This window comes from Vicugna pacos, chromosome 10 (genome assembly GCF_048564905.1).
Source record: "Vicugna pacos chromosome 10, VicPac4, whole genome shotgun sequence".
NCBI classification, from domain to species: domain Eukaryota; kingdom Metazoa; phylum Chordata; class Mammalia; order Artiodactyla; family Camelidae; genus Vicugna; species Vicugna pacos.
Genome location: NC_132996.1, coordinates 63,792,450 through 63,864,538, shown reverse-complemented (window position 1 = coordinate 63,864,538; position 72,089 = coordinate 63,792,450). Strand labels below are relative to the sequence as shown.

At 40.6% G+C, this 72,089-nt stretch overlaps 4 protein-coding genes across 4 annotated transcripts; 2 read left to right on the top strand and 2 right to left on the bottom strand.

The window, feature by feature from the left end:
- Positions 1-20,571: 20,571 nt before the first annotated feature.
- OR10Q1 (olfactory receptor family 10 subfamily Q member 1) lies at positions 20,572-21,581 on the top strand. The gene has a single exon (XM_072970837.1). It carries the CDS (start codon positions 20,591-20,593, stop codon positions 21,548-21,550), a length of 960 nt encoding a protein of 319 aa, XP_072826938.1. The 5' UTR covers positions 20,572-20,590; the 3' UTR covers positions 21,551-21,581.
- Positions 21,582-28,774: 7,193 nt separating this feature from the next.
- Positions 28,775-29,800, top strand: LOC107032944 (olfactory receptor 1S1-like). Its single transcript, XM_015234449.2, has one exon. The coding sequence runs from the start codon at positions 28,775-28,777 to the stop codon at positions 29,798-29,800; it is 1,026 nt and encodes a 341-aa protein (XP_015089935.2).
- An 11,766-nt stretch (positions 29,801-41,566) lies between these two features.
- On the bottom strand, positions 41,567-42,511 carry LOC102534875 (olfactory receptor 9Q2-like). Its single transcript, XM_072970836.1, has one exon. The coding sequence runs from the start codon at positions 42,509-42,511 to the stop codon at positions 41,567-41,569; it is 945 nt and encodes a 314-aa protein (XP_072826937.1).
- Positions 42,512-50,300: 7,789 nt separating this feature from the next.
- On the bottom strand, positions 50,301-51,257 carry LOC102534633 (olfactory receptor 9Q1-like). Its single transcript, XM_006214166.4, has one exon. The coding sequence runs from the start codon at positions 51,255-51,257 to the stop codon at positions 50,301-50,303; it is 957 nt and encodes a 318-aa protein (XP_006214228.2).
- Between the last annotated feature and the right edge of the window lie 20,832 nt (positions 51,258-72,089).

The window sequence follows — 72,089 nt, the reverse complement described above, 5'->3', positions numbered from 1 at the left end:
CTCTACCACTGAGCTTTACCCTCCTCCCCCTGATAATTGTTATTTTAAGCTGCTGAGTTTTATATCATTTGTTCTGCAGCAATAAATAATTAACACAGGCATTGGTACCTCAAAGTGGGGTATTTCCATAACAGAAACACAAAATGCGTGGCATTGGTTTGGGAATGATCTGAGGCTTGAAAATTAGCAAGGAGATTGCTGGTGAAGGTTGGATATATGGCAAACAGACTGTTAGCAGAGGCTGGAAAGATGGAAACTCATGGAGTAAAACCTATGAAAGATTCATAGAAAAACCACAAAAATGTCAAGATATTTGTAGTAATTTGTATTGTATTATATTGTATTGTGTTGTATCATATTGATAAAAGTACAGTCAACTTGGACTAAAAGGGACATGGGCAGTCCAAAATAAAAATACTCCAGACTCCCAACTCTGTATGAACCGGAAGCCACCCAAGAAAACTACTCAGCTGCAAACATAGGTCATTTTTTAATATAAATGGAAGAACTTTTCAGAGGACAGACCCAGGGAGTGGGCCCAATGTATACAAATTGCAAAGGATTAGGGAACCAGTCCCAGAGAGCATCATAAGGGAACATTCTCTGCTGCCAGTAGAGGACCCTGACACTGTGCCCAAGTGGATTCAGGATTGCTAAGGAATAGTGACTACTATGTGCCTCCTTCCCATCCCACCGTCCCTTTGAATGAAAGTGTCTATTATGGTCCAAATTGGGAACCGATGCTAATTACAAGATCCAGGATTTTGAGTCTGGATTATAATTTTTACCACTGAGGGTTTTTTTTTAAATGGCAATATATGTTTTGTTGTGATGTCTCATGTGTCTTTGAAAAGAATGTGTAACTGGTAAATGCTGAGTAAAGTCAATTAGATTAATTATGTAATAGCATGGTTCTAATCTTCTTTATTCTTACATATTTTTGTCTACTGTGTTATCCTAACAGAAGTGGGTTAAAATTCACAGCTATGATTATGGATTTGTCCATTGCTCCCTTTAGTTCTGCCAATTTTTATTTCTTTTATTTTGAAGCTTTTTTATTCGACGTACACATATTTAGCATTGTTCTATCTTGTTGTTAGATTAACCATTTTATCATTAAGAAATTTTCTTTTTTACTCCTGGTAATATCTCTGGTCCAGAAATCTACTTTGTCTGGTCTTAATTTGCACACATTGTCTCTTTTATGACTGGCATTTGCACGATATATACCGTTCCTCCTTTTGATTTCTGCCTGTATTTCCTCACGTATAAAGTACGCCTCTTATAAAGAGCATATAGTTTATACTTTTTCTTTTTAAACCAATCTAACTGGAACAATTTTATTGAAGTATAGTTGGCTTACAGTGCTGTGTTAGTTTCTGGTGTACAGCCTAGTGATTCAGTTATACATTTATATATTTCTTTTCATGTTCTTTTTCATTATATTCATTTCATTCATATTCATTTTCATTACAAGACATTGAATATAGTTCCCTGTGCTATGCAGTAAGTCCTGATTGTTCAACTACTTTATATATAGTAGTTAGTATCTGCAAATCCCAAACTTCCAATTTATCCATCCACTCCCTCCTTTTCCCCGATAACCATAAGTTTGCCTTCTATGTCTGTGAGTCTGTTTCTGTTTTATAAATAAGTTAATTTGTGTCATTTTTTTAAGTTCCACATATAAGTGACATCATATGGTATTTTTCTTTCTCTTTCTGACTTCACTTAGTATGACAGTCTCCAGATCTATGTTACTGCACATGGCATTATTTCATCCTTTTTACAGCTGAATAATATTCCATTATATATATACATGTATATATATAAACTTTTTTATCCAGTCATTAATTGATGGACATTTAGGTCGCTTCCATGTCTTGGCTATTGTAAATATTGCTGCTATGAACATTGCAGTTTATGTACCTTTTTGGATTAGAGTTTCCTCTGGATATGTGCCCAGAAGTGGGATTGTTGGATCATAGGGTAAGTTTTTTAAGAATCTCCACGCTGTTTTCCATAACAGGTGCACCAAACTACATCCCTATGACTGGCATAGAAGAGTTTTAGTGGAGCGTTTATATATACTGTTTCCCTTGTGCATTTTATTCATCTGTTCTCTTCTTTTTTTCTTAGTTTCTCCTTCTCAGGCTCTTTTTGGATTTATAGAGGTTTTAATCTCTGTTGGTTTCTTTAGCTATATCTTTTGCATAATATTTTGCATTTGCATTCTTGTCACAGCCTACCATGAATTATTATGATGTTGTCAAGGTAAATACGCAGGAAACTTTTCAAAGTATATTTCCACTTACTACCCTCTGTATTTGTGCTTTTATTGTAATAGTCTACTTATAAATTCCATCCTAGGTTATTATTTTTGTTTTAAATAGTCAACAGTTTTTAAAGAAATTCTAAAAGTAGTCTTTAACATTTGTATGTTAATTTTAAGGCTATTTTCACTGGATATAGAATTCTAGAAATGATCTTTTTTCTTTCATCTCTTTAAAGATGCTATTTCATTGTCTTCTGATTTCCACTTTTATGATAAGAAATGACTTGTATTTTTGTGGGTTTTTTCCCCACATGAGTGTAAAGTTTTTTTCTCTTTATCTTTGATTCCCAGTTGTATAACTATGATTAACCTAAAGTGTGTGTGTGTGTGTGTGTGTGGCGTGGGTTGGGGGAAAGGGTACACTTTAAGGAACTCATTGTATTAAAATAAAATAAAATGGAGACCAGACTTGAAAATTCTGTGAGCAGACAAAACCATTTAGGCCATGTAAGCAGAACGTAATCTAGCTTGTTTCTTGAAAGTAAGTGGAACTTAACATAGATATATCCTTGTAAATGTTTCTGATAATCAAAAATGAAACTTAAATCATCTTCCTAAAATGGTATAATACCTTTTAACTAAGTGCCCCGCCATCTGGAAACTCCCATTGTAATAGCCAATCATTGTAAAAGTTAAACTCCGTTCTCACTTTATAATCCATCTTTTAACAAAATGTCTCTGCACTTCTAATCACTCTGAAGTTTCCCTTTTTGCAAATCATGTCTTGCTCAGTAAAACATTCATATCAAGTAAAGCTCTCTAAATTTTCTTTTGATGATTGTATTTATTAACACATCCCAAACGTGAAGTACATTCACCCTACTCCAACATGCCCAAAAGCCTCACCTCATGATAGCATTAACTCAAGTCCAAAATCTCATCTAAGTATCATTAGTTCAAAAGTCCCAAATATCATCATCTAACCCATCTAAACCAAGGTCTGGGTGAGGCTCGGGGTATAAGCCATGCTGGGGCAAATCTCCTCTCCACCTGTGGACCTGAAAAACCAGGAAACAAGTTATCTGTTCCCAAAATACTTGGTGGGACAGGCATAGGATACAAGTTAAAGACATTTCCATTCAAAAAGAGAGAAAATGGAAAGAAAAAAGGACTTATTGGTCCCAACCAACTTTGAAATCAAACAGGGCAAATTCCATTAGTTTTCAAGGCCTGGCCTGGGAATAATTCTCTGTAGCTCATTGCTCCACTCTCTGGGCTCAAAGCATCAGCCTCTGTGGTCCAAAGTACCACTCTCTAGGCTCACAGCTCTTCCCTTAGAGTCATCTTTCTTTTTTCACAAGGGCAGTAATATTTACTACTGAGTAGTTTTATCATCCTATTTCCTACTTGCAGAATTTGGAGAATATAGTTCCCTTTTCTTCCTTTTTTTTTTTTTTTAGTATATTTAATATGATTTTATTTGACTGGTTACTTTTTTTGGTTTAAGCAAAAGTGTTTATTATTATGTATCCTGTGGTTTCCAAAATGTTGGAATGGCTGGAAAAGTACATGATGTTTCTGGGAACAGTTTCTTGTCCCAGCATTGCCCTGCTTCTGCCAGAATCAGAAAGCCACCAACCCATAAGCTGCTTGCTGTGAAATCTTGCCCCTGAAGCTACGATCCATGCCAAGCAAGCAAAACAATGGCTTGCTTATTGCCTGGCTCCCCTTCTTTTCTTCCCTTTTAATTGTGGTAAAAACACAACATGAGATGTACCCTTTGAACAAATTTTGAAGTGCATGATACAGCTTTGCGGACTATAGGCATAACGTTGTACAGCAGACATCTAGAACCCATTCGTCTTGTACAACTGAAATTTATGCCCATTGAAGAGCAATTTCCCATTTCTCCCTGTCCCCAGTCCCTGACAACCATGATTCCAGTTTCTATGAATTTGATACTATGAATTATTAGATACTTCAGGTAAGTGGAATCATGCAGTATTTGCCCTTCTGCAGCTGGTTTATTTCACTTAGCATAATGTCCTCCAAGTTCATCCATGTTATCACATATAACAAGATTTTATTCTTTTCTTTAAACTGAACAATAATCCATTGTATGTATATAGCACGTTTTCTCTACCCATCCATTCCTCAATGGACACTTACATCTTTTTTTAAAAATATTCTCTATGTCATTCAACATTTTACATAGTAATTAACTTCCTGGTTACAAATGTTCATTTATCAGTGGCATTCTTGAGGTGATAATCCCTTGTTAGCTATAAAATTAACTAAAGAAGTGGTTATCATGGACGTTTATAGATAGGCAATGAGAAAGGTTTGTGGCATGGCACGGGCTCTCGAGCCAGATTGTGTGGATTTGCATCCTGGCTATCCCTCTTTAGATCTGTTTGAGAAGGGGAAAAAAGTCCCTTGAACTCTCTGCCCTTCAGTTTCATTTTTAGTCAAATGAAGATTACAATAAACCTACCTGATATGGTCATTTAAGGATTAAATGAATTAATATATGTCTTATAAAAAGCCCTATAAATGATATGTTATTAGTAGTGTTGCTGTTTTCTCATTCTTGGGGGTACAGAGAGGGAAAATAAAGAACACAGAAATGGAGAGAATGTTTCCACAGGTGAGGTTAAGACAGTTTCCTTCAGGCATTTTCTCAACATGTATAAATCCACTCCCTTGGAACGTTCTGATGAGTTGACCAAATAGTTGATTTCTACATCATATTCAGTCTTCAGGTTTTTAGGGGTAACAATGAAAAGGTAAGCTTACCTGAAAAAATTCCTTCTCTTTGAGATTTGCCAAAAATATAAGCCATTTAAGATATTTTGAGATGGAAGAATAGTATTTTAGTTTGCAAAAATTTTTAGTAGGAACAAGTGGGATAATATTAGAGGAAGCAATTTCCATTCTGCCCTAAACACATTGAAATGATTGACAAAATATGTATGTTTCAGTCAGTTTGGGCTGCTATAACAAAATGCCATAGACTGGATGGATTAAATGACAGACATTTGTTCTCACAGTTCTGGAGGCTGAGAAGTCCAAGATTGGGGCACCAGGGGAACCAGTATCTGGGGAGGACACTTCCTTGGTTTGCAGACAAACATCTTCTCACTGTATCCTCATATGGCAAAGAGAGAGAGAATTCTACTCTCTTTCTCTTTTTATAAAGGGCACTAATCCCATTCATGAGCACTCCACCCTCCTCATCACCTACCTCCCAAAGGCCCAGCATCCAAATACTTATCACTTCGGGGATGAGGCTTCAACATACAAATTGGCAGGGATGGGGGGTGTTGAGAGGCAACATACAGATTGGGAGAGATTACTGGTGTCCATGTTTATAAATGATCAGCCATATGCATTAGTCGTGAAATACTAGAACCAGTCTACATACACAGGCATAAGATCTGAATGGTCCTTCCGGAATATAAAGAGTGGCTTTATCCAGAAACCACATTTTCCCTCAAAAGACAAGACATTCATGTAAACAGTAACTAAGCCAAACCACCTAGTGATTTAGAGCCTGTAAACCAAAATATTTCCGAGGGCAAAAACTATGATCCTTTAATATATAAGACATGTTCTGAGTCATGAACCTTAGGAAAATGGGTTAAGACAACAACAAACAACTCAATGAAAATGATAGTTCAAAGCAAAAAGAGAACAAGAAAATTTAAACCTCTGGCATTAGATGAGCAGCTGGAGAAAAATTACAAAACAATTTTAGATATCCATTGTCAAAAAAGATTCTTAATGTTTTACAATAAACAAAAGCAAGGAAAAGGTTAATAATGAAAAAAAGTAAAAAGAATTTTAAACAAGTGAAAAAGATTATAATTTATAATAAATTTGTAATAAGGAAGAAAGAGCATGTATGTAGCCAGAACAGGAGTCTACGAAACAAAAACTGTAATTATGATTAGAAATAGATCAATGTGGAAAAAGCAAGTTAAAAAAAAAAGAAACAAACAAAAAATAGTCAATTTTATTTTTAAAATTTTTTTATAGATAACATAAATATCTGACAAGACAAGCTGAAATGAGAATGAGTAAACTGATGCCAACATTGAGGAATTAAACAGAATACAGCCAGAGACATAACGATATTGGAATATGAGAGAGTTTGAGAGACAGGAGGATTCATAAATTATTCAGATAAATATTTAATCCAATGCAAGCATTGTTCTAGACTCTGAGAATACAGGCACAAGATAAACAAAATCCCAAATACAGAAAAAAAAATTGGTAATGATTAGTAATGAGATAATGTCAATTTCTATTATGTGATATGGAGAAAAATGGGGCAAGATGAGAGAGATGAAGGGGAACAGGGATGTTATTTCATGCAGAGTCACATGAAAAGCCTGCCCGTGTGAGGCAATTTTGAGCAGAGACTTGGTAGTGCAAATACAAGGCATATGTAAGTCTGTCAGAAGAGCATCTCGGGCAGAGCAAAGAACAAGTGCAGAGTTGTTAGGATGGGGGTTTGGTTGGCATGCTCAGTGCTGCGACTATGAAGAGGAGGCAGAGGAGAGCGGTGATTATGGTGGTGTGGTGACCGATGATGATGGGTGATGATGATAGGCGTGATGATGACACTGATGGCGATGGTAATGACGATGGTGACGATGACTGGCTACACCTACTGATCACTTACACTGTTTGATTCATTATCCTTACCAAAACCTTACGAGTGGACTATCATTGTTGTCCCCAATTTACAGATAAGGAAACTGATGCACAGAGAGGTTAAACAACTATCAAAGTTTAAAAAAAAAAATAAAAGAAAGAAAAGAAAAGAAAAAAAAAACTGTAAAAGGAATCGCCAGGGATTTAACCCAAGCAACATGACATCTTAGTCCATGCACTTGATTGATTGCTCCTCACAGAACAAACAGCAAGGAGGTTAAGCGACTTGAGATGCCGAGGGAAGTATGGACCAGCAGAGAGTGGTATGGTAGGAGAAGAGATAGGAAGTTACCTAAAATCAAAACCATGGAGATTAATAGGCCATAGTTAGAAGTTTAATATTGCCTTAAGATGCGAAGCCACTGAAGGGATCTGAGCAGAGAAGTAGCATTTTCAGACTTTACGTTTTAAGTGAAGTGCAGTAAAATAGTAAAACATATATCTTAGAAAGAAACAGGAAACAGTGTCTTGACAGGCATCTATTGTGACAATCTAGGCAAGTAATCACATTTTGAATGTATTTTGAAGGTAAAGCCAACAGAATTTTATATGGACTGGATGCCGGATGAGTCAAGGATAATTCCAAAATTTGTTTGACCTACGAAAGTGGAATAATGAGATGCCATTTACCAACACTGGGAATCCTGAAAGAAGATGAAATTTAAAATTTAATGGTGAAAATCAGTAATTATGCTTTGGATATGTTGCATTAGAAATATATTTTCGATAACTAGATCAGAAGAAAGGTTGTGGCTACAGACATAAACTAACAAATGATCAGCATATTGATGGCATTTAAACCTCCCGGTCCTCATTTTCTGCCTTTTTCCTCTCTTTGGCTTGATTCTTCTTACGGTCCTGACACCCAAATGTTGATGTGCCCCAGCGTTCCATCCCTGGCTCTTTTCTACTCTGTATCTTCACTCACATCTTAAAGTAATTTCATTTGGTATCACTGTTTTTAATATATTTTAAATAATTACAATTGCCTGGCATAGATTAATCACTCAAAAAATACTAGCAATGTTATTAGCTATTTCCACTGCATTGAAATCACTGATCACAGCAGGTTTCTTACTATTACGCTCAAACAGATCGGTTTTTGCATTGATTACACAGTTTTGAACTTGTCATGGTTAATCCTACTGGACTTGAGAAACTGGGACTTTATCAAGGAGTCCCCATAAAAGGAAAATAAGTCTGCAAAGGTCATTTATATTGTGTTTACTATAATTGAGTTAATTAGATACCATAGTTGGTAAATGTACAATCTAAACTTTTCAAAAATGATTTCAGTGAAGCTTTTCTGTATGTTTTAAAAAACTCTTGTTGCACTTTTTAAAATTTTATTGTGATAAGAACACTTAACTTGAGATCCATCCTCAACAAAATTTAAATATACATTATAACAATCTAAAGTTTTTAGAGTTGACAAAGTTACAAAAATATCCAAGTAAACTAAACAAAGTGTACATTTTTTAAAGCAGAGTGTTGGATGACTAAATGAATCAAATGGTCTAACCTAGCTGTTACTCATTGAAAGTCTTAAGAAAATAAAAATAAAAGACATCCTAAAAGTTCAGTATTATTGAATAATTTAATAAATTGTGGAACATCAATACTATTCATAATAAGTAGTCACAAAAAATATACCTGTGAACACTCCATTTAAACACATTTAATACTTACTGTTTAATGGGAACACTTTATGCTGTCATTGCAAGAGTTTAAAGCATGTTTGTAGAAATGAGGTCATCTGAACAAATAAATATATCTGGGTGAGAAAAAAAAAATTAATCTGAATGTAACCTCCACATGGACTTAACCACCCTCCAATTTTAAGAGCCAGCATAGACCCATTTAATTGACTGTTGCCATGAATATAAAAGGCAAGTTGTTTCCACTCACATGGATTTTAGATATTTTGGACTTTATGGACAAATTTGATATGCTTATTTTGGCTTCAGAAAAGACTATTTCATGTGCTGCTGCCTCTACCCTAAAACACTTTGCCTTCCCTTCTCCTGGCAGGCTTGCCATCTCATAGGTCACCATCTAACTGTTGCCTCAGAGAGCCCTTCCCAGAACTCACAGTAGCTTTCTGCACCTGCCATATCCATCAAATCCGTGCCACATTCACTCCCCAACGCCGTTCCTCCACCCAGCTTTTTGTCTACAGCACTTATCCCTTCTAACACACTATTGTACGTTCTTATCTTTATGTATTGCTTACTGCCTTTCTCCCCTCTTCCAAGATACAATCTCTATGAGGGCAAAATTCTTGTTTGTTTTGTACACTTATGTATCCCAAGCATTGGAAATAGGGCCTGGCCTGTAACAGAAATTCAACAAATATTAGTTACGTTTTAAATAAAGATATATTATTAATAATGGACATGAAACAAGGATGCTGAAAATGGCTAAAAATTAATGGCAGCAATAAGGAAAAAGCATATGATTTTAAGTACATGAGTTACGGAAGGAGGCGGAAAGGGAGGAAAAATTTTAAAACATGAGTAGATAAGAGGTAGGAATATAGCCATAATTACCCCCCAAAATATAGATATAGATATGTAGATATCTTTAAGGACTAGAAAAATATCAGCAGAGAGAAAACTTGATCAAGAAACAGAAATGAGTAGGATAAGAAAAAATGAAACCAAAAATCAGAAGGAATGATTATAGAGAAATTCTTTATAATTCTGCTTATCGAGGTAAAACATAGTTCATAGAATCTTAGGGCCAGAAAGACCCATGGAGTTCATTTAATCTGACACCTTGTATCACAAATAAGGAAGCCCACATAAGAGCCCCAAGGATCGCCTGAGGTCAACAGTTACAACACGGCAGGGTCATAATTAGATTCCTTTCCTCCAGATGCCAAGCAGTTACTGAGTCAGTGATTACACAGGTGCCATGAACTCAAGCTGAAATGAATGTGTGCTTTCGGCAATGCTCACTGGGAGATTGTCTGGAACACAGTATCAGTGAGCTCCCTGTTGGGTACAGAAAAGGAATGGAGATGCCCACCTGGAATTCCCAGGTAATATTGTCTGTGGTGACCAGCCTAGAGAGCTGCCTGTTAATCTTGCTTAGTTGATCAACTCGGGAAATTTTTCTCAAATATTTTCTCTAGTTGGCTTCGGTTTAAGGGGAATCCCTGGGGAAATCCCTCCTCTGTGGGGACCCATTAATTTTAAAGCGATTTCATAAAGGACAGTAAATAGTACGAATAAATCAGGCAAGACTGGACTCTGAGTGGACGTACTGGAGTCTATTTTCTATCATTAAGGAGGAAACAGGTCTTCTCACTCAGAACTTGACTCGGGATTATCCCACAGCATCATCCTTCCAAAGGGTGTTCCTCTCATCCTGCTCCATGCCGATCACAAGTTCCTAAGAGGTGTCTCTTCTCCAGAATGCAGAGGACACTTTTCTCCATTCTCATCTAGATATTGTGGAAGCATCATATACTGTCTACTTGCTCTCTCTAGGAGGTACTGTACAGCAGAAGGGTCGTGGATCCCCATTCCATGCCATGCTTTAGAAGACAGTAAATAGAGTCAATGAGCTCTCTGGAAGAGCTCTTCTATCCTCTACGGCAAGAACTTTTAACATCCCAGCAAAAACCCAACCCTGATGGAATGAAGCAAATTTCACAGCGGTAAGGGAGCATCTCCAGAGAATTAATTTCTTTGATTGATTCTATTTTATTTCAAAAACAATAAAATGAAATAAATTTCTATAGTGCTTTACAACTGAGGAAGAATATTCATATGTATCAACATTGAGCTTAGGATAACAAATGAGTTAGTAGGTATTATATCCACTTTTACAGATACAGAAGAGGGACCCCTGATCAATGGTTGAATTGCGCAGCATCATATACATAATAAGTGTAGAGCTAGGATAAAACGTGTGCCTTTTGCCTTTTATTTTAATATTCCATCCACAGGACTATCTTACAGAGTGTGGCATGGAACTCACCTTTTTCGAGTAGAATTAATTATTTAATGGCTCTATGTGGGAAAAAAAAAAGTATTCTATGGTGAAATACAGTTGGAAAATTTTTTAGGTAAAATCAAGCTCTTTGCTTTACAACCAGACCTCACAGACCTCCACTGTGCTAATATGCACTGTGAATCTTGAAAAAAAAAAAGGTGTGAATGTTTTCTCATTTGACCATGACAACTTTCATTTCTGAGGTGCCATGAAGAAGTCTGTTCTAAGGAACACAATTTAGGAATTAGTTCATTAGAAGTTGTTTAAATTCTTTTCTTACAAGTCATGTTCTGTTACGAGGCTGAAGTTGGCAATAATCATGTCATAGTTTTCTTATACCCTCCACATAGCTGAGCCCAAGATTTGAGTTCAAAACAGAAACTCAATACATGTTTGTCTGCTTGATCTATTTATTGCTAAGATACAGTGGATTTACAGTTGAGGTGAGAAGAAGGCTTTTTGGAAGTTCGGAGAAGGAGTAGCTATCACTAGAGTTGGAGAAGGATGAGGATCAAGGAGAACTTCTAAGAGAGAGGACACCCGAACTGAGCTCTGAAGGAGAAGTAAGATGGAGCTAGGGAGTGGAAGGAGAGAAGTGTCCAAGGTGGATGGAATAGATAATGCCAAGTCTCTAGGGCAAGAGAGACCATGAGAAGAAGCTGAAACTAGTTTTCTAGAGCTGTGCAGAAAAATGCAATAAAGAAACTGGAAAAAGAACACCTACTAGAAGTCAGGCAGAGCATTTGATTCACCTTACCATTAATTCTCACAGTACCTCCATAGGGTAACTGTATTATACCCTTTGTAGCTAAAAATCTTGGATTCATCGAGATTAAGTAACTTTGTCCCTGGTTCTAAAACTAGTAAGTGGTGGATCCAGAACCCACATTCTGGTTGAGAGATCAAATGTCTCTTAAAGGGATAATTAACTTAGGAATGGCACAGTAGTCACTACGAAGGGAGATAGTTTGGCCTAGGAAAAATTGTAAGGAGTTTTCAAATTACTCTACAAAAGACATTGCTTCCCTTACTTACGTGCATAGTACCAGACTGAATTTGGGGTGTTTTTCACTAGCACTGCCAGAATAATCTGCATGGACGTTTGGACTCTCTTAACTAAGTTAAAGGTCTTTGTTGTAGATAAAAAGTGAGATACACTAAAGGCGCGTATGTACACTTAAACTCTGGTAATTAATCAAATGGAATGGGGATTTGGGCCTCAGAAATGCCCATTACGAGACATATGCCTCTGAAAGAGGCTTAATCTCAATAGATCTTAGTTTTTGCATCCAGAATATAGATAAGACTAAAGTACCTCTTGAGTTCCCTTGCAGTTCCCAGATATAGATGTTCCGTTTTATGTTTTATAAATGAGCACTCATTTGACCTATGATAGGCTTTGCTGTGACTCCATGACTCAGACATTTTCACAAGTGTTGGGTTTTACATGCAGTGTTGATGGATTAGCAGTAAGCGTACGTTATACATTACACCTCGTAAAATCGCTTAGTCAGTCGGAGGCGTGACCGCTAACTAGGTGAGCTTCCCAACATTATCAAACATATTGGTTCAACAAGCACATCAACAGTTTCATTGCTCACTATCAATTAATCAAGTGAATCCATCCCAGCCAAGCCTTCCTTTATCGCCTGCAGCATGCAAATATAAACAAAGCAACCACTGGACTCACAAAGCCCCAGTCTGTGTGGGTTTAATATAATTGCAGCATAGCTGGGCTGTAGAAGACATCAATGTACGTTGGCTTTGAAGGGGAGTTCAAAGGACATGAGATTTAACTACGAAATAATTAGATCTAGTTCAAATCAAATTAATTGTGATAGAGGAAGAGGACATAGCTCGGTGGTAAAGTGTGTGCTTAGCATGCACGAGGTCCTGGGTTCAATCCCCAGTACTTCCATTCAAAAATAAGTAAATAAATAAACTTAATTACCTCTCCCCCCAAAAACAAACAAGCAAAAAATTGTAGTAGAGATACACTGGTGAACAAGACAGGCAGTCGCACCCTTGTGGAACTTAAATATAATCCTCACTGAAATGCTTATCAGAATGGTATTGCCAGGAGTTGAGTGTTCCCCAAGGAAGGAACGTGGGCGCCCAGAAATCAAGTGACTTCTCTGAGTAGCAATGATAAAAGCATTGGGAGATTCTCTGAGAACAGCTTTTGGAGGAGGACTGGAAGACTGAGGAATAGTAAATGCAGCTTTATGGATTTGCATGAAATGTTAGGTAAGAAGGAAATGAAGTTCTGAATGCCTCATGAAATACGATAGGAGGATAAAGACTCAGAACAGTGAAATGTATTTGTATTTGTGTCTTTTGGACATAAAATAAAGAGCTGGCACAGGGATGGTGTCTATTAAGAACTTTTTAGATGCAGTCAACCTCACACACATTAGCAGATGAAAATGTTGAAATGGCCAGGTTTTTTCAAACCCTAATTTGTAAGTACAAACTCTGATGTGTTTTATTTTTAATAGATTATTGCCTCACCTTGAATATATGTGCTAGTTTTTTCCCTCAGAATTGTGCTATCATAATTTGTCCTGGCAAACAGCAGATTCCAATACTGAATGTCTTGTTTTATCCAGATGAAGTATGTTTTGTTCCAAGTCTTGACGGTTTCCATTTACATACAAAGCTGCTCATTTGATGTTCATGTCTCTTTAAATTTTTTTTTAGTTGAAATACAGTCAATTTGCAATGTTGTGTCAATTTCTGGAGTACAGCATAATTCTCAGTCATACAAATACATACATATATTCCTTTTCATATTCTTTTTCATTGTCGATTACTACAAGATACTGAATATAGTTCCCTCTGCTATACGTGTATAAACTTGTTTATTTTATATACAGTAATTTGTATCTGCAAATCTTAATGTTCATGTCTCAATAAGAAATTCCTTTTTAAGTGTTTTCTTGCATCAAAGTCTATCATATTTGGTTTTGACAATACAGAATCACGTGATTTTACTGAAATCTTTCCTCCCTTTTATTTTATTTTATTTTTTCCTTTTCTCTTTTTTTATTGAGTTATGGTCATTTTACAATGTTGTGTCAATTTCCAGCGTAGAGCACAATTTTTCAGTCATACATGAACATACATATATTCATTGTCGCATTCTTTTCCCTGTGAGCTACCACATGATCTTGTATATATTTCCCTGTGCTATACAGTATAATCTTGTTTATCTTTTCTACATATACCTTGTCAGTATCTACCAATTCCGAACTCCCAATCTGTCCCTTCCCACCCCTCACCCCCTTGGCAACCACAAGTTTATATTCTATGTCTATGAGTCTGTTTCTGTTTCGTATTTTTTTTTTTTAGATTCCACATATGAGAGATCTCATATGGTATTTTTCTTTCTCTTTCTGGCTTACTTCACTTAGAATGACATTCTCCAGAAACATCCATGTTGCTGCAAATGGCATTGTCATTTTTATGGCTGAATAGTATTCCATGGTATAAACATACCACATCTTCTTTATCCAGTCATCTGTCAATGGACATTTAGGCTGTTTCCATGTCTTGGCTATTGTAAATACTGCTGCTATGAACTTTGGGGTGCAGGTGTCTTCTTGAAATAGGGTTCCTTCCGGATATATGCCCAGGAGCAGGATTACTGGATCTTTTCTTTTTCAGTCTTTTTATATGAGCAGAGCAACTGCAAGGCCTGGGAACTATAGCTCTCAAGCAGCCTCACTCTCCAGTCTGAAAAAGACAAGAACTGAAGGTTAAGTAGCCAAGGGAAACTCACCATCATGAGAAAAGGGAAGGGAGGGCAGTTATTTTCACTGGACAACTCTTGGGTCCTGGGCACAACACAGGTTATTATATATTTGAAACATTTAATCTGCATAAATTCCTTATAAGTCTCCATATTCACATCTCCAATCACACATTAACAAACCAAGGCTCATCAAGTAACATAATTAATGTAAAAATTAAAGTAGCAAATAAGGGGGCTAGATTTCACACCCAGATCTAGTTGACCACAAAAATTCACGTGACTGACATTCTACCATTCTTCCTTCTTATCATTATGTTAAAATACCAAAAGATAAAAGAAATTTTTAAATGTATTATATGATTGCGAAGTTGTGTACGTTCATTGTAAAATTTGTAAATATAGAAAAATATAAGTCATAAACAAAAACCCCACCAACCTGGTAATGCTCATTGCTAATATTTTGAGGTATGTTCTTTTATTTTTTATGAATATATAGAATTATTTTTTAATGGAATCATGATATAATGCTTCTTTATAATCTGTTTTTTCTGTTTTTTCATGAGCCTTCCTGGTCTTATTTAATATTTTTTGGCAACATCATTTTTAAATGATTGTAGTGTTCCATCACACAGATAGACCACAAGTAATTTAAGTGTGTTCTTATTATTGATGTTTAGTTTAATACAATTTTTCATCATTACATTGAAAACTGTGATGAACACTCCTGTCAACAATTCTGTGCACAACGCATGGTTAGTTTATAAGAATAAATCCCTTAAAACATTATTGTTGAGTCAAAGTAAATGCATTTCTTCAAATCTTTTATCACATATTCCCAGACTGCACTCCATATTTTTTATATCACTTTATACTTCCAGTAGCAATATTTGGGCTATATTTTTCTTTGAGACTTTGACAACCTCAGGTATTATCTTTTTTCCAATACTGTCAGTTTGTAAAGAGAAAATAATATTTGATTTTGTTCAGTTTTATACTTACTTGAATAATAATGAAATTGAACTTTTATATATTTGTTTACCCTTGATTTTTTCTTTTCTGAATTACCTGCTCTTCTAATGATGAATTTTTTTGCTGGGTTGTAAAATTTCACTTGATATTCAGTTTACTTATTTTATTTTTGATACACAGAACTTTTCATTCTATCAAAATGTCAATATTTTTATGTACTCTGTTCATTTGGTTGTACTCTGAGATCTGAAAAATATTCATCCACACTGTCTTCAAGTTTTCTTCCACTTTTTAAAATATTTGAATCTGAATTCCATCAGAAATAAATTTTGATGTATAATGCATTAGGGAGTTAATTTTTCAAATAATTAACCCATGTCTTAATACCATATTAAAACCTGATCCTTCTTAATTTATTTGAAATAGTGACAATAGTTAATATACATTGACTGTGTGTACTCTGTGCCTGGATTGTTCTAAATACTTTCACGGAATAATTCATTTGAACCTCACAACAACCAGAAGAGTAGGTACATGTATTTTCTAAAATGAGATCACGAAACTGATGCACATAGTAGACAAAGGCAACATAACACAGTGATTAAGACAAGGGTCTCTGGGATCCATCTATGTTTAAATTCCCATTTCAGCACTTGCTAGCTGTGTGATCTTGGGAAAGTTACTTAACCTCTCTGAGCTTCAGTTTTCTCATCTATAAAGCAGATATTAGAGCCATTATGAAATTAATTAATAAATGTAAAGTGCATAGAATAATAGTTGGCACAATAGTGCAATAGACTAATTAGCTGTTACTAATGGTTCTTTCTGTTCTAACATGCTAGATCTCGAGCACGCTATTTTAACTTACGATACAATATATGATATATTTTATAACATAATTATTTTTGATATCTTTCAATGTGTTGTGATGCAGATTTTGCCATGTTTTGCTACTCTTCTTTTTTTTTTTTTTTAACATTTTCTGGTCTTTTTACCTGTCTATTCTTCTATAGATTTCAATAGGAGTTGCATTGAAGTCATACAGTTCTGAATCAATTAACACTAAAATATTAGTTTTCCATCCAGGCACATATGTGCAAAGCTTAGATTTTCCAAATAGTTCCTACTTGTTACTTATTAAGTTTATTTATTGGTGTGTTATTTGTTATACATTTATTCATTCATTTTGTTTGTTGTTTGGAGAAAGGGGCATTTTCTAGTATCAGTGATTTTAAAAAAAGAAAGAAAGAAAGCCCCATAATTCAAAGCATATACTATATATTTATCTTAATGATTTTACTTTAATTTAAAACATGCAAATGAGCATTTATTCATCAACCTTTTGGTACAAATCTAAAGGGCTTTCTTTGAGTTTTTGTTCCCTGAAGTCAAAGCCTTTCTTCTCATGCATCTTAGGTTAATTCCAGTTTTCAGCTTTTGTAACAGCAAGTGAACATTTAGATCCATGTCAAATATTAAAATAAAATTATTCAAAATGTTAGCTTTCTCCCTCCCAATCTTTTACACCTTATTCCACAGAACTTTTTAGCAACTTGTGATTAGCAAGTGTTTCTGAAGCATTCAATTTGTTTCTATCCCCAGGACTTAACTAGAAGTTTGTATCTTTTGATCACGTTCAGTCATTCAAGTATTAATTTTTATTAAATAATAATTTACATTAAATAAATATTCACAATAACATCTTAGATTTTGCAATGGTTAATAAAATTACATAATTACAAAATGAATACAAATAGTATAAGCTGGTTTGATTGAAATTCTTGATTTATAGACATACAGTTCAGTTTGCAGGGGTGGAAATGCTCAAACACATAGAGAATAAGCCATAGGTCTCTTGTGTTCAGTACGCTGGGCATCACCTGGTATGTCGTACAGAAAGGATGAGGAGCATTGGTTAATCTGATACATCAGTAAAAGCAGAGATTAGTTATGAGACCCTCCAATACGTTTCACTTGGAACTAACCACAATAACGAATATCATTCATCTTAATTTTTCTTTTGGTTCCATTGAGTCTGAAATGATCAATTCTTCTGCATCCCTTTTCTGTCTCATTGCGTTGGCTACATCATAAAACAAAATGCTAAATAAAAGTGATGCTAGCCTTTCCATGTCACTATATCTAAACTTGGCTGAAATTTTCTCTAATAAAACAGGAGCCTCACTTAAACTTATTTTCAGAAATGAAATGTTTACTTTTCTCAGGTTATGCTAAGCTGTTTTATCTTATATGCTTGCTCACGTTTTCCTTTGTTTTCAGCCTTTTGCTCTCTGCACTATATTTACTTTTTAAAATCAGATTGTTTGGAATATACTGTGTGTTTATTCTACTGATTATTATTGTTCAGAATTATGTGTTTGAATAGATATTTCTCTAATTAGTCACACTGAAATGAAATAGCTGTGGTATCTTTCCTTCTGTAGTTTGAGGAAATTCACATGCCTTCATTTCTCCCATCCTTCCCTAGCAATTCCACAATTATATAATTTATGGTTTTAAATATGCACAGTTATTTTAATTTTTGCATTTTATACTATGTATGTTTTCAATAATTATTCTTGGAATTTTGTTTTTTGCTTTTAACAATATTTGCATTAACCATTTAGTGTTTGACACACATTTTACTCTTTGATTTTTCAAATCAAAGTTTTACATTGCAACTTCCTCAGTCTTGAGTGATGTACTCTGATTAACACTTAGCAACCCAGAGTTTTTGTTGAGGAATTGTTTTTAGCATCTTTAGAATGACATGCAAGGATACCTCACTGTATCACATTCCACTTTATTGTGCTTTTTTTTTTTTTTAACAAATTGAAAGTTTGTGGCAACCCTGCACTGAGAAAGTCTATTGGCACCATTTTTTCAACACATTTGCTCACTTGGTGTTGCTGTGTCACATTTTGGTAATTCTTGCCATATTTCAAACTTTTTCATCATTGTTATATTTTTTATGGTGATCTGTGATCAGTGATCTTTGATGTTACTATTGCAAAAAGACTACAATTAGCTAAGGCTCTGATGATTGTTAGCATCTTTTAGCAATAAAGCATTTTCAATTAAGGTATGTACATTTTTTAGACATAAAGCTATTGCACACCTAATACTGTAAACATAAGTTCCACACTCACTGGGAAACCAAAAACATTGTGGCTTGCTTTATCACGATATTTGCTGTATTTCTATGGTCTGGAACCAAACCAACAATATCTCAAAGCCATGCTTGTGTTTCCTAAGCCCTTGTAAATCTGAGAAAGTCTGTTGCTTTTGAACAGAAATCACTAAAGCCTGAGTATAGAATTCTTTCACAAAAATTTGTTTTTCTTAAAACTCTGTAGACATTGCTCTACTGTCTCTTAGGGTTTTGTATTGAAAATAAAATTGTAGCCCAACCTGTAGAAAGCACTTACCTAATAGAAGTTTTTCCCTTCCCAGATACTCATAAAACTCTTATTCACCTGATTGTTCTAATGCCTGTTTGAATTCTGCTTTCATATTTTTAGTTTTCCTATTGTCTTTTCTCACCTAAGGCAGATTGACTTTACTTTTTACCTGATTCTCTTACAGGTTCCTTTTATTTCAATCTGTCCAGGTCCTAAAAGTTCAGGATCAAGGTTGCAATTAAAAAAAAAAAATATATATATATATATATATATATTCAAATGAAAAGAAATACATAGAGCGTATATATCAGAAAGGACTGGCATAAAAGGCGTCTGGCTTTATATGAACTCAAAACTGGACAAAAAGAAAACAACCCACGAATAAGTAATAGTATGGCCATAGAGATGGGATGCTATAAAGCAATGGGCAGAACAAAGTCTTGCTACCCAAAGCAGCAAGAACAACTTTGCAGATACAACGCTGAAGCCAGTTACCATAAACTACACACTTTATTATTACATATACAAATTGAAGCCTAGTTAAACTGGTCTGTGGTGATAAAAGTCAGAAGAGATCTTTGTGAAGGATAAAAACTGAAAGAGACGTAAAGAATGCTTGTAGGTTACTGGAATTGCTCTATTTCTTAACCTTGGTAATGTTTATACCTGCATATTTACAGCGTAAAAAAATAAATCAAACTGTATACTTAGAATCTGTGAAGTTCTCTGTATGTATGTTATATTTCAAAAAGAACGTTTACCAAAAAACGTAAACACACCCATTTATCTAATTTTGAAAATATCTGTAGCTACAGTCAACCTGTTCTATCCACATGTTCTGTATCCATGGGTTCAACCAATCAATGATAGAAAATATGTGAAAAAAATTTTTCCAGAAAATGTCAGAAAGCAAAACTTGAAATTTGCCAGGCACCAGCAACTATTTACATAGCATTTACATTGTAGTAGGTATTATAAGTGACCTAGAGATTATTTAAAGTATACAGGAGGATGTAGGTTATATGCAAATACTAGCCTATCTTATGAAAGGGACTTGAGCATTCATGGATTTTGGTATCCATGGAGGTCCCAGAAGCAATCCCCTGCAGATACCAAAGTACTACTGTATACAACTCCTTAGTTAATTAAGCACAAGCAAAGATTTCACCTTTGTCAATTGGATTTTTAAAGCCAGAGTAAAAATTAGAGACATTTGTCCAAGAACATCAATTTTGGTCTCTGTCACCAACAATGTCAACAGATTAGTATCTATCCCATTCGTGAAGATTTCCAAAGAAAAAACACCCCATACCGTCTATTGTGAATTCATCCCCAAGCACTGAGATTGGAAACTGGATTCTAAACAGCTCATTCCAAATCTAAAATCAAATTTTAATACCTGATTCTATCCAGGCAGTTAAGTAACTCCTTAAAAGGAAGGCGCTTTTCTGCTCTTCTTCTGCAGGAGGTATGTTTGCTTGGAGCCCTGACCTCAACCAGTCCGGCCCCACCGAGTTCGTGTTCCGAGTCTTCACCGCTGTCCCTGAACTCCAGGCCCTCCTGCTCCTCCTCTTCCTCCTCCTCTACCTCATGATCCTTTGCGGCAACACCGCCATCATCTGGGCGGTGCGCGCACACAGCTCCCTCCGCACCCCGATGTACTTCTTCCTGTCCAATCTGTCCTTCCTGGAAATCGGCTACACCTCTGTGGTGGCGCCTTTGATGCTGTCCAACATTTTGGGGGCCCAGAAGCCCATACCCCTGGCTGGCTGCGGGGCCCAAATGTTCTTTTTCGTCACCCTTGGCAGCACTGACTGCTTCCTCCTGGCAGTCATGGCGTACGACCGCTACGTGGCCATCTGCCACCCTCTGCACTACGCGCTCATCATGACCCAGAAGCTGTGCGTCCAGATGGTGGTCTGCGCCCTGGGCCTCGCCCTCTTCCTGAGCCTGCAGCTCACATCCTTGATCTTCACCCTGCCCTTCTGCGGGCACCGCCGGGAAATCAACCACTTCCTCTGCGACGTGCCTCCGGTCCTGTGGCTGGCCTGCGCTGACACCCGCGTGCACCAGGCCGTCCTCTACGTGGTGGGCGTCCTCGTGCTGACCGTCCCCTTCCTGCTTGTCTGTGTCTCCTACGTGTTCATCACCTCCGCCATCCTGCGCATCCGCTCTGCGGAGGGCCGCCGCCGGGCCTTCTCCACCTGCTCCTCCCACCTCGCCGTGGTCCTGCTGCAGTACGGCTGTTGCAGCCTGGTCTACCTGCGTCCGCGGTCCAGCACGTCAGAGGATGAGGACCGCCAGATCGCCCTGGTCTACACCTTCGTCACCCCGTTACTCAACCCCCTGATTTACACTCTGCGGAACAAGGATGTCAAAGGCGCTCTGAGGAGTGCCATCATCAGTAAAGCAGCCTCTGACACCAATTGAAGGCTTAGGGGGACCAGGTTGGGTGTCTGTCACTTGCCAGCATAATGACAAATAGAATGTTATAATACTTAGTTTCCCACACTTTGCCATTGACAAGTCTTTTTTTTTTTCCGTATATGCTCTAAGTCCACAAGCCGTACTCATTCTTCTAAAGTACTTTAAATTAATATTTGAAAATTTGGACAAAACTTTCAATGTAGGAGCTCTAGGCTACTAGTCCTACTTTACAGATCAAAACTCACCCACAGCAATTTCCCTATCAGGAACCCCCCAAAACAAAGTGTGAATAAAGGTTGATACCTTAGACCTTTAGACATCTTGCCTCCTGAGGAGACAATGATATCAATTTATCACATGAAACATACCTTAAGTAAGGACTATGCATATAAACATGTATTTTACTAAAAGAACTGCATTTTATTACTATTTTAGATATGAACACATGGCAAACAATAGCTTATTTGATGCGTCAGTTTCCTTCCTTCCATTCATCCTACCTGGTCGCCTTAATTTTCTTTTACTCTGCCATGCCAAGGCGTGGTCCAGAATTAGCATACATTAACTAAGCACTTACTATGTACCACTTACACTAGAGTGTAGAAAACTGCATCTGGATGATGCCACCACTGCTGGCACGTGCTATCTGTCCTGGTGGCTTTCAGGTAGACTTTGCTGTTCCTCTTTCCTCGCCTCTTCCTGTCTTCATAGTGGCTGCTACTCACAGATCCAGCCAGCAGGTGGCACTACTGCTCCTCCCACCTCAGCCATGTCCAGCTGCCCCATGCGCCCCAACTACAGAAAAACACTCAAGTAGAATCAGGTCCCTCTCCAGTATTCATAGCTGACTCCATGCTGCTCAACCTCGTCATTTACACCCTGAGGAACCATGGTGAAGACGGCTCCCAGGACCATCCTTGACTGAAATGATTTCTCCTAGAACAGCCATGAGGCAAGGGACTGGACCCAGCCTCTAAAACTGATTTTGTTTAGCAATTACAGAAAGAAAGTGTTGACTAAAACAAATAGACTGCCAGTTATTTTTCCAGCAAAATGGATTTATTCACAATCAGCAAACAATTGCAATTTGGGGTCTGCAACCATGGTGAATCCCGTCCAAGTCCCCACACCACAAGGAGAGGAAAACTCTTTCAAGAGTGGGAAAGGAATCGGTAGGACTATAGTCAACAAAGAGTCCATTGAAGAAAGCCGGAGTCCAAAGTACAGTGGCTTTTTATTGGCTGACGTGTGACAGTCCCTCGCTGGCTGAACTCTCACCAGGCAAGAAGAGGAAGTCTTTCTTCTTCCTGTTGGGCTCTATCTTTGTAAGGCTCGAGAGCTCCCCCTTCTGGCCTCTTGACTCTTTTAGTTGAGGTTTTTTATTAACAAGAATGAGAGTGCCTGCAATAGACATTAAACCTAATCTAAGAAATTGGTATAATCCTGAATTTTTTATGACTAAGTATACCAGAGGCATAGAAAAATTTCCATTCTTTAATTCAATAACTGTTATTCTAAAATTGCAACCTCAAGTAATTAACAGAGAGTCAAACAGAACTGAAATATAAGGCTGTTTCTTACGTTTATAAAATAAAAAGTTATCAAAATGCAATTTCAAATATTGGATACATAAATACAGTATACTTTATAAGGAGCACTTACTATAAGTGAAAAAACAAGGTACAAACCTTTATTTACAATAGGAACCAAATTTTGTAAAAACACATGTGCATAATAACGAACAGAAGAACCCCAAAAAGTTGACATTTGTTACCTGTGATTTGTAGAATTACTGACAATTTTTTCTTCTTTATTCACTTATGCATTTTTCATGATTTTTAATATAAGGTTGTGTTACTCTTATAATTGGGGAAATGATCCGTTCTAAGTGGATTCTGAGGCTCATGTAGATTTATTTGGCAAGTAAACTTCCCATCCTCACAGCACAATCCCCCTCCACTTTTTTATATTTTTCCTAGATTAACACTTTCTGTTTTGGTTACTTCTTTTTCTCTTCAAAACTGCTTCTGATGCTTAAAACTTTTAAGCTGATTTCACATGGGGATAAGGAAAACTAAAAAGTGTTACTTATTCCAGGAACAGCCATGGATTTGACAATATATTGGAAATGCCTTTGCTTCCCACTAAATGTTGGAGAAGAGAACCAGGACTCTCTGGTTGGCAGGCTGCTTGTGAGCATATCCAGTCCGAGTCACATCAGAACATGACGAATCAATTAAATGTACACACTGTGCTAGGCATTGTCTGGAATGCCAACCAAAGAAATTCATGCCTGAATTCCTCACCTCCTTTCATTTTCATTCAATGTCACAGCGATACAACAAATATATAAAGGGCATAAAGCAAAGCCTAAGGAATGTTTCATTAACAAACCTGGAGCAGATAAAATGCATTTAGAGGCTCAGAAGTTTCTTCCAAGTCCCTCTCTTTAGATAGAGCTAATTTAAGGTTCTGTCCTCCACAAGTTCACAGCACAGTAGGGAAAACAGGTGTCCTATTCTTGAAATCTCAAACCAGGGTGATTCGGAACTCTAGAGGAACAGCTGTAATGAGTGATTACAACCACCACAACCTAACAGGTCAGGGCAACTGGGAATTCCTGCCCCTCAGGGGAAAAGCTCCAAGTTCCACAGAAAACAACCTGAATCAGCCACAGTCTGAGCCATGAATGAGGGGCTCTGATGAACGCTGGAGGAGGGAGATGGAGAATATCCATCAGAGCCTCAGCTCCAGCTCCAGACATGAGGACTGAAGCTTTTTTTTTTTTTTTTTGCTAACATTCTTGCTTTAGTTTTCCAGGTCAAGACGGGCCACCACCCTACAGGGGTCTCAACACGGATGATACTGCCCCCAAGTGGACAAAAATTAGAGCTTCAGGAGTGAAAAAGAATCTCGGACCTCTTAATGGTTTATGCCCTTCCAAAGTTCAACCCTGTCTGATAAAACTTTGTTTCATAGTATTTAATTCAGTGGGAGGTGGAGAGGATTGAGAATAAAAGATCTATGAAGTCTCCTTAAGGAGATGCCTGGGCAGCGATGAATAAAAGACCGGGGGAACTCTGCTCTAGACTGACTGGACCTGTACTTCCCTTCTCAGAGTATTTTCATTCTCCTGCAAAAAGCGTACCACAGAAACTGGAGATGATGAGAGGGCATGAGAAGATAGGAATAGCACAAGAGGTGGGCTGTTCCAGACACAGACCTCATTTTACCTCCTTCTTTCTAATGACCTGGTTCACCTCCCGAACTCGGCTACCTCTTTCCAAGCTCTCTTAGCTGGCTGACATCCACATGAAACCTACATGCCAAGCCTGCCCACGTAATATTTCCTGCCTCTTCTGGACTCAGATAAATAGTCTTATTATGGAATATGGTTCCTGAATTCCTGTGTGGCCACCAAGGGGCCAGATGATGCAACCTGGAAGTTCAAGAGAGTTAAGTCCCCATGGGACGAACCTTGGCTGATGGGAAGCAAGAGATGAAAATAACGGGACATAGAATCGTCCCCTTCTCCTCTCCCTGGACTGATCCTAGCTATGATTTCTCCCTACAGAGGAGCCCAACGTGCCGGGTGAATACATCTGATGAATAATCTTCTCTGGCTCTTCCATCTTGTGCACAATCACCCTTGCAGTCATGCATTTCATTGCATTGTTTTGCATCTAGCCTTGCCTCTGTTCCCTCTCTGGTCCTCCTCCTTACATCCCAGGGATTTTATCTTCCAAATAAAATGTCAAGACGAATTCTTGCTTCAGGCTTTGCTTTTTAGAAGATCCACACTAAGACAGTAGTTATCTTAGTCCCTTCAGGCTGCTGTACAAAATGCTACAAACCATGTGTCTTATAAACAACAGAAATTTAATTCTTAGAGTTCTGGAGGCTAGAAGTCCAAGATCAGGGCACCAGCAGTTTCAGTGTCTGCTTTCTGGTTCATAAATGGTCGTCTTCTCACCGTGTCTTCACACAGCAGAAGGGGCAAGGGAGCTCTTTCCAGCCACATTTATAAGGGTATCAGTCCCATTCATGAGGGCTCTGTCCCCGTGACCTAACCACCTTCCAAGAGCCTACTTCTTCTTGCCATTATCTGAAGGTCAGGTTTCAACATACGAATTTTAGGAGGACATAAACATTCAGACCGTAACAGTAGTAAGCAAAAGAAGAAAATCATGGACAAGTTGTAGAAACAAGGAGTCTGGTTCCACCCACAGTTCTTTCCTAGCTGTGGCCAGATAGATGGATAGATAGATAGATAGATAGATAGATAGATAGATAGATAGATAGATAAAATACCTTGCCTTTTCTTTCTTCTCCATTACCCAGTTATTTTAAATATTGGTCATGAATATCTATTTAATTAGTCCATAGGTTAAGTTGTTTCCTGTTGAGGAGGGGGTGAGTGTTCTTGGTTTGGGTGAGAAATAACTGCACTGTATTATGAGGTACATGCAATCATTAGAAGAAGAAGTCTATTAATTTTGGTTGTATCTCTGGCTATAGCCTCCCATTCTCCTGCCCATTTCAGGGTCTGTTTTTCTAGTCTTCCCTGTGTATCTGTGAACCACTCAATATCATTTCAATATGTTTCTTTTCAATATTAATAATGCAGATTATATTTTTTTAATTTGCAGCTAAGAGTCTTGAGTGCCGAGTTACTGGGTCCCCAGATTCCCTTCCAACTCTGACAGTCACACAAGTGACACAGAAGTGAATAGAAGAGTAGTCTAGCCTCTTCTTCTGTAGATGGCATCTCCTTGGAGTCATAAACCCTAGTGCAGGAATTAAACTCAATCCTCAAGGTATTTACTGAGTGTTTTCCCTCGGCTGGGCACTAGAGAGGAAATAGAGAAGGAATTCTCAAAGTGCTTACCATCTCACTGGGAGCATAAGACACACAGCAAACAATTCACTTGCTACAAAGCGCAATGAGCAACTAAGTTACAAACAGGAAATCACTGGTAAGAAGAGGTCCCTGAAAACAAGCAAACCAACAACAACAAAAAAGCAGGGCATCTATTCCCCATTTACCTCATTGAGAATGAGATGTGGAAACAACTGTCTGTCTTTAGGGAAACACTCCAGGGATATTATCCTCAAAGACCTAGAAGGAGCTTAATGTCCCATGTGAGCCCAGCACCAGGACTCTATTAACGCTGGTGCTTAGGAAAAGAATCTCATTCTGAAAAGTTACATGAGACCTGCTCTCAGTCTCCCCCCCGGCTACGCCATCAGGAACAAGTTAAGCTGCTGGGTCTAGATTCCAGTGACTTCCCGAGATCCTACCGTCTTTCAGAGCTGAGGCTTTTCGGAACTTGGCACTGCTCTTACCTAGCTCGGCAGGCCCTCAGGGACTCAGGACTATTTATGCTGGACTGATGGTGGGCGGGAGAGGTGGGACAGGGAGGCGAGACTGGAGATTGTCACTCAAAACTACACACTTCCTCCTGCTAGTTAAGCACAAACCAGCCCAGCGCCTAATGACCACAGGACCCTGTAAGGCCAGGTGGTACCTTGCCCTGAAGTTAGATTTGGATGCCTGCCGGTTCTTTATCTCATTTTAATTTTGTTTTTCATCTCACTTCTGCGTATAAGTTTCTCTCCCTCCCTAAGCCAAGATTCTCAGGCACAAAGAAACCTCAAAGCCACTGCTCCAGTCTCCACTGCCCTTCAGTTTTCCAGAATCCCAGGGGTGGAGATTGTTTTTTTCCTTCTTCATGGAAACAGAAAGCTGCCTGGGGACTATGCTGTCTCTAATCTTTGATGGACACGTGATTTGGAGATAAGAAGACGAGAGAGAGAAAACGAGAGGGAGACGACAGGAGGAGGGCAGACGGACAAAGACCAACACCTCTTGGCTCTCAAGCCAATTTCCTTTCCAATTAGCCACAAGGACAACCATTCTCAGTCCAGTCTCCCTTCCCTGCCTTTGGGTAACACTTTGCGAGGTCCCTATAGTTTTCTGGTCACCATCAGTTTTAAAAAAAACTTTAATTTTAGTACTCCAGGTTTTCAAAAGCCCAGCCCAATTTAACACTTCAATTTCACATCCTAAAAACGTGCGTCTTCCCTCCTGGGCTCAGCCTGATGTGCAGCTCGGGGCTGTGTAGCAGGAAGCGGTTAAGAAGGAAGAACGGGAGTGAGAAAAGGGCAAAGTCTTCAAGTCCGCTGCCAGGAAATACTAGCAGTTGGGGAGCTGTGTGTGGCAGGCACACTCTGTCATGAGAACATGTGGGATTCTCCAGAGGTCTTTTCAGGGACTGCCCCCTGACAAGGGCAATGAATTTCCTCCCTGATCTCTTTCTGACCCCTCCTCCATAAGAGAGCCACTCCATGACCTCTTACTGCTGTAGCCTCCTACCCCAGCAGGTTCCATCTTGGCAGGAGTCCCATCAAGGTGGCTTGAGCTCAAGGACTTCCTGCAGCATTCACGTGGCCTCTGGGTGACTCACTTGTTCATGTTGTGCCACGTGTGAGGACGAAGGATCGCCGCGCCATGCCTTCCCCTATGCCTCCCGCCGAGCCGTCGTGGGCTGATCCAGGGGCCTCCCAACTTCAGAAGGGGAGGCTGACACAAGGCTCTAGGTTCTTATGTGCCCCCTCAACTTTCTCCATTCCCCTCAAATCTAGCCAGGAATGAAGCAGAATTCTGGGCTTAGGTTTTATACACATTCCCCAAGAGCAGTTCTGTTGGAGCCCCCCCCCCAACCTGAGTGGGAAGGAGCACCCACACGGCAGTGTATTCCTGTGAGCACCCCGACCCTCAGGGGTCTCTACTTCCCCAAACTCTTCACTTTCACGACTCTTCAGATTTCTGTTTTCTTAGACTTAAGGGGTGGAGGTGAATGGTGGGAAAGGTCTTGGGACCAATTAGTTTGTTTTTAAGCAATTCCTTCAGGGATACCTAATGCCTTTGAAAATGGAATATACCTCACTTACTGTCCTCAATTTAGTTCATTTAACTACATTTGGAGCCAACTGTAAAAATCAATTTCAGAATCATGTTAGAGTTTAAAACGTGTTCTTTGAGAAATGCCTATCCTGTCTCTGTCTCTCCTTTCTAAGGTATTCCCTGAGGCTCTGCTCTGCTGACACAGTTCCTTGTTAAGTAGTCATTCTCTGCCCTTCGTTCCTCTTCAGCCTAGAGGGCGTGCCCTCCTCCCTGCGGTGGCCACAGTTGAGTGGGACCATGTTGAGCTTTCTTGTGGGGATATGAAGACCTTGTGTTCCTTTCTCCAGGTCGGCAGAATTATGCATCAAGGAAACCAAACCACCGTCTCTGAATTCCTCCTCCTGGGACTCTCCAACTGGGCTGAGCAGCAGAAGCTCCTCTTCGTGCTTTTCCTGGGTATGTACCTGGTCACCGTGGTTGGAAATGGGCTCATCATTCTGGCCATTGGCTTAGATTCTTACCTTCACACCCCCATGTACCTCTTCCTTGCCAATCTGTCCTTTGCTGATCTTTCCTCCATTTCCACTTCAGTCCCCAACATGCTGATGAATATTCAGACCAAGAGCCAATCCATCTCCTATGAGAGCTGCATCACACAGATGTATTTTTCTATTGTGTTTGTCGTCATTGACAACTTCCTCTTGGGGGTCATGGCCTATGACCGTTTTGTGGCTATCTGCCACCCCCTGAGCTACACAACCATCATGGAACCCAGGCTCTGCATTTTGCACACAGTCATCTCGTGGGTCCTCAGTAATGCTGTTGCCCTAACACACACTCTCCTGCTCCTTCCATTGCTCTTCTGTGACAGCAATGCTCTCCCACACTTCTTCTGTGACTTGGCCCCTCTGCTCAGACTGTCCTGCTCAGACACAGTCGTCAATGAGCTTGTGTTGCTTGTCGTGGGCTTATCAGTCATCACCTTCCCCTTCTCCCTCATCCTCTTCTCCTGCGTCTGCATCGTCAGGGCTGTCCTGAGACTCTCATGCACAGAGGGAAAGTGGAAAGCCTTCTCCACCTGTGGCTCTCACCTGACGGTTGTCTTACTCTTCTATGGGACCATGGTGGGGGGTTACTTCTGCCCCTCGTCCACTCACCTTGATGACAGAGATAATGTTGGTGCAGTGCTGTTCACTGTGGTGACACCCATGATGAACCCCTTCATCTACAGCCTGAGGAACAAGGACATGAAAGGTGCTCTGAGAAAACTCTTCAGTAGGAAAAGGGTTCTCCCTTTGATGCCCTGGGCAACTGAATTCCTTTTATCCCCATTACAACATGGATAATTCTGCCCAGAATTTGTGGCGTACTTGTGATGGTTAAGTTTTTAATGAACTTTCAGATATCTGCCTCTTAATTCAACCTCTGAGGGGTTGGGGCTTTTCCACATAGCTCTGATCTTAGAAGCAAGACACCAAACGCCCATGGTAAATCACAAGAATAATATATATCTTGATTATAATCTATGTTACTATTAACTTTTGTGCAAAATGTTTATACCTTAGATGATAACAAGCGTATGTGACACCTACAGTCTAGCTTCTGCATCTTTGAGGACATTTATTACTAATTCCTTGAATCTAAATTTCTCTAGGTCAGATTTTCTCAAAGTTTGTTTTATCAAAACTGCTATTCAGTGAGGTGTTGAATAGTTATAAAAATGAAGAGTTCCACATTCAAATAATTTGGGGCATTTCTGAGCTAAGGGAAGCAAAATGTCTTAATAGAAAATTTCTGAGACACTAAGAACTCGTCAACAAAACAGACTTGCAGACATAGTAAACAATCTTGTGGTTACCAGGGAAAGGGGGTGGGAAGGGATATATTTGGGAGTTTGAGATTTACAAATGTTAGCCACTATATATAAAAATAGATTTTTTAAAAAAAATTTTCTGCTGTATAGCACAGGGAACTGTGTCCAATACCTTATAATAACCTTTAATGAAAAAGAATATGAAAATGAATATGTGTATGTATACGCATGACTGAGACATTGTGCTGCACACCAGAAATTGACACATTACAGCTGATGGTACCTCAGTTAGAAAATAAATACATAAATAAAAATAAAACTTCTGGGAGCTTTTAGTATAAATCTCCAGGAAGGTAACATGTGTGCAGCATTTCTCAAAACTAAACTTATTCAATCATACAGAACCTGATCCATTACAGAGTGGTGCATGGGACTTGGGTTGTACAAAACATATTTTGGGAAGTGCATTTCGATGGAAAACCAAAGAGCATGTGTATAGAAAACAAGAGTTCTAAGTTCTGACTCTGTCCCCAAGAAGCTATGAGACTTCAGGCATGTCAGAGCACCTTCTCATTTCTCATCTATAAGATGAGGTCATTGGTCCCAGTTGTTTCCAGCTGAAGGGGTACAACAGAATTACTTGGAGGAATTTTTTTCCAAATTCACACCATCAGATCCTGTAATGCCTGCAATGTCTTCACGGCTTGACCAGCTGCAGTGGTCCTGGGTTCAGATTGGAAATTAAATTCACAAGATACACCAAGAATCAAGCTGTAAGAAAGGATACAGGAGAGTCACACATCACACACACTGACAGCATGGTAGGGACTCTCATGGTTCCCGGGCACACCTTCTAAATACCCCAGTTACTCCACACTTGGGATGTGCGTGATCATGAGAGAGAACACTGGGCTGGACCATCATGAGAGAGAAGAGCCAAAGCTCACTTTATTTGCCTTGCTTATCACGTAGTCCCTTAGAGGTGTGTGACTAGTACCCACCTGCTGGTCAGCTGCATCTCAGCAAACATGGGTTACCCATCAGTTACAGAGCCCTCCATCACCAAATTTAACAAACAGACGCAAGTGTTCATGTCACGTCAAAGCCATTTCAGCAGGACTGTCGTGTATCTTGGGTCCAGTATATACCTATACAGTTCTTGAATTCGTTGCAAGGGAGATTGTATGGAATGTCAAACTCAGAATTCTCCGTGACTGAGAAAAGGCTACAAATCAGGTTTGACTGCTTTCCTTCCAAACCCCACCCTGGATCTACTAACCTAGACTCCAGTGATGGAATTGGACATTTGTGTTCTGAAAATGCAAAATCCGTTTGGGGACCCTGATGTGCTAAAGAATCCTTGAACCACATGAGCTCTGCGTTTCCTCCAGTTTCGGAATTTTGTGAATTTAGATGCCTACTAGCTGATGGGGACATACTTCAGACATCCATCTTAAAAATACCCTTGAGCTACCCAGAAGAATGTGGATTTTTACCCTGTCCAAATCCTCTTTCAAATTACTTCGGGCACTGGAGCAAACTATTGCTAGTTATTGAATATATTTCTCCCTAACAATTGCACTGAAGTGCAGAGAAAATATTCATTCTAAATCCTGGCTTTTCTGCAAATTGTGGTCCAACTATGTGGTCTAAGGGAAATTATTTAAGCATTGAAACTCTTCTTCTTCATCTGTAAAATTAGAATAATAATCCCTAAAGCCATTTGTGGTTAAATGGACGTGTACAGTTGACAACTCCCATGGTGCCTAGAATATTTGTTTCCTTTTCTTCAACTGTTCTCTGGACTCCAACTCCAATCTACCTGCCCCACCTAATTTGGTTTATTCGTCCCCAGTCTAAACTGACTTCTGTTCTTCCCTAAACTTACAATAATCCAACCTCTTTAGGAAGAAATAGATAATCAGCCCCTTGCCTTTCTCTATGGTATCTCTTAAACTTTTATGCTTATTTGAGATTTTTCCATTACTCGTGCAAAGTCCACCTGCTTTTATATGGGCTACCAAACTAGCTTCTTAATAGTCCTGCCCTCTTTAAGCCCCGCAAAATCCACCCTGTTCCACTCCCGGCTCCAACATGAAACGTCACAGACCTCTGCTTCCATTATTCCACGTGGAGTAGTAGAGAGTCTTAGATGTGTAATCAAGAGACTTGGACTCCGGTCCAACTCTGCCACTAACACACTGTGTGACAAGCCACGTTACTAACCTCAGCTTCTCTTTCTGAAATATAGCAAGTGCTCTAACATGAACAAAGACAGCTTTATAGCAGCAAGTATCACTAAAGCCCATTTACGCAGAACAGAATATGCAGAGAGAGACGCCTGGGAGGAGAGTCAACAAAACGTCAGCAGTGGTTGTGGGAGATTATATTTTCCACCCCACGTGCTCTCGAAGGACTTAGCCGCTTCTCCATCAGGAGATGGACTGTGTCTCTCCCCTTGAACATGAAGGCTTTGGGGGCTGCTTTGAGTAGCAGAGCATCCCCCAGGCGCTGCTGCACGAGTCCCAAGGCTCTCAGAAAAGCCAGCACCGCTTTCACCTCTGGGGCCCTGGGTTAGAATGTACGAAGGCCCAGCACTTTGAGGCCGCTGTGCTGGAGAGACCACACAGAGCAGAGGGAGATGCTCAAGGAGCCCCAGGGGCTCCAGCCAGCAGGTCTCAGAGCCCCCCCTCCCACCAGTCACCCAGCACGTGCAGGAAAACCCCGCTGACCCCAGCCGAGGCCCTGAGTGCAAGCACGGGAGTGACAGCCACCCAGCCGAACGCAGTCGACTCCCAGGACTGTGAGAGGTGACGACAAAATGACTTATTGTATCAAGTTCCTTACATTTGGGGTTTGTTAATCATCGATATATAACCAAAACGGGGGTTGTGTTTCACGGCATAGAGTGATTTATATTATACCTGATATTCTTTTAATATTTTATAGTGACTGTCATTTTAGGAAGTAAAAACGACTTTTTTAAGGAAAATAAACTGCCTTGCCTATTAAACCATCTTGATTAACATGGTACCAAAATATTCTCAGTTGCATAAACATCTGTAAGGCAGAGCTGTAACTTTCTCTCTTTATTCTGGTTTCATCTAGTTCACGTTTGATAGAATAAGAACCGTGATGGTTAGACCCAGATCATTTGGTTTGCATTGGTCACCATCCCCGTGGCCTTGTCCTGGACCTCAGTTTCCTGCCTTACAGGCTGCACAGGAGGCTGCATCCATTTGAAGGGACGGCTCCATCTGCAGTGAGTAATGGGGAAGCTGAGTTGGCTAGGAATAGATGTCTGTACAAGTTTGGGGTTTGCCTGAGAAAATGAATTAAGATTAAGGTAAGACACAAAAGACAACTGATTAAGAAAACAGAGAATCACAAACTTTTATGAAATTCTTAAAAATTTTTCATACAAGAAAGGCATAAATCTGTACCTATATGCTTATATGTCCCTAAATCATTCTTCTATTTGTCATTTCAACAAACATCTGTTACAAACCAGGCTGAGTCTGGTCCTGGGACAAAAAGGATGAATAATTCACTCACAGTCTATGCCCTTAATACACTCACAAACTAAAGAGAGAAACTGACAAAAAAAAATTAAGTGATTTTTAAGGCTCGATAAGCAAAGACAATATTTAGTCAATAATTCATGTCACTTGGTTTAGAAAGCATAAAGATTTTGTGCAAAGCACAGTCAACCGAATTTTATGCCATAGTTGAGAAAAGTCAACTTGTAGGTTTCTGAATAAATTAACAGAAACCCCTGCTATCTAACTGCAGGTTGCATAAATGAAAAAGAAATGTTTAGGAAAAAAATCCATACACTGAGTGGGAATGATTTGTAAAACCTAATGTGTAAAGTATCAGCAAATATTCATTTATTTATTCACTAAACAAATCTTTTTTGAGTACCTAGGAGTACCTAGTGAGAGTCAAAAATAAATAAGACAGCACGATTGGTTTTGGGGTCTTACTTCATAGTACATGAGACAGGCAGTGAACACATAAATACATAAATGTTGGCTATAATATGAGTAACAAGAAGGTGTATGGTAAAGAGTGAAGTAGGGTGAGGGGATAGCCGATGACACAGGGTGGAGTAGCTGTTTTAGGCAGGGAGGTTCAGGAGCTGGGGAAGGCTTATCTTAGGTATATGAGCTGAGAACTGAATAGAATAAGGGGGTAAGCCATGAGAAGATCTGGGGGACACATTCCAAGAAAAAAGAAAGAACAGGAATAAAGATCCTGTTGCGAGAACATGTCGAGCATTGTCAAGGAATAGTAAATGTACTGGACGGGGGGAAGGAGAGGGTAAGCAGATACAGTCACGGAGGTAGCTAAGTACCGAACCTGAATAAATCTTGCAGGTCACAGCAAAGAATTTGAATTTGATTTAAATACCTTAAGTAAGTACTTAAATCCATGAGACTGGGTGAAATCACCCAAGGAGTGACTACAGGGAAAGACCTGTGACCACGCCCTGGATGACTCTAACATTCAGAAACCAGGACCCAGCCAAGGAGCCTGAGGGGCAGCAGCCAAGGAGGAAGGAAAACCAGAACACAGCAGCATCAGGAAGGCAGGGGAAGGAAGTGAAAATTCTTCCAAGGAAAAGGGGGGATGAACTGTTTCAAATACCACAGACGCCAAACCATCAGTCCTGAAATTGTGCTTTCTGATCCGCCCTCTCCAGCCCATGCAGCTGCCGTCCCTAGCGGGCTCCCGACCAGTCCTGCACCCTCAGGGCTGAATTCAAATCGAAACTGCCTCCTTCAGAACATATTTCTCAGCAGATGAAAACATCTCACATTTTTTCTTTGCCTCTTCTTCCTTCCAGTGCTTATGCCTCTCTCTGCATTCTCTTTTTAATAGAGGAGTTTAGATGACTCAGAACTACAAATCCTTTTAAAACTGGCGTATGACTTTAGGCGATACCATCTGTGATCTTTGTAACTAACCAAGAATACTCAGGAACATCTTCTACTTTCTTTGATGATTAAAAAAAAAGACTACACTGTGACCAAGTGCAGTTTATCCTAGAAATAAAAGAACTGTTTAACATTCGAAAAGTAACCAGTCATTCAACATATTAATAATATTTTTAAAAAGTACAGTCATCCCAGTGGATGCAGAAAAACTTTTTGACAAATCCAAAATCCATCCTTGATTAAAAAAAAAAAAGAAAAAGAAAAAAACCTCTTAACAAACTAGGAATCAAAGGGAACTCCCCTAACATGATAAAGGGGTTCTGTGAGAAATCTACATAATGAATCTACATAATGGGAAATGATTGAAAAGTTTCTCCTAAGATCAAGAACAGGATAGGAAAAAAAAAAGAAAAGAAAAAGAACAGGACAGGAATTTTCACTTTTCATCACTTCTAGTCAACATTGCATTGGAAATGAAATAAGTCAGACAGATACTTACATGATCTCCCTCATATGGGGACTCTTAAAAAAAAAACAAGTTCATAGAAATAAAGATTTGTGGTTGCCAGAGGCAAGGGGTGGAGGGGGTGTCCGGGGTGGGGCAGAGTGAGGTGTGAGGGCATTGGAGGTGGTCAAAAGGCACAAACTTCCAGTTACAAGACAAATAACTTCTGGGAATGTAATGTCAAACATGATGACTATTGTCAACAACACTCTATTGTATATCTGAAAGTTGCTAAGAGAGTAAATCTTAAAAGTTCTCATCACAAGGAAAAAAATATGTAACTAGGTGATGAATGTTAACTGAATTTATTGTGGTGATCATTTCACAACATGTACATGTATCAAATCATTTTGTATACCTTAAACTTATAACATGTTATATGTCAATTATATCTCAATAAAACTGGAAACTAATTAATTAATTAAGACAAATCAAGTAATATGCCACAGGCTCAGAAGCAGTGCCCAAGAAGACACGGTAGCAAATTTAGAATTTTAAAAAAACACACCCACACACATTATTTTGGAGGTTCTAGCCAGTGCAGTAAAGAAACAAAAAGAAGCAAAGTCACTCAAATTAGAAAACAAAAAATAAAACTATTTTTTTAAAAAATAAAAAAAAAACTATTTTTATTTATAGACTCCATGACTGTCTAAGGAGACTATTTGGTGGAATCTACAGAAAAGCTGCGAGAACTAATAAGTGAGTTTAGCAAGGTTGCAAGATTCAAGATCAATATTAAAAAGTAACTGTATTTCTAGACACAAGTAAAAAAAAATTGGAAATGGAAATTTAAAAATCAATAACATTACAGTGGCATCAAAAGTAATGGAGTACTCAAGGATAAATCTGACAAAAGAGTTTAAAAGTCTACACTGAAAAGTACAAAACACAAAAATTAATGAAGATCTAAATAAAAAGAGATATATTGACCTCCTGGCTCAAAATAATCACTACTGGTTATATGCCAGTTGTCCTCCAATTGATCAATAAGATTCAATGCAGCCCCAATCAAAAATGAAAGAGACATTTTTGTGGAAATTAACAAATTGATTTTTAAAGTCATATGGATATTCAGAAGGTATAAAAGAATTTAAATGAATATGAAAATGGGTGAAGTTGAAGGACTAGCACTTAGTATTCAAGATGGTATTGGCATAAAAATAGACAAATAGATCATTGGAACAGAGTAGAGTCCAGAAATAGGCCCACACATACACGAACAACTGATCTGCAACAAAGGTGCGGCACCAACTCAGTGGAGAAAAGATAGCCTTTTCAACAAGTGGTGCTTGGACAACTGGCTATCCATATGCAAAAATATTTACTTTGGCCCATAACTTTTTTCGTATACAAAACTAACTCAAAATGGATTCTACACATAATGTAAAACTTAAAACTATAAACTTTGAGAGTACAGAGGAAAACATCTTTGTGACCATGGAAGTAGAAAAAAATTTCTTATATATGAAACCAAAAGCACAACCCATAAATGGCAAAATTGATAAATAGGACTTCATTAAAATTGAAAGTGTTTACTCTCTGAAGGACGCTGTTGAGAATAACAAAAGTAACAATGTAGAAGCTGGGAGAAAATATCTGCAAATCTTTTATCTGATAAAGGACTTGTATCCAGAAACATAAAAAGCTCTCAAATGTCAATCATAGGAAAACAAAGAGCCCACTTTAAAATGGGCAGAATATTTGAAAAGACATTTCATCAAATACTAATGGCAACTGACCACATTAAAAGGTTGAACCATCAACATCATTACTCATCAGAGAAATGCAAGCTAAAACCACAGTGAGGTACCACTACACAGCCATTAGAAAGCTAACGTTAGAAAGGGTGGTCACACCAAGTGTTGGTGAGGATGTGGAGGATCTGGAACTCCCATGCATTGTGGGTGGAAGTGTTAAATGACACAGTCACTTTGGAAAACCGTTTGTCAGTTTCTGAAATAGTCATATACCTACCGTATGATCCAACCATTCTACCCCTCAGTAGTTACCTACGAGAAGTGAATCATGTACCCATACAAAGACTTTTCATGAAGGTTCATAGCAGCTTTAATTAAAATAGCTAAAAACAGAAAGAACCAAAATGCACATAAATAGGTGAATGAATAAACAAAGTATAGTATATCCATACAATGGAAGAATACTCAGCAACAATAAGGAATGAACTATTGATATCCACAACAGTAAGGAACCTCGAAATAATTATGCTCAGTGAGAGGAATCAGACATAATTCTATTTATATAAAATTAACATAAAATTCTAAGGCATTCTAACTAATGTACATTGAGAAAAGGAGATTAGTGATTTCCTGGGGGTATGAAGGGTGGGTGGTGGGAAAGGGCACAGAGCAAAAAGTGCAGTGGGGTAAAAAGAAACTCTGGGGAGTGATTCATGCGTCCATCATCTTCATTGTGGTGCTGGTTTCATGGGTGTATCCACAGGTCAAAACTCACCAAGTTGTATACATTAGATATGTGTGGTTTACTGCATGTCAGTTACACCTCAGTGAAGCTTTTTTTAAAAAGTCTTCACAGAATAGAATAATGTCATTTGCAGCAACATGGATGGACCTGGAGATTGTCATTCTAAGTGAAGTAAGTCAGAAAGAGAAAGGAAAATACCATATGATAAGGTCTTAGCAAATCAGAAGGGACTTCAGACACAATTGTTGAGTAATATCTTATGAGATGATAGATACATAGATAGGTAGATAGATATTATATAGATAATTGAACAAAATAATAAAATATATTGTTAATGCTATCAAGTGGTAAGAAATAACAATTACCAGCATTTGGAAAGGAATCTTGAATTCTTAGGTGATCACTGGAGGGTGAAGAAGACGATGTGAAGACAAGACTGGTGACTGCTTGGAGACACTGTACTGATGAGCTACTTACTGGAGGAAGTGTTGGCTCAGGAGGTGCTCAGGAAGGGCTTCAAAAGGCAATAGCTCATCTGAGCCAATCCTGCTCTTCCTGAGGGAGCTGCAGATTAACTGACCTACAAGAGGGCAAAGGTGAGTTCCATGAACTTCACATTTAGGCCCTAAGATGCATTCACCCCAGCAGGGATCCACCAAACACTGAGACCAAGAATGCATCTGAAATCCAGACACCTCTGAAGCAAATGTCCACTAAGTTCTGGGGCCTGGGGGAAAGAGAGGGGAAAATACAGAAGAGTGGATACCATTTAAGAGTACATACTTTGACGACTTGAAATCAGATCCTCCCTCGGCGGCCACTTTACAGCTGCATATCTTGGGCAAGTTGTATCATCTCTTTGCCTTACTTTTCCCTGTTGCTAAATGAGGTCAATAATAATTACTTTCCATTAAAGTTGTCAAGAGAACTGAAATAAATGATTCATGTAAAGCACAGTGCCTGGCATTAGATTATGTGTGCATTTAAGTGTATCCTAGTTTGAGAGTTACGTTAAAAAAGTATTAGTGAACTCTTTACTTCTGGAGGTGTTTGGATCCAAGGCTAGTCTTGGCCCGGGAGTGACAATTCCAGACGGCTCTAAAATAAAGTTATCCATTGATCTGCTGTGAGTCTTTCTACCCATTGCTGCTCACCAGGCTGTGGAGCCGGAGACAATTATCATAATAATGTTATTCATGAATTAATGCTTATGCCTATATAGCTTCACCCAGCACCTTCCCATCCTCCACGGGTACCAAGTTGCTGTGGGAACACATGAGATAATATAAAGCCTGGCCCAAAGGAAATGCCCAGGAAGCACTATCTCACAGCCGAGAAGGCGGGCTGACAGGCCGAACTAACCTGAAGCCACCCTAAGCTGAGAACTGACAGACTGGACACGCTGGTGCCAAGTTCTGAGCTCTTTCTACAACACAGATGCCTCTTACCACCTACTACAGAAGTTGAGGTGTCCGGGGAACATTTGCATGGCAGTTAATATTTAAAAAAAAAAAGCCTCCAAGATGCATTCTGTGGAGTTGCTTCACCCCGTTCTGCAGGTTTTAAGTGATTTATGCAAAAACATGAACAAAGACTGATGTGTGAATCCAAATCTCTTGGCCACCCGTGCAATTTTTTTTTCCCAATTTTCTAAACATGCCTACCAAACTCTTTTCTAAAATTTGTTATATGCCATTCAAATGAAAGTTCCTTGAGTTCAGAATCTGTCATCTGTTTAATCAACACACTTCATTTTCTCATACACAACTACATGCCCACACATGGGCGTACACACACGTGCACGCATGCGTGCATGTGCACACTGACACATGCTGCCCCATTACACAGTACTAGCACATCGGGGCTACAAAATACATGTTGTTGACTGCCCCCGCCTCTACAAATTGGACTTCTATCTTTTCTCCACCAAGTAAAAGAAAAGAGCAAATTGCAATAACAATAAATTCCAGATAGAGTGAATATATAGAGCGAGCAGTAGGTCGCAGCAGGAGACTGTGTGTATGGCAACAAATAGCTCAGGCTTGGGTGGGGTGGGAGCCCCGCTCCCCTACATGCTCGCTGACCCTGAGACAGTTACTCACCTCTAAGTCTCAGGGGCCTCATCTACCTGTAAAACAGGAAAAGTAACTGAACATGCCTCACAGGGTTGTGGTGGGAATTAAATCAGATAACCCCTGTAGCAAACATCGAAATTCTCCGAAGGTGATGCCTGCCTAATACATCTTAGTTGCTGTCTATGTATCATCATCACGAATATTAATGTTATGATTCTTCAATATCCACAGAAACAGTAAGAAGAGAAACAAGGAAAACATAAATGATGGGATTCGGAAAATCCCTTTGGATCAAAAACAGTAGTTGGATGTAGAGCACAGGGAACTATATTCACGTTCTTATAATAAGCTATAATGGAAAAGGATCTGAAAATAAATGTGTATATATGAATGCACGTATATGTATAATTGAATCGCTTTGCTGTACACCTGAAACTAACATTGTAAATCAACTACACTTCAATTTTTTACAAAAGCAGTGGCTGGTCAGACTGAGAGTTATAGAAAACAAACTAGTGGTTACCAGTGGGGAGAGGGAGGGAGAGGGAGGGACAGGACAGGGTAGGGGATTAAGAGGTACAAACTGTCGTGTATAAAATAAACAAGCTACTAGGATATATTGTACAATGCAGGGAATGTAGCCAATATTTTATTTTAAAAAAAAACTTTAAATGGAATATATCCTTTAAAAATAGTGAATCACTGTTGTATACTTGTAACATGTAATATTGCCCATCAACTATACTTCAATTTAAAAATTAAAAAAAAAGTTAGTTGCATTTGTAGACAGCTTTTTGATTTTCCAAATATTTTTGCTTCACCCATCAAGTGTTCGTTGTGCCAAGCAATGCACTACATTCAACAGATCCTAGTGAATAAGACCAGCGTGGTCCTTGTCCATTCATGCACTGAATCCCCCAAAACATCAGCCTATAAAATAGGGAAACCCACTTGGCAGATAAGAAACCTGAGGACAGAAGGAGTTGAAACTGAAAGGTCAACACTGGAACCTGCGCTTCATTCATTCATTCAACACATATGTACTGAGGGCCTTCATGGTGCTTTGCGAGGCACTGGGCGTACCGGGGTGAATCTCACAGCTAAAAACGCTTACTCCCGTGGAGTTTACTTCTGGTTGTGAGGATTAGACAATATCAAATATGTAAAACACAGGACATCAGATAATGACAAGTGTTACACGATCTAGTAAATCAGACAGTGGAGGTGGGAAGTTCACGTGCAATTTTAATCAGGTTGTCTGGGAAAGCAGGGGATATCTGAGGAAAGACGGGAAGGATGGAGGAAGTAAGGACTCAGATCCGCCGAGGGTCCCGCTAGGGCCTTCCCAGAGGCTTGGATGGGCTCAGGGCTTTCACAGCAGCCTCCTTTACCTCCTTATTCCTCAGGCTGTAGATGAGGGGGTTCAGCATGGGGGTCACCACCGTGTAGAGCACTGACACCCCTCGGTCCGCCTCCGAGGACTGGCCCGAGTTATCTCGCAGGTACATGAAGATGAGGGTCCCAAAGAAGAGGCCGACGGCAGTGAGGTGGGAGGCACAGGTAGAGAAGGTCTTGGCCCGGCCCCCGGCAGAGCGGATCTGCAGGACGGCCACCACGATGAACAGGTAGGAAACCAAGATCACCAGTATACAGGCAGGCATGACAAAGCTGGCAAACACAATAATCACCACTTCCTGGGGGTAGCTTTCCCCACAAGTGAGTTTTAACAGAGGGGGTAGGTCACAGAAAATAAAATTGATCTCATTGTTTCCACAAAAGGAGAGCGTGAAGGCTGTGACCGTTCGAACAAAGGCACTGGAAAAACCAGCAACATAAGCCCCAACGACCAGACCCAGGCGGGCCTTCTCGGTCACGATGGTGACATAGAGCAGGGGTCGGCACACGGCCACGTAGCGGTCATAGGCCATGATGGCCAGGAGGTAGCAGTCAATGGAAGCGAAGAAGGTGAAGAGGAAGAACTGGGCTGCACAGCGGGCTCTGGAGATGACGACGCCGTGTTCCAGCAGCACGGCCAGCATCTGGGGCACGATGGCGGAGGAGTAGCAGATGTCCATGAGGGAAAGGTGGCCGAGGAAGAAGTACATCGGGGTGTGGAGCCGGCGATCCCTGCGGATCAGGAAGATCATCCCCGCGTTCCCCAGCAGAGTGAGCAGATAGAAACCCAGAAAGACCAAGAAGAGAGGCAGCGCCCACTCGGGATGCTCAGGGAACACGGTGAGGAAGAAATAGGTCACTACGGTGTCATTCATCCCGGCCATCCATTCAGCATTTTCCCTTGAAGGCTAAGACAAAAGCGCCCAGTGACGGGATCCAGGAAGACCAGTACAAGTCAGTTCAAGCGAGAAGCTTCAGACTGAGCTGTCTGATAGGTGGTGCTTGACATTAGCACACTTCTCAGCCTAATGTGAAAATGTACCCACTACAATACAAGATGAAAAGTGATGAATGCATTGATTACACTAAGAATGGAGAGCATGTGATTCACCGATTTACAAGTCAGCTCTTGTATTTGCAGCTCTGTCCCCAATTAGCTGTTTGATCTTACACAAGGCACTTAACCTCTCTGAACCTCAACTTCCTCTTCCATCAAAAGGGGATCATATCTGCCCTGCTTATGAGATAAGGTTAATGCACAGATTAAAACAGATAAACAGATGCAAAAGTGCATTGGAAAGCTAAAAGCACTCTACATACATATATATATATGGTGGCTATTTAAACTTTTAAATGAATGTTTCAAGGAAGGGCAATTTCTACTCCATGAACAAAAGAATGCAAACCAAAAAAAAAATCCATTAGCAATCAGCAGTGGGCTCTGCTTATAGGAATATTTCTATTTTCAGTCTAATAGCATGCATATTTAACAAGTAGCTGTTCTCCTAATTAGAGTTGGCTGGCTTATTACGAGTTTTGGGGTGGGGGGTGCTTTTTTTTTTTTTGATTCTTGTAAGTACTCACATTAACCTTGGAATCAAAAGAGCAGACATCAGCTCCCTTCAGCACCTAAAATGCTCCACGAGCTCGGTGTGGTTGTTCTCACAGTCCCTAATAAAAGCAGCAGTTGGATAATAAACAGCAACCAAATTTGAAAGCAGATCTGCCTGTGCAGCCTGCTGGGGTCACAGCATGTTGGAGGAATCTGGGTTAATGGAGCTGAGGGTTCTTAACAGAGTTCTAGAGTAGGGCTGTAAAGGAGGGCTTTGGTCGCATTTGACACCCTGATGCACCAGCAGCCAGGCCAGTAACTGAGCTGACCCACTAGAAATAAGAATAAAGAAAAGAAATTAGATTTGGAAGCCATGAGCTTGGCATGAAGCATCCTCACCTGAATTCCACATCACCAGCGTATTCTTCCTTCGTTTAGTGTTTCCTCTGCCGGTGACCTGCCAATCCAGAGGAGACCTGGGTTCTAGCTCACTTAGACTGGATGTGTGACCCTGGGCAAGTCACTTTTCCCCTCTGGACTCCAATGACCTTGTCTTTACCCCCTTTAAATAAACGACAATAATAGCAGTCCATAATCATAGCAACCAGGTTGATAGGGAGTTGCTTCCAGAAACTCTATGTCTTATTCTCACCCTTGACAAAACAGCGCATCCTTGGCATTAGCGTTTCCCAGGATTTTTTTTTCAGGCTCAGCCCAGGATAGCAGGGCTCAGGGACCAGCCTCTCCCCTGAACTTCTGATCCTGCAATAGACCATGCTGGTGGTGCTTTTTGTATTCGCTGCCCCAGCTTCATGCCATAATTGGTTCCTGAGGTAAATCTCCAGAGAGAAACAATTTATCTTCCTAACAAGGTGTCTAATATTTTTGAAAATTTCTCTTTAATTTCCAACTCCCAAAGCCCCATTCTGCATCCTGCCAGAGGGGTCTGATGGGGCTGGTTCCTAGTCTTGCCTCATTCCTGCCTTGTACCAAAAGGATTCTATTTCTTTGAAGATTTCCTCTATCTCAGTTGAGAATTTCATCAGCGGTTTATGCACAATAACACTCCAGCCAACTACGACCTGATCCTAAAAGGAGGCTGTTTTGTAAGCACAAGCTTTTGCTCCCCATCACCAAGACATGGGTGATTGGTGACTCTAAAGTTTCACTCTTTGGCAGAAACAGAGACTTGTCCTGAGGGGAGAGTCATGAGATGAAATGTTGGAGAGGCAGGTATGAGCAGGTCATGAACAGACTTCTCACAAGGCAAACTGAGCGAATTCTTAATGGTGACCAACCTGTCCTCCAGCGCACTGATTCTCAAAGTCCCGTGTGTGTAAGAATTACCCAGCGAACTTATTTAAAAGGTGATAATACTGTCCCACTTCCATAAATTCTGATGCAGTGCCTCCACCATAGGGCACAGGCATCTACAATGTTAACAGGCACCCGAGGTGGTTCTGGTAAGTTAATCTTCAAAAATTACACCCAGAGACAGTGCCTTGGGACGCATTCACAGGAGCTCTCGTCCTGCCTGACCCTCTGTGCACTGGACCATGAAGTAAAATAATGAAAGCATGTTCCTGAAGAGCGTGATGTCCGCAAAGTCCCACCGGTGCCCTCCTTCTTCACAGGAGACCTAAGATAGCTGGAGTGGGTTTGATGCTTCCCTGTCTTATTAACTTAACCACCTAGATACAGAGAGGGCTCTGCAGCTACTTGGTGGCAAAACAATGACTTGAGCCGGGTCAGTGCTCTGCTTGGAAGATGACACAGAGGATCTAGGGCAGTGGTTCTCAACTTTGCTGCACAATAGAATCACCCGGGGAGTTTTCAAATCCAGAGGCCCAGAGTGTACCCCGAAACAAGTAAACCAGAATGCTTGAGTGTAGCAGCCAGATATCAGTGTTGTTTTGTTTTGTTTGATTTGGTTTTTTTAATCCCCAGGTGATTACAACATGCAGCAAAATTTGAGAATCCCTGCCAAGGGTTCTCCTACCTGGCAAAGCCTTATGTTTACCCAGGTGTCTTAGTAGACATTCCTGAGGGGGGAATTGTTTGACTCCTCTCCTAACTTTGGAAATCACTGCGCACCACATCCTCCACGTGGAAAATCATATTGCACTGCAGCACGTTAAAGGATGGATAAGGTCCTATATTTAAGAAATCTTGTCGACTTTCTTTAACCCACCATTTCCCACAAAATATTTGACCACAGAACCTCTTTTTCACTGAGAGCAGATTAGCATCCTGCAGTGCTAGAGCTTCTGGGGGAAGATGACCCGCGGGCAGGCCAGCTCTAGCAAAAAGCTTAGCAGCTGACCAAACGCCAAATAGCAAGGCAGTGATCACCCCAAGAAAAGGTGTTTCTTGATGACTCATTTCAGGATCTGGCATCTTTAACTCTCTGTCACACTGGCTGCCCCAAGAGAAATCACTCCTCCTGGGAAAGGAATTGGAGGGGAGCGCCATTTCCCCGGGGGGATGTCTCAGGCACTGTGGAAGAGGAAACCATCATGCCCTTTAAGAAAGGAGTTTCCTTCAGTCGTGAAGTGGGTCCGATGGCTGAGCCCCTGAAGTTCTACCTCATAAATAATAGTGACCCCTCCAAACCCACCCCCAGGCGAAGCCGGCTGCTGAGGCCATCAGAACCCAACTTTCAAGAAGCTACGGTAACATTTGAAAGCACTGTCAGATAAATGTTAAGATGATTTAATCGCCATAAGGCCAGCCCAGAAAAGCAGGCGGAACCTCGGAGAGTATAGATCAGGATTTCACATAGGTGAGTACTGGGGCCTATAAAATTAAAGTAAAAGTTTAGAGATTTGGTCCTAAGACCTACATATCAGACCAACTTTGGTTTCCTGACTCAGAGATTCAGGCCATGGTGGTAGCCGAACCAAAATGTGGGCAGGAAATCCAACAGGATTGTAATAGCAAAGACTACTTAAGCTGCTTACCATATGCCAGTTCACCCTACTAAGCTGACAGATGATTGACTGGCAGATAGATGTGTTAGTTCATTTAATCTGCACAACAGTCCTATGAGTTGGGTACTATTATTATGCCCATTTTAAGGAGATGAGAAAATGTAAGCACAGAAAGTCAATGTAGGTCATCAGTAGTCCCAGAGTAAGGGGCCAGAGCTAGGGTTTGAACCCAAGCATTCTGGCTCCAGAATGTGCACTCTTAATTCCTACATTATTTTGCAAAACCTTTGTAAGGATGTCTCCGAATTCCATGTTTGGGAATAATTGAGGAGTTTCTCCTTCTAGGTCTGTATTTTCTTCCTACCCTTTTAAAAAGAAGGAGACTGGGCTTAGATGTGGGATCTAAGCTGCAGGCTGAGCAGATCGTGGTCGAAAATTCCTGGGGTACTTGTCCAGGCCCCTGCACAGTCTAAGAAGTGTTACTCACAGCCACAGGGAAAAGCTGGAGTCGGCATCCACCTTGGCCCCAGATGGCCTCACCATTCTAAGCAAAGATGATTTGAATGATTTCTCATCAGCTATGTATCTTCGATAAAACGAGACTCAGAATTAAAATAACTCAACAAAAGCAATTACATGTTGCTTTATTTGAATGGCTTCAAGATAAGACACAGCAAGACATAAGGAAATACTAACACCTATTTACAACAAGGTAACCTCCCTATTATCAACTAATCTTTAAAATTATCTAATTTACCCCTGTCTCCCCTCTCATCCATAAGTGGCAAGCATTTTTTTTTTAACTTTCCTTAAGCTCTTTCTATAGAGTTCAAATTATATGAAGTCTCACAGGCAAGGCTGGGGCTTCGTGACCGCAAGTTCCTAGAACCTTTTCAGTTAGCCCTTCCTTCTTAAATAGAAGTCTTCAACTGCCTGCTCAGAATTTAATCAGAAAGAGGCATTAAGTTGTCTCCTTAGACCTGGCAATGCATTCTCTTAATAGTCCCTTGAAATTCACTGAGTGCTCCCTGCCTTCTGGCCGATTCTGGGAGAACAAATAATTCTGCATGTGCTACTCTCATTCACACAGAACCAATGTTGTCTCTTTCAATCAGGAGGGAACTTTGTTTGACCCATCCAAGCTTTCTAACTACTTCCTTAACTTTTCCCACCGCCCGTAACACAATTGACACAGGAACTATTTATCAACCTTCCCCATTTTAGCGGAGCTATGCATTTTCAGCCAAGGTTTTGATAACAAGACAAACCATCATTAAAGGGATCAAATATTTCCTATGAAAATTATATATTTTAAAGCTTCCTGTCTTCTAGAGTGAACATCATGTCTTTGAAGATTTAAATGTTTTATTTTATTATAAGTGAACTTAAATTGAATATTCTTTGGCTGCCTTCACCCTGACTCTTCCATGTTTCACTCATCTGCTTCTTCTGATTTAAAATCCTCTTGCAGGATTTCCGGGTGTCACACATCATTTTTGGCTGGCTGAGTTTGGAATCATCCTCTGTTTGTACTGTCACCCCTTACCCCCTCCCATGATGGTTTATATCATTCATATCCCTGGGATCTTGGGGGTTTTGTTGGTTGGTTGGTTGGTTGGTTAGTAATCCAAGGGACAGGAAGAAAAGGAGTTTGAGTTCCGGGAATAAGAATCAAAGGGAAGACAGAAAATGATGAGCAGCTGGGGCCTGTTCCCCGCCCCCCACCCCCAGTGCCTTAGATTTGGTTGGGGTACCTACAGAGAGATGAAGAGCAAGACCCACAGATTCCAGGAGGCTTTGGATGCAGGCAGAGTTGCTGCAGAGCCCAGGGACCCAGGGAAGATCAGAGTTCCCTCCTGCTCAGCCCTGAATGGGATGCAGCAATGCTCTGCCTCCCCCAGGTCAAAAGCTACAAGAACACAGAGTCGACATCCACCACACGGACTCTGCAGATACCATTATGGGCAGTGGGAATGATCTTAATCACCCAGTGGGTTTTCAGCACATAATGTTGTAAATGGGAGCTGGAGCAGATGGAGTAGAAGAAAGAACAGGGCATCTTTCCAGTGGTGACTGCAACCAACAGACATGTTACTGTGAGCACGTGGCGATTCATGTGAGGCATCCCTGGAAACTACCACAGGAGCCTGAAGAATATTTTCAGCAGGGTCAACTTTATTAACTGCATTATCAAACTTCTACCTTAATGTAATCATAAAATAAACATCATCCGTATTTCTCTAATAGTTAACAATGTTGAGCATCTTTTCATGTACCTGTTGGACATCTGTATGTCTTCTTTGGGAAAATGTCTATTCAGGTCTTCTGCCCATTTTGTGATTGGGTTGTTTGTTGTTTATATATTGAGTTGTATGAGCTGTTTACATGTTTTGGATATTAACTCCTTGTCAGTCACATCATTTGCAAATATTTTCTCCCAGTCTGTAGGGTTCTTTTGTTTGTTTTATTGATGGTTTCCTTTGCTGTGCAAAAGCTTTTAAGTATAATTAGGTGCCATTTTTTTCTTTTTCCTTTTGTTTCTTTTGCCTTACAAGACTGATCCAAGAAAATATTGCTATGCTGTGTGTCAAAGAGTCTCCTGTCTGTGTTCTCTTCTAGGAGTTTTATGATTTCTGTTCTTACATGTAGGCCTTTAAACCATTTTGAGTTTATTTCAACAATGAGATATCTCCTCATACCTGTCAGGATGGCTATCATCAAAACGTCTACAAATAACAAATGTTGAAGAGGATGTGGAGAAAGGGGAACCCTTGTATACTGCTGATGGAAGTGTAAATTGGTGCAGCTACTATGGAGAGAAATATGGAGATTCCTTTAAAAACTAAAACTAGGACTACCATGCCATCCAGCAATTCCACTCCTGGGTCTGTATCCAGAAAAAACAAAAACTCTAATTCAAAAAGACACATGCACTCCAATGTTCATGGCAGCATTATTTATAATAGCCAAGACATGGAAGTTACTCATGTGCCCATCAACAGATGATTGAATTGAGAATATACATATATAATGGAATATTAGTCAGCCACAAAAAAGAAAGACTGTCATTTGCAGCAGTATGGATGGACCTAGAGAATATTATGCTTAGTGAAATAAATCAGACAGAGGAAGACAAATACTGTATGAAACCATTTATATGTGAAATCTAAAAAATAATACAAATGAATGTATATGCAAATCAGAAACAGACTCACATATATTATAAAATAAACTTGTGATTACCAAAGGGGAGAGAGGGAAGGGAGGAGGGACAAATTAGGGGTATGGGATTAACAGATACAAACTACTGTGTATAAAGTAGAAAAGCAACAAGGATACACTTTATATCATAGGGAATTATTATCTTGTAATAACCTATAATGGCATATAAAAAGACTGAATTACTATACTGTACACCTGGAACTAACATAATATTGTGAATCAACTATACTTCAATTTAAAACATTTAATAAACATAATCTAAATATGGAATCCTAATTGATGACATCATTCTGGAACATATAGGATTGAAGAGTACTAATACTGATGTCTGAAACTCACTTTGAAGTGTATCAAGAAATAAAGTGGAAAAAAAAGGTTTCTTTTGTATAGCACGGGAAACTATGGTCAATATCTTGTAATAACCTTTAATGGAAAAAAAATGAAAAGGAATATATGTTTGTATATGCATGACTGGGACATTGTGCTGTACACCAGACATTGACACATTGTAACTGACTATACGTCAATTAAAAAAAAAAAGAAAGAAAGAAACAAGGTGGATTGGTGAATGAACAGAAGGATGGATAAGTAGATCATATATGTGTGATAAAGCAAAAAATATCTAAGCATTGAGTACAGGGAGTTCACTACACATTATTTTCAACATTTCTGTATGATGGGAAATCTTTCATAGAAGATTGCACCAAAAAGATAGTCACAGACCTGTGAGGTGTGCCACGTCTGAATTACACAAGATTCAACTTCAGATTCTTTTGTCTCCTGTCCTGGGAGTTAGAGCTCTCACTCCAGTCTCTTCTCAGGCTCCCTCTTCCTTTCGTTCCTTTCTCTCCCTGGAACTAAAAGCTCTGGTTCTTGCTTACACCTTGTCCCGTGACATACTCACTTCAACCTCGGGCGTGTTACAAATAACGAGTTCCCAGAATGCTGTCACTGCAGAGGAGGTGGTCCTCAGGACTTTCCAAGGTTGGGCAAGGACGACCTGGCTCTGTTGAGTATCTTCCTCACAGCCTCCTTCACCTCCTTGTTCCTCAGGCTGTAGATGAAGGGGTTCAACATGGGGATCACTGCTGTGTAAAACACAGACACCACCCTATCCTCCTTAGAGGACCGGCCCGAGTTCCCTCTCAGATACATGAAGATGAGGGTCCCAAAGTAGAGGGACACGGAGGTGAGGTGGGAGGCGCACGTGGAGAAGGTCTTGGCCCTGCCTCCAGCTGAGGGGATCTTCACAATGGCCACGATGATAAGCAGGTAGGACACCAGAATCATCCCCAGGCAGGCGGGGATGACAAAAACGGCAAACACGATAATTACCACTTCCTGGGTGTAGCTGTCCCCGCAGGTCATCTTTAAGAGAGGCGGGAGGTCACAGAACATGAAGTCGATCTCGTTCGTTCCGCAAAAGGAGAGCGTGAAAGCGGAGACCGTCCGCACGGTGGCGCTGAAGAGCCCAGCGCCGTAAGCCCCACCCACAAAGGCCCAGGGGGTCTTCTGCGTCATGACAGTGACATAGAGCAGGGGTCGGCACACGGCCACGCAGCGGTCGTAGGCCATGAGGGCCAGGAGGTAGCAGTCAGCTGAGCCGAAGAGGGTGAAGAGGAAGAACTGGGCTGCGCAGCGTGTGTAGGCGAGAGCTGCCCTGCGCTCCAGCAGCACGGCCAGCAGCTGAGGCACGGTGACAGACGAGAAACACATGTCCACGAGCGACAGGTGACTCAGGAGGAAGTACATGGGGGTGTGCAGCCGGCGATCCACACGGATCAGGATGATCATGCCCAGGTTCCCCGACAGGGTCACGACATAGATAAACAGAAACAGGAGGAAGAGAGGCCGTGCCCGCTCAGGACAGTCAGTGAATGCGACCAGGAGGAATTCCGTCACCAGGGTGAGGTTCTTCCCTGACATGAAGCCAGAGATGCCTGAGAGGGCCAGGATGAGAAGTCAGTTAGGAAGCGACAAGGAGGATTTACCTGTATTTCTGGTTTGCATGCATTGAACATGTGCTATGTTGAGCTTCAGAGATGGCTGGGCTTGGCCCCTACCTTCACGGGAGTTCTGTGACATGCAGTCTTCCTGGCACGTCAAGAAAACTGAGACAGGAAAACATTTGTGGAATAGGAGTTCTTGTTCTCCCGCCTTTATTGCTAACTAGCTGTGTGAACCCCAGCACATCCCATAACCACTCAACCAGAATTTCTCTATGGCTCCAATAGGGGTTGATACACGGGGTCCTGCCTCCCATGGGAATATCCATCAGCAGACTCTGTCCCTTTTTCTCCATGACCACAGCTCTCCCCTTATTCCAAACCCTCTTCATCTCTTACCCAGATTGTAACTTAGCAGCTCCCCCTGCCCTCAGACTTGCTTCTTTCCAATGCTTGCTTCTCATTGTGGCCAGAGTGATATTTCTAAGACTAATTCAGTCACATCTCACTCTATGTTAAAAATCCAGGCAGAGCGCCCCAACTAGAAGAGGATATTCTTTAACCTCCTCTGCATGTCAGGGAATGCTCCCCTTGAGGTCTCCCCTGCTTACTTCCTCCCATCACATCCTTACTTCTCATTCCTCGAACCCACAGCCACACTCCACCTTGCACACTTCTCTTCAGCCACCTGAAATTTTTGCAGCTTCTCTCATCCTCTGTGTTCTCTCAGAATTCCGTGCTTCCCACGGGCCACCCCTTCCACTGGAACACCTTGTCTTTCTCATCCTCAGGGTCCTGCCCGACTCCTACCCTACCTCCAAACCTCAGCTCAGATCCTCCTTCCCCCAAGAAATCTCTCTTGAGTCTGTCTTCCCTGGTCAGGGGGTGTGCCCCTGGAGCTCAGCACATCATAAGGCTGCAATATGTCTTTGTGGAATAAATTAAGTTCTCCAATGACATATGAAGCATCTTGCAAAGGGTAAGGCATTGTGCAAGTGTTCAAGTGATTTTTATTTTTATGCAAACATTTTTTTAAACTGTCTGAAGTCTAAGAACCCATTGAAATCAATCAATATTCATGGTGGTCATAAGCCATCTTTGGGTTTATCCTACAATTCTCAGCATAACAATGTGCTTACTTAACAGAAAGCTACTGCCTTAATTAGATCCTTAGTTTACCCAAAATGGATTTTTTAAAGAACAAATATGATTCTCGTTAATAACAGAGAACAAATAGACACTCTTCTAAGTGATTTACATATTAAGTCATTTAATCCCCACAACCACTTTATGAGGTAGGAACTTTTATTATCCCCATTTCACAGATGAGGCAACTGAGACAGAAAGAGTTTAAGTATTTCGGTCTTGTGCCTAAGACTGCACAGCTAGTAAATGGTGAGTGAAACTGCCATTGAGAGCAGAACTGCACACAGAATCCCAACTGATCTTATGTCAGGATCTCACATGCATGGCAAGTCTGCTCTAACAGCCCAAGAGGACCCGGGAATCGTCCCTCTTTAAGCAGACAAGCATGAGCACCAGCTCTGCAGTCTATTCTGAAGGCTGATGGGCACTCCTGTGCCGAAGGATGGAAAGTCGTTTGGCAGGGTTGCGGTGCAGTGGGGTAGGGAGGACACTGATCATTTTTAAAGTGTTAGGCTCTGGCAGCGAGGCCAGTGTTGGGCTGACATATTGGAGAAAATGATAAATACAACAGACTGGATCTGGTGATCTGAATTGCACCTAAACCGAAATTTGCCTTTTCCTGGCCAGGCCTCTTCTCTCTTTATCCACTATTTTTCCTTGGCCTCGGAAAAACTGTTTCTCCTTCCACTGCTTGGAGAACCATCCTATCCTGAGGGTCTGGGCAGAGACCACTGTGCTGGGGAGCGGGAGGTCTGGGTGGGTCTTGTCCTCCCAAATCTGCTCAATTATGACACTGAGCAAGTTACTTGATCTCTCCAGGCTTCAGTGTCCTTCCCCCTCCTCCTACACTCCACACACACACACACACACACACAAATTAGTGAATCAACTTGGGGGCAGTAGTGTCACAGCTGCCGGAATGTCAGTCCCGGCATCGGATCGCCCCCAAGCCCCTTACCAATTGTGGTCTGTCAAGCACTTTCTTCTCTCTCTTCCCTTAAAATTTCTGCTTCCGTGATGTGCTAATCCCAGGTAACATGCATTCCTCACTCCGGTTTTTGTTCAGTCCCAGGCTGGGAAAGCAGAGATTAGAGAAAAGCCTTGTCGTATGGGCTCCTGACGCCAGTGCAAATCCCTTTTGGAGAAGACGCTAATAGTCCCGAAAAGTTGGAAGTCCCCAGTCCATGGGTGATGTGGTCTCCAGGGAAAGGCAGTTATGGCTCACGTGGATCCTTAACAAGGCTCCCGGGCCCAGTCCCAGCTCCCAGGGCACCTCAACATGCGCACTAAATGAGGTCCAAAAGACCTGCATCCCCGTGCTGCACGGCGCCTTGAGGAGGGAGGTGGCTCTGTCCTTAATTTCTCTAATCAGAACAGTGTCAGAAATCATAGCCCCATCAGTGTGGCCACAACCTGGAAAGAGTAAGAGTGCTTTGTAAACACGGCTTTGGTCACATGGCTCAGAAGGACACAGCGGGGATGCTACACAGAGACCTCAACAAGTCACAGCGTGTCTTCTGAGTTTGCCCTCTCTGGAAATCACGAGTTTTTGCTGTGTTCCCCCACTTCCCTTTTTTTTTTTTTTTTTTTTTTTTTTTCCTTTAAAAGCAAATGAAGTCACAGGCAAAGCAAAAGCCTGGGATGTTGCCCAGAGGAGAAACCGGCACGTTCTTTTTGTTGACCTGACCTTTGCCAGCTCTCTGTATCTTCAACGCTGCAGTATTCCTGTAGTCCCACGTTCACAGGCATTTTGCTAAGCCATTGTATTTCAAGATGTCTCAATTCGGAGAAGGAAATAAGGAAGATGGGGGAAGAGCAGGATAATTGCAGAATAATTGTTCTCTTTGACAACTATGAGAACCAAGAGAAAATGAGACCATATTGATCATTGATTCATCACTGTGCTAAGCGTTCTAAATGAACAGCAAGAGATACAAAATGAAACAAATCTCTCTAAAAGAAAAAACACAATGCTTGTCTCCAAGGACTATGCTACCTCATAGGTTACGTAATTATCCATCCTACAAGATAACAAGTACTAAACTCTTAAATGAGGTGTAGGTAGGAAGCCATGGGTATTCAGTGTAAGGCAAGATTCCTTATAGGTGGGGGAAATCAGGGATGGCTTCCCAGAGGAGGTGGACTTTGATAGGCAGTTTGGATGGACTTGGGGAGGTGGGGATATGATGGGCAAAACTTTTTAGGGAGGGAGACCAGCGTGAGCAAATTCATAGGCGTAGGAAAGTCCAGGGACTACTCCTGGGACAATGAGTGTGACGTTGGCAGCAGTACAGGACAGCATTTAGGCAAGTCCAGGACCAGGGCGAGGTGAGTGAGGCACTCACCTCAGGTGCAGAAGTTAAGGTGGCACCCAAAACTTTGGTAAACAAGATAAATGATAATTTAATATTATTAAAAAATAAAAATCAGTACAAAAAATCTATGATGAGTAAAATGTTAAAACTTTAAATAAAAGGCACCAGTATTACTGATTTTCCTTTTGCCTCGTCTCTAGTATGGCTCAGCAGAGTGCTTGCATAGCAGATTTGCTTGAAAAGGGAGAGCAAAACCAAAAGGTCTCCGAGGACAAGCCTAACAAGTGCCTTTTTTAAAATTGAAGTGTAGTTGATTTACAATGTCGTGTTAGTTTCTGTATATATATATATATACAGTTTTTCATTATAGGTTATTACGAGATACTAATATAGTTCCCTGTGCTATACAGTAGGACCTTGTTGTTTATTCTATATATAGTAGTTTGTATCTGCTAATCTCAAACTCCTAATTTATCCCTCCCCTCTCTTTTCCCCTTTGGTAACCAGTCTTGTTTTCTACGTCTATGAGTCTGTTTCTGTTTTGTAAATAAGTTTGTTTATGTCATTTTTTAGATTCCTCATATAAATGATATCATATGATATTTGTCTTTCTCTTTCTGACTTAACTTCACTCAATATGATAATCTCTAGGTCCACCAATGCTGCTGCAAATGGCATTACTTCCATTGTCTACACAGACCACAACTTCTTTATCCATTCATCTGCCAGTGGACATTTAGGTTGTTTCCATGTCTTGGCTATTGTAACAAGTGCCTTTAATCATTTAAGAATATTCCGCTTCCTTCCTCTCGACCCTCCACTTAGGAAGAGAAAATGTAAGAAAGTCAACTTAATGAGATCCAATACATGCGGAGTAGCTTGAACCACTTCAAAGCACTGTCCTGTGGGACTGAGATAACGAACTTCTAACTTGTACTGATGAGGAAACATGGCAAAGAGAGGTCCGAGGTCACATGGTTTCCTGGTGAGCGGACTAGAATTTGTGTCTGTCCTGTACACACTGGCTGCTAATGGACTCTGCCTAGGCTACAGTCCCTGCTGCCCAGAAGGACTTCTTTTTTTATGACCACACACACATACACATGAGGCCAGAGCTCATTGCATGAAGAAATAAGTCGTCTGGTCTATGCTGTATTAACAAATTACCTTAAAATCTCAGTGACTTTACAGAATGAGTTTATGTTAGCCCATGAAAAATCCAGTGTGGGTTAGTTAGTTCTATGTCTTGCAGCTACGCCAGGGGAAAAGGTGGCCTCAAGATTGCTAGTGGCGGGGAAGACAGGGCAAGATCCCTGAGGATATCACTGATCATTGAGGATGTCACTAAGGACAAGGTCTGCAGATGGCCACCTCCTAGCGACCAGAATCTAGTCCCATGGCCTCGACATAACTGCAGGGGATCTGGATAATGTACAGAAACACACCGACACAGTGCAAACAAACGTCTGGGCTAAAATCTCTGCCACACCCGTCATCCTTTGTGCAATATAAAGTCGAGAACCCACCCCAGAATTTCCAAGGACACTCAAGGGCTCACCGTGACATTTGCACGGCTCTCCATTCTCCTGCCCCCACTAAAGCATTGTTTACTCCTGTACCCACTTCCCAAGACTCTCACCCTTCCCAGTACCACACCACACCAAGCATGAAGCCTTTTTGCTTTTTCCTTCATTCTCTAAAGCAAAATGAATACAGTGTGTTTGTTTGGGTAGCAGACTTTTAATAAAAAAAAATTGTAGAAAACATAAGAGGTTCATAGTACTACACAGAACAGGGAGGAAATTAGAACTGAGTAACTGATGTCATTGGGTACAAATCCCCCAGCCACTTCCATCACAAGAAATTGGTCACTGGCTTCTCCTCACCTCTGCCTTAAGCCTGCCTGCTGCTGTTTGACCCCGCATCTTTCTCTGCAGAGATGATCTTTTATTTATATCTCTCTTCTCCCAGTTCCCCCTACTTCCAAATCCCTATCCAATCCAGTCCACTGAGAGAAGACTCACAATTCTTTATATATTGTTATGCATGATAATATAAATCTTTAATACCCAAATACCTTCCATTTAGAACATACGTTAGAGGTTCTTAAATCCCATAATCCAGATACTCTTTAAGATGTTTCCCTCAACAAAGGGAAATTTCTCTCTTTAATAGAAAAAAATTAGGTCAAACTCCAGCTAACCTTTTTTTTTTTTTCACTTTTAACATACCGAAAAAAGATTCAGCGCTCCAAGATGTCTTGGAAACTGGGTTAAATGACGTAAACTGTCTTTACTAAATAATTTCTCAGACTTTAGTGGGATAGCACACTTTGTAAATCTCCAAAATGAAGTACGGATCGTGCAGCAATTTTCATGTTTGACAATGGATTGTCTACTAAGCTACCGTGGTGTACAAACACCCACAAATGCAGTGACCCACGAGAATAAGCGTTTATTCTCACACTCGCAAGGCTCTGATGAGTCGGCCAGGATTTGGATTATCTAGGCTGGGTGGGGCTGGCTTGGCCAAGATGCAGCCTGATTCCCGATTTGTTTCATGTCTCTCATCATCTTTGGACCAGCGAGCTACCCAGGACATGTTCTCCTAACAGTGGCAGAAGCACAAGGGGGCAAAGCCCCATCACCAAAGCATGTTCAAGACTTTGTTGCTTGTGGTCTGCATGTCTAGCAGCCAAGGAGAGTCGCGTGGTCAAGGTCAGCATCCTGGAGCAGGGGAGTAGATTCCGCTCACAGTGGGAGAGGAGAGAAGTGGATTTTTTCTGAACATTCTTCCCCATCTTCCTTAAACACTCAAGTCTTACCGCCCCAACCACATGCAAAATACATTCACCACCACCCTCAGATCATCCCGCAACACACAAATTGTAAGTCATTCGTAGGTTATCTGCAGGGGGTGGGCTCCAGGACCTGACCCAGATACCAAACTCTGCCAATGCTCAGGTCCCATAGTTGCCCTCCACATTGGTGGGTCCATATCCACGGATTCAACCAACCATGGCCCAACCATGGTCCACCTAAGCAGACCCCTGCAGTTCAAACCCGTGTTGTTCAAGGCTCAGCTGTACATCATTGGAATTAAGGTCTAGAATCTTATCATCTTTGTCAGTTCAGATGCAACCCCCTCTTTGGTCTAGAGAACTATGAACTAAAAAAACAAGTTATCCGCCTGCCCCCAAATATCCAACACGCATCGGTGAGCCAGGCAGGACAACCATAGTAAACACACCCAGTAGAAACGGGAAACAATGGCAGGCACGTGGCAGTTAGTGGCCCAAAGAGCTTCTGAGATCCTACTGGACAAATATTACCATGTCCCGAGGTAGGAAATGTATCTTGTTAAGTCATGAGTCTGCTCCCTGGTGGGGACAGGACACCCCAGTTGGGTGTCCCTCACGGCTGCTGGAAAACATCATGACCATTAGATCTTTCTCATGTTGCAGAGTACTTTAATCCTAAATGCAGATAGCTCCTATTTCAGCCTTTTCTCTTTCCAATTAGTATTCTCTAACCCCTTAGAGCTCACCCAGGAAGGGGCATTATAGATGTTGGTTAAGGGCATGGGTCCTGATATGAGACTGCCTGGGTTTGAATCCTGGCTCCTGCACTTTCCAGCAGTGTGAGCTTGGGAAATACGCAAAATCTCACTATTCTTCAGCTACCTCATCTGTACAATTGGGAATAATAGTACCAACTTCATAAAGTTATGGAGGAAATCAAACGAAAGAGAAATGAGTGGGGGAAATAAAGCCACTCCCCAGTAAGTTACCCTGGTCTTCACTGTACGAAGAGTGTTTCCCAGACCACTTCCAAAATTCAACCTTTCTTCCTACTTCCTGTCTGAATCTTTACACATTCAATGACACTGTAGTGTTTACACTAAAGAGTTATTTTAAGATAGCAGTAAAACTTTCTATCTGGTTTTTAATGACTGTAGAAACTGCTAATAATAATTGTAGTGCCACAGAGATAACCAACGTCCCTGAGCGACCGCTAAGTGCCAGGCACCATGCCAAGTACTTTGCATGTAACTTTTCACTTGAAAATAAAATTATAGAAAACTCTAACTCAGAAAGATATGCGTACCCCAATGGTCAAAGCAGCACTATTTACAATAGCCAAGACATGGAAACAACCTCAATGTCCATCAACAGATGATTAGATAAAGAAGTTGTGGTGTATATATACAATACAGTAGTACTCAGCCATCAAAAGAGAATGAAATAATGCCATTTGCAGCAACATGGACGGACCTAGAGATGATCATATTAAGTGAAGTAAGTCAGACAGAGGAAGACAAATACCACATGATATCACTTATATGTGGAATCTAAAAAAAGGACACAAATGAATTTATTTACAAAACAGAAACAGACTCACAGACATAGAAAGGAAACTTACAGTTACCAAGGGGGAAAGGGGGAGGGGCCGGGATAAATTAGAAGTTTGGGATTAGCAGACACTAACTACTATATATAAAATAAACAAAAAGGTCCTACTGTATAGCACGGGGAACTATATTCAATATCTTGTAATAACCTAGAATGAAAAAGAATATATATGTGTGTGTGTGTATATATATATACATATAAAACTGAATCACTATGCTGTACACCAGAAACTAACATGACATTGTAAATCAACTATACTTCAATAAAATTATCAATCACTCAGGCAAAGTGTAACAACATCTCTAGTTATATTAAGAAATATCCTCATAGGCAATAAAGCAGTCTTTGGTGGTTGATTCTCATAAATCCATTACCTCATCTTCTCCCTGCCCCATTTTGCTCTTCTCCAGCTCAATACAAGTGTTACTGCTGAAGTCAGCCTTCCCTGTTGTTGCCCTTACATAATTTAATTTCAAATCTTTATCAGTGTTTCTCCCCGTTAAAATTGGGATTTCTCTGTTGATGTTCTGCTTCCATCTTTCATTGCTTTCCCTGGAGGCAGCTTCATGGGAGGCTCCTTCCTGGAAGAGTCTCTCCCTCTGGGGGCCTGGTTCCACACCTTGTGTGCTGTGACCACTGGCAAATGGTAAGGCGAGCCCAGATGGTTGGTACCACAAGGGAGGTTTTCGATGAGCATTTTGCAGAACTGTGAAGATAATCAGTACAACTTGCTTTATTAAGAGCTTTCCTCGGGGTCTCCTTCACTTCCTTGTTCCTCAGGCTATAAAATCAGAAAGTGCAGCCTGGGGCTCACAGTTGTGCAGAACATGGTCACAGGCTCGCCCCCTTCCAGGGACTTGCCTAAATCATTGTGTGCATAGGTTGAAGCTCAAGTCACAAAGATCCACCCCACTGTGGCTATGGAGGAGGCAGAGGTAGAGCTGTCTTTGCCGGGAGACCTGATTTGCAGGTGTTTAGATGGACTTGTTGATGAACAGGTGGATGAACAGGATTATAGTTAGTCTGGTTGGAATGACATAGAGAGCAAGTCATAGACAGTAGCAGAAATCCTATAGAGAGAAATCATACACAGCAGCAAGAAATCATATATAGAGGAAGCTAACATCTCCCAGGTCTGTGCCAGCAGCAATGGGAGGCCACAGAAAGTAAAATCAGTTGATAAAGTCTATGGAAGGCAGGGAAAAGGTAAAATGTATAGATGGGGTTGCATTTGTCAAAGCCTCTAAAATATGCCGTCACCTGCTTCTTCCAGACCCGGAGTCATGGTAGGTGGCATAAAACAGGGGTTGACAGTGGCCACAAAATAATCATGAACACATATGAAAATCTAACTAATATTTCCAAAGATGAGGCTCTAAAATCAGCCAAGTAATATTTGGGGATTTTAAGCACTGGCTTTTCACCATCACCATCCTTTCCCACTGTAAAAATTGAATAAACAGAAACCTCAATTAAATACAGCTGGGAGACCAGCAGGGGGAGCTCTCACACCCTCTCACGATAGCCCAACAGGAAGAGGAATGTCTCCTCTTCTTTCCTGGAATTTAATACAGTCACTCAAACGTACCAACCTGGTTTCTCTGACTTGTATCAGCTAGTTCATATGCTTATCGGTGAAGGTCAGGCCCAGCATTGGATGAAAACCGTTGGCAGGGAAAGTCCTGAAAGGGCTCTAGAGTTAAAACCCGGAGACCAGCCGGCTAACTGATTACATGAACAGGCTTGGGCGATCGCTAGGGAGCTTCATGAAGAAATTCCTAGGGCTTTTCCAAAGCCTGCTGATTGGAACAAAATTCAGGCTTGCATATGCAAAAGTTCTGATGAACCTGTTCATGATTATTATCAATGACTTCAGATCCTTTTTGAAGAAAATTCTGGTCTTCCTTCAGATGTTGAGTCCACCTGAGTAGCTCTATGTTTATTACTGGGCTGAAACAGGACATTTCCCTCCTGATAAAAAGGATGAGGCTGGAGTGGGAAACTATATCCACTCCAGATTCAGTTAAGCTGGCAAACCAGCTCTCTCGTACCCTAGATGAGTCACCTCAAAGGAAGACTGCCAAAATCCTTCAGCTCCAGCAGATGAAGGTTCCTGAATGAAACCCAAACTCCCTGAGTGTCTGCTATTATTGCAAAGAGCCAGGACATGGGGCGAAAGAGAATGTTACAAATGTAAGTGCTCTAAACAGCCTTCTCAGCATTCTCCCAATTCTCAGTGATGAAGCTCTTCCCAACCCTCCCTCTTCATCAGCGTGGAGAAGCATGTCCCCAGATTGGGGAGGAACCTCTTCCAGTCCTAACTGACACCGGAGCCACCACTGTGAGGCAGCCCCAGCCTCACTGTACTAAATCAGTCCAAACAGTGAAGATCTTCCATGAACCTATTCCCTTTTGTTTACGGCCTTTGAAAGATACCCACCATTTTCTCCTTAGCTTCTCCACCTTTATCCATTTATTAGGCCAAGACTTTTTTGCTCCCAAAGGGAGAAAATAATTCTAGAATTTGACAGTACTCATCAAAGTAACCAAACAAATGAATTAAGTGACACTTTGATGTCTTTTATTTGTTCTGTTTCTGACAATACTAGTGCTGATTCTGGAAACACTGATCATTTGTCCCTGTTAATTCAGCCACCACTATCTTTAGGGGGAAAAATCTCCAACTGATGTTGGCAAAAATCACAGCATATCTCCCATCAAAATTCAAATAGACCCCTCAACACAAAAACAGACACACAGACCAGTGGAACAGGATAGAAAATCCAGAAGGAAACCCACGCACTTATGGTCAGTTAATCTATGACAAAGGAGGCAAGGATGTACAATGGGGGAAAGAGACTGTCTCTTTAATAAGTGGTGCTGGGAAAACTGGACAGCTGCCTGTAGAAGACTGAAATTAGAACATTCTCTATCACCATATTAAAAAAAAAAAACTCAAAATGGATGAAAGGCCTAAATGTAAGACCCGACACTATAAAATTCCTAAAAGAAAACATAGGTAGAATACTCCTGAACATAAATCATAGCAATATATTTTTTGAACCAGATCCTAGAGTAATGGAAATAAAAGCAAAAATAAACAAATTGGATCTATTAAAAGCTTTTGCACAGTTAAGGATATCATCAACAAAACGAAAAGACAACCTACAGAATGGTAGAAAATATTTGCATATGATGAGACCAACAAGGGACTAATTTCCAAAATATACAAACAGCTCATATACTTAATATCAAAGAAACAATCAACTCAATCGAAAAATGAGCAGAAGACCTAAATAGACATCTCTCCTAAGAAGACATACAAATGGCCAACAAGCACATAAAAAGATGCTCAACATCACTAATTGTTGGAGAAATGCAGATCAAAACTACAATGAGGTATCACCTCCTCCCACCAGTCAGAATGCCATCATTAAAACGTCCACAAACATTAATTGCTGGAGAGGGTGTAAAGAAAAAGGAACCCTCCTACGCTATTGGTGGAAATGTAAACTGGTGCAGCCACTATGGAGGACAGTACGGAGTTCCCTTAAAAAACTAAAAATAGACTTACCATATGATCCAGCAGTCCCACTCCTGAGCATATATCCAGAGAAAAGTGTAATTCAAAAAGACACTTGCCCTCCAATGTTCACAGCAGCACTATTTACAATAGCCAAGACATAGAAACAACCCAAATGTCCATCAACAGATGAGTGGATAAAGAAGATGTGGTATATACATACAATGGAATACTACTCAGCCACAAAAAAGAATAAAATAATGCCATTTGCAGCAACATGGATGGACCTGGAGACCATCATTCTATGTGAAGTAAGCCAGAAGGAGAAAGAAAAATTCCATATGATATCGCTTATATGTGGCATCTAATAAAAGAGCACAAGTGAACCTATCTACAAAACAGAAACAGACTCACAGACACTGAGAACAAACTTATGGCTATCAGGGGTAAGGAGGTAGGAAGGGATAAATTGGGAATTCAAAAACAGCACCTCTTGGGAGTAATGGAAATGTGAGCTATCTTGACTGTGGTGGTGGTTTCATAGGTGTATGCATCTATCAAAATTCATCAAATTGTACATCTGAAATATGTGTAGTTTACTGTTCAGGAACCATACTACAATAAAGGTGCTTTAAAAATAAAATAAAGTTTAAAAAAAGAAAGAAAAAATAATCGTCTTGACATGAGAGCTTTTCACTGCAAGAAAGTCTATGTTAAAAATCAAAGGTTTACCTTGGAATTCCCCAAGAGGACAGTGAGAGCCGAGGGAGTTAGTTGTACTGCATGTCCTACCCCCAGTGCCCAGAGGATACATAAAACCCCTGGAATTTGTAGCCCTGCCAGGGGGGAAGAGGGAATTAAGAGGAGAGAGAATTTTGAACGTATTGAGTTTAAATCCTGAATGGGCCATGTTTACAACTAAAAGTGACTGAGTTGCCTTGGATTAGAAAGGATTCATTTTTTTGCCTTAGGTGGAAAAAAAGATTGACTTCAGTTAAAATGAAATCTTACGAAGCTATGTTTGTTTTCACACCAGCATCGCAAAGGTAAATGATAAAACTATTAGAAATGCCAGCAGCAAGGACCAGAATCCTGAACAAAAGTTAAGAGATACAAAAGATAAATGTCTGTTTAATAAAAGCTCAAGATGAACAAGAGGATGATAAAGTTAAAGAAATAACACAAGAAATTTTCCTTGAGCTTAAAACAAAAATCTTAAGCCTTCAGATCCAAAGAGCTCACCAAGATCTTCACACAAATGTTGAAAATAAGACACTTGTAGACTCAAGGATGGAATGAAAATATTACACATTAGCAGAGGAGAAAAAAAACGAGTGATCTAAATAGGATCAAGGATTCAAATATGAATTAATCATACAAGACGCATTTGCTGACCACAATGTAAGGACCACAGAAATTTTTAAAAGTCTAGCCAAAAAAGAATATCAACCATTCTGACATATTGAAATAGCCTGTTTATTTACACTTGAGACAAAGTGGAACTCATCCTGAAACTTCAAACTATTTAGAAATAACTGACACTTGTAAGTATATATTAAAACCTGTGAATTGTAGCCATAATGGTAAAATGTAAAAGAACTATAGTTATAAATGCACTTATTAGATGAAGTGGACAACTAAAATAATTAGACTGTCTTGCAAGCAAATATTAACACATAAACAAAACAATCTAGAATAAAGTTAAAAAATAAATAAATAGGGGCTGGTGGGGAGGCGGGCGGCAAAAAAAAAAAACAAATAAATAAATAAATAAATAAATAAATAAATAAATAAATAAATAAAACAAAAGTAGAAGGTAACAATGTAAGACAAATTTTGAAATGGACCTGATAAACAAAACTAGGAGCTAGCTCTTCAAAATGATCAGTACACTAGAAAACATACTGCCAGTCCTTTGGGTAAAAAAAAAAAGTCAGAAAACAAAATGAATAAATGCCATTAGGACTGAGAAATGAGAAGAACACAGTCTGAGGAGGTAATTTTAAATTATGAGAAAGAACAGTTCATATGCATCAGATCAACAAAAATTAAATACGACCAAGAGTTACGTACATCAATATGGATAAATCTCAAAACCGTTATGTTGAACAAATTGCTAGAGATTTGAATATTATGAACATTATGGCACCATAGATGTGAAGTTTTAAAATAAATGCAAATAAACTGTGGGTTATTATGGAGACATAAATATGTAGTAAAAATAGAAAAGCACGTAGGGGAATGTGAACGACAAATGCACATAAGTGGCTACCTCTGGAGGGGAAGAAAATGAAATCAGAGATGGGCACACAGACGTTTCAAGAGGATCCCTACTGTTTTATTTCTTTAATATTAAACAAATCTAGTATAATGTTAAGATTTGGCAAACCTCCATGGTGGATGAATATTCATCAGAATATCCTCTATGTTTTACTGGATGATTAAAATATTGCGTAATAAAAGTTATAAGAGGACGTCCTATATAATTTTATAACATTAAATTTGAACATCTACACATCATGCTTTATGTCTCAGGAAAATATACATTATTAAATTAACACAAAAAGTAGAAAACTACACCATCAAGAGTTGAAAAGCAGTCGAAGCCCTGCCCCCACCGAAGGCATCAGAAATATTACAGTTCGTATGCAAATGTTCTTTGGAACCTGCAAGGGGCAGATAATTCCTGTGGTATTTAAACACTCTTGGGTACACAATAGACATAACTGACCCTGGACAAACCCACCAGCAGTTCTCTTTCTACCCGTTTATCATCAGAATGTGGAGCATGAGTGCCTAACTACCCACGCTCAGAGATGTTTGTTCCAACATTGTTTGTCGCTGGAAGAAATTAGGGGATAAATGCATAGATAAGAAAACCTTTGGACAATGGAACTGTATTCAGCCTTTGAAGGAGAAGAAAGCATTCTGCAATTAGCAAGTTACAAGGATACCCACAATGAACAGCAAAATAGCAAGTTCCAGAAAATGATGTCAAATATACCACTTCTGTTTAAAAATAAGCAAATCATTGTCTGATGAGCATAAGAAGATTCATACAAAAGTAACAAGCTGCCTCTGGGCGATGAGATTGGGAAGCAGAGACAAAAGGAGGGACCCCCGGCCCCCTTTTCAGTTTATACTTATATATCCTTTCATTTTATTACAACAAAAATGTATTCGTTGGTAATAAGAAAGCCAATAAAGTCTTTAAAAGAGAGACTAAATAGCTAAAAACATAAATTATGGGAATCGGGAAAATGCTAACAAAGATATCTGAGACTCCTTGGCTCGGCTCCTAATGCATTTAATCAGATCTCACCTATAAGGACTCATGAATTTAGTATTCTTAGTGCTATCAGTACTGTTACTCGGTTAGCCCAAGCTGGCTTCTTGGTGACCCACCATCTCTGCCTCTTTCCTGCAAGTTAAGAGAAACATTTTTAAACATAGAGAAATCTGGCTAGTGTTTTGTAACTTTCCTGTGCGGAATGAACAGCAGAATGCCCCTGTTCAATCCTGGAGGTTCAAACCCAGGCTGTGCATCATTTTGTAAATGCCGAATCTTCAGATGAAGGAATTTCCCTAAAGATGTATGTACTGAGGCCCCTGGGGGAGGGGATTTCCCCAAAGCATTACTCACTCGGGTGCCTGAGGTCAAGGAACATATTTTAATCTCTCCTTGGCACTGCTAGCAATACCTGGCCCCTTCAGTCAACAAATACTCATTTACTGTCTATACCAAGTGTCAGCAGTAGATCGGAAGGGCAGGAAACAGCAGTGAGAAAGGCTCACAAGGGCCCTACCCCGTTGAAATGGTTAAGGTCCAGTGGGAAAAAACAGACATTAATTAAGTGGTTAATATATTTAAAAAGAGAACAGAGGAGGTGCCACAGAAGCAAACAACAAGCCCAAACAGTCCCTTCACAGGGGAAACTGTGGAGTCATGAAGCCACAGGAGGTAACAGAAAATAAGGTGGAGAATTTTCTTTAGAACCCTTGGAAGACACAAAGTTTGCTGTCTTTCACCCCACAGACTTAGAGCCTGTTTTAGATGCCAGGAACTGTAATGAACGTGTCCAACATAAAGAAGTGTGCTCATCCACTGATCATTTAGTCCACAAATATTTACTGGGTACTTACTATACACCAGAGACGGTTTTAGGCACTCAGGACACAGTAGAGAAACCTGCCCTCATGAACTGACGTAATCGTGGGGTGAGAGAAAATAAAACACAAAAGAAAAACATGTCAGATGGTGATAAGCTCTATGCGAAAAAATACAGCAGGAAAGGACGTTAGGGAGGTTGTTTGCAATTCTAAATAGGGTGATCATGGAGGCCTCCTCAGAAGGTGATATTTGAGCAAAGATTTGGAGGAATCACGTGCAGAAGTTATGCAGTTGTCTGGAGGAATAGCATTCTAACACAGGGAGCAGCAAGTGCAAAGGTCCTGAGGTGAGAACATCCCCGGGATGTTCAAGGATCAGCAAGGAGTTCAGAGTTTAGCAAAAGAAGTAAACATACAAAGAAGAACTACTTTATAACTCAATGTGACAAGCGATAATGCCTAGTATTTTTGCTAATTAATTAAGGAGAGCAGTGACAGACTTCTGGTGCTGGGCTGCAGTGAGAATGTTTGATATGGCTGGAAACAGCTGGGCAGCCAGGTTAATGTGAAACAGAACCATTATGCACATGACAAGTGAAAAAAATTTTTTGACTCAGCAGTAGGGGGATGGGTATGGACCAGATGAACCTGATCAGTTTCCTCACCTGAAACTCACTTCACCTTTCCCTCAACAGTCTCTTTCCCTCCTTGTACATTGTTCTTTCTTTGCTCATGACCTTCTGCTCTTTCACCGATTGCAATCTCAGGTTGAGGGTGGAGAAAAACAGCACTGCCTGGGCAGCCAGGCACCTGGGTCCCCATCCCCATCCCCTGCCTCATCCCCACCACCATCTGTGACTAGCTGTGTGACCGTGGGTAATTCTCTTAATCTCTCTGACCTTCCACTTCCTCATCTGTTTTTTATCCACCCCACAGGGGAAAAAAAAAAAAAATATATATATATATGGATAATCATGACTTAGCCACCTGAGGACAAGAAGCTGGAGGGATTCTAATGTCATGATTATCTGTTCTTCCTCTTTCCCTCTCCATGAATTTCTGCATGTGATTACTGTATGTCCATCCCCCACCCAAGCACAGGCAAAGTGGGGGAACGTCCTCTGTCTATGGGCTCCTGGATTCAGCACAAAACTGTATGAGTATATTCTGCCCCAACACTGTTTTATCCAATCAGTGGCTGACCTGGGTCCCCAAGGAGAGGTTATTGCTCATATTGGGGGACCTTACATGCAAATGGCACCTTTAATGTAAGACTAGAAAAGGTTTCTCTTCTGTCTCCATTTCTGAAAGCATTTGCCCTGTTGGGCCATCACTAAAAATGGTTGCAGGACACTGGTCTAGTTCTGATTTGTCCCTGGAGGAGTCACCAGAGGCTTTTGGCTCAGAGGAGGCCAGGGTGAAACTTTCTTCGGTTGTCTGGAATCTGGGATCATCTGACACCCGCCACCTCCACCATGCCACCTAAGTTCGACCCCAGTGAGGTTAAAGTCGTATACCTGAGATGCACCAGTGGAGAAGTCAGTGCCACAACTGCCTAGGCCCCCAAGGTCGGTCCCCTGGGTCTATCTCCAAAAAAGGTTGGTGATGACATCACCAAAGCAACTGGTGATTGGAAGGGTCTGAAGATTACAGTGAAACTGACCATTCAGAACAGACAGGTCCAGGCTGAGGTGGTACCTTCTGACTCTGCCCTGATCATCAGAGCCCTCAAGGAACCACCAAGAGACAGAAAGGAGCAGAAAAGCATTAAGCACAGTGGAAACATCACTTTTGATGAAACTGGCAACATTGCCTGACAGATGCAAGCACTGATCTTTAGCTAGAGAGTCTTCCCGGGTCCGGTTTCCACAGTGGGAATAATGCCATGAATCATAGGTTCTGCCACCCTCACCAGCTGAGACCTGGGAGAAAGATGTTTTGTAAATACAGACCCACCCACCCCCGCCAGGCTTCAGCCAGAGATGGTATCATTCTATGAACCTATTCACCTAGGAAAGACAAGGCTCATTGTTGCCAGTTTCCCCTCCTGGGGTCAGGTGCTTCATCGAGTTTCTCCCTTTACTCTTTAACACAAGAGAAACCTTAGGGGACAAATAAGTAGGACAAGTGTGTTGCCGGGAGAAGCACCTGGCACAGTCTGCAGGTTGGCATGACCTTTGCCAGTTCTCTGCGGCTGAGAAATCATGGCAATTATTCTTAGCATCTGAAGCACACGCATTTTTTATGAGTCTCAGAATGCCCAGACGAAAAAAAGGAAAGGAACAAGGTCAGGAAGAAACTCCTTTGATAAAGGTGGGACCAAGAAGGGGACGGGTGGGAGCCAGCCGCACATTCAGTCATTTTGTCATTTTTCACTGTGGAAGGTGCTCTAGAGACCAGCGATGAAACTTACACACACATGCAGACACACACTCACATCCACGTACAGCTCCGTACATGCATCCATATATAGATGCATACACATGTTTCCTGCCTTCAGGAATTGTACTGACTACCGTGAGAGGTAGGTCATATCCCTAATCAGTCATTTCCACCCCAGGATAGAAATTCCAGGGAGATGACTTCCAAGGAAGTGACATTTGAACAGAATCTTGACACTTAAAACTGTAAACTCTTTATTCTCCTCGCCCTGCCTTATTTTTCTCCCGAGGAATTATCACCTTCTAAAACAACATGTTTCACTTATTGTATGTATTATCTGTCCCCTCCACCTCTACGTAAACTCTTACCAAAGCTGCGTCCCTCCTAGTAGAGAAAAAAGCAAAGAAAGAAAAATTGATAGGCTCTTATATTTGCTGAGAACCTTTGACCTTTCAGAGCAACATCCCATCCATTTTATGTTCAGAAGGGCTTTGTGAAGTGCAGAGATTATGTGACTGTCCCCATTCTGCCAAAGCAGTAACATAGGCAGAAGGTGGTGGCTGGGGCCGGGGCGGGGGGACGGGATGGGATGCGCGGGGAAGGGGGCAGGGAGAGGATGGAAAGTTGCCCACAGCCATTCCCCTAAACCCACCAACCTTACAGAGGTGTCATTAAATCTCTCCTGGTGTATAGGAAGCTCTCAAAGTACAGAAGTTATTATTTCATCTTTCTTTATGCTTCTGAAAAAATGAAAGGTATTAAATTAACTTCTTAGTACTACCAGTTGACACTGTGAATATTTTTCTGACTCCTTTGCCATTCCTGCCTCCTTAAAGTGCCAAAAAAATAACATCACCCTTCATTTTAGTGCGCTGGCTTTCACAAAGACTCAGGAAGGTCTTTTTCCAACTACCAGAGTCTGGCATAGACAGCTTTGCTAAAGCAAGTTTCCCACCTATTCCTTACACCTGAAACAGTTTTAATAGGATGTCTGCACTAACCACAACCTTAGTACAGTTGCAAGTTAGAGATCCTGAGCTGTCCCACCCTGACAACTGGTTATTAGAATGACACTCTTTGCATCATTACCTAAAACACATGGCAAACAAAATATCACATTTCTAAAAGATGAAAGGAGATTTTCTCAGAGAGGTTAGAACATTTTTACTTCTTATGACTTATTAGCAGTAGCTGATGCCAACAATGGCATGTTACAGAGGGGGTTAGAGTAACTGTTAGGAGCTTTCCTCAAGGATTCTTTCCTTCTTGTTCCCCCAGGATATAAATCAAAGGGTTCCATGTAGGAATTGAAAGTTCCATGTAGGAATCCAAAGTCTATGAGGCTCTTGACTTCCAGCTGGCTGACTACAATGAGAGGATTTATTACAAGTTTAGGTGGGGAGAATGGGCTCTGTTAAAGGTTTCTCGAAAGAGGGTACAACTCAGTGGTAGAGTCCATGCTTAGCATGCAGGAGGTCCTGGATTCAATTCCTAGTACCTCTATTAAAATAAATAAATAAAATAAATAAAAACTTGATTACCTCCTCCACCCCCCCCAAAAAAAGACTGATTTAATAAGATAAAAGAAAAAGAAAAAGAAACAGGTGAATTGAATATGTTTTTTAAAAAATTTCTCAATTCCTCCAAGATATCACCACCAGTCTAATGATGAATTTTTTGATCTGAATCTCTGTAAGAGTAGCTATGTGGCTTCTGTATTTTCTCATGTGGAATGTCTGCACCAGAATTTGCTTCTGTTTTTGTTGCTCGCTACCAAGGGCTGCAAGGAGCAACCAATACTCTAATATCCTGATGTGCAGCCAACAAGACCCCTCCATTTCTGTGGGCAGATGGTCCGAGTCCCGAGGGATAATGGGTGCTAGTCTGCTAACTGCTCTCCCAGCACGTGCTAAAGAATGTCACTTCCCTTCTTAGGATGAAAAGGTCCCAATTACCTCCCTCCTTGGCTCAGATGACACCACATTTTGTCTGAGAGTCTGGTTTTGCACATGTTACTCCTGATTCTCCTGATGTTTGAATTAATTAAGATATTTGGAAGCATATTCAGGTGAATTGATGTTATTTTTAATAGAATTGATTTTAAGGACTGAGGGCATTCTCCCAGAAACCACTGGCAAGAATGCAGCCAAACTCAGGCAGCAGTTTCCTAGGGGCGCTATCAGGAACCAGACAGTATTTCTTCTCCATCTCATATCTCTGCTTCTCTCTGCACATCAACCTCCAATATCTCTCTCCCCCGAAGAATTCTTTCCTTCACAAATCAATCCACATGGCAGAATACAGCCAACCATTGTGCCTAATTACACATAGGACAGGTCCAGCCATTTACAGCAACCAGTCTTTTGTAGTTTCAATGCCACATTCTTGCACAAGGGTCTCAAAATAGTTCAGTTTGAGTTAGGTGGTCTCCCCTGGACTGTGAACTGTGACCAGGCAGGCGGGACCACCTTGGCTATTGAGCATCCATTTCTGACCTCTTGGCCATAGTGACTCGTTACTGGGAATTAAAGAATAAAGCATTCAAGAGCTTTATTGTGAGCCTCGGCCGTCTCTTGAAAGGCATGTGATGCAGCAAGGGCCTGGACTCTTAATGCAACTGTATAATAGGATTTTGTACTGCTACCCCCGGACATGGTCTACTTCCCTTAAAATTGCCCCTATGAAAAATATCTGCAGCACAGCAGACCTAGATAGCCATGTTTATATCACATGACCCAGCCCTCATCTGAAAGTACAGTGCTGGCCAGGGAGCTTGTATTCTTTCTCTAGAGAATTTTACCCAAGAAACACCAATACCAAGGTCAGTTGCACGGTAAGAACTTGAATCGATTCATTGTGTGCATTGGAGGGCTGGTGGCCATGTTGAGCCCTTATAAACAAAGGAAGTTGGATAAAAGAAGGACA

Bases quoted from the DNA above. Each gene is read 5' to 3' on its own strand.
- LOC102534875 (XM_072970836.1), bottom strand. From the start codon at position 42,511: ATGGCCGGGATGAATGACACCGTAGTGACCTATTTCTTCCTCACCGTG.
- OR10Q1 (XM_072970837.1), top strand. From the start codon at position 20,591: ATGTTTGCTTGGAGCCCTGACCTCAACCAGTCCGGCCCCACCGAGTTC.
- LOC102534633 (XM_006214166.4), bottom strand. From the start codon at position 51,257: ATGTCAGGGAAGAACCTCACCCTGGTGACGGAATTCCTCCTGGTCGCA.
- LOC107032944 (XM_015234449.2), top strand. From the start codon at position 28,775: ATGAAGACCTTGTGTTCCTTTCTCCAGGTCGGCAGAATTATGCATCAA.